The sequence below is a fragment of the Lepidochelys olivacea genome (genome assembly GCF_965140295.1).
Source record: "Lepidochelys olivacea isolate rLepOli2 genome assembly, chromosome: 5".
Taxonomy (NCBI): Eukaryota; Metazoa; Chordata; order Testudines; family Cheloniidae; genus Lepidochelys; species Lepidochelys olivacea.
Window position 1 is genome coordinate 93,717,532 of NC_140415.1, and position 72,089 is coordinate 93,789,620.

The window sequence follows — 72,089 nt, forward strand, 5'->3', positions numbered from 1 at the left end:
GTCACCTTTGTAAGGAAGTACTTCTGGGAAGAAGGTGCACCAGTGAATGAACGATTCTTCTGCAAATGCACTTCCTGAAAGTATCATCTTCTAGAAACTGTTCCCAGGCTTGTATTTGTTCTACCTCCCCATTAAAGACAATTATCTTGGATGCAATGCATTTAGCTCTGGACAGCATACCTATGACTTGAACCTGCAAAGTGCTGAGTATCCCTTGAGAGGTTTTGGGTGCTCTCAGTGGGATTTGAGTGTGCTGAGATGTCTCAGGAGGCATTCACCCTTTTGCAAGATTAGGGCACTACTCCTTATCTATTCACTGCTATGAATCTTTCAGAGTATATTCCAGCATTTGCCTGAGGTAAGGAGGCATTGGATGTGAGTATACAAGAATTTCTTTAAGTAGTGATCAGATTGTAAACCTAGTATTGGCTTGTAACAGGCTGGCAGGATTCTCCTGTGGCTGCAACCTGATAGAAGGTGTTAGAGACCTGCAGATAACCGTAGACTAATTACTGCTGACTCACGGAGGCAGGTATGGCTTCTTAAACTACACTCTGTATGTAAGGGAGGTGGGATTAGACTTCATAAATGTTTTAGAGAGGAAACTAGGGTTTGGAAACAGGGAGATCTTAAGGAAAGGAATCAGAGGAGCAGGAATGAGGTGGCTTTTATGACTACAATGAGTTGGTAGCTTAAACAGCTCACTTGTTGGCATCTAATTTTTCCTTCTTATAGAGATTCATATTTTTATATTTTGCACAACAAATGAAGTCTGAAGTTCAGCCCTGTTTCATAAAAGAATTAAATTAGTGACCCCTTGATATAAATGTTTCCAATTAACCAGTACACAGTTGCTCTTTCTCTCACATTCACTTGCTCCACCATTTTAGAATTTTCTTCCAGAATGCACCTATCACCCACTCTCAGCCACTCTCCAAAAGTAAAGTTATGGAGGAGAATTTCTCTGCCCTCCATGCCTACCCAAAGGGTAGACTAGGACCCAAACTGAAAGAATACTGAAGGGTACTCTTTTCACAGTTTCCTTCACGTGGACAGGATTCAGTTGTTTTTTGGCATTGGTCGAACTCCTGGCCTTGATCTTGTGGTGGACCCTCAGTGGAGTGAAAGTTCTGTTGCTGGGGAATGATACCCATCATTCCACTCCCAACCCAATGTAGTGAAGAAAACCTTTTCTTTGGTGTCCCTCTGAACTAGGATGTCCACACTTAAATGGGGATCTCAGAAATAACTGGTGACTGGGAGATTCCTGGCCCTGTGGCTCTAACAAAACCAGGACTGGTCAGCATGCTCCTTAGTTTGGTAGGAGGTGCAGGGATTCCACATTGATAGCTCTTATGGCCTCCAATACATTGGAAACTGCTAACTCTGGAATGCCCCATTTTCTGGTTGGCAAGGGGCAAAACCTACTCCTTTCCCTCTGGAACGACCCAGTGTAAAGTTTTCCTCCCCATAAAGTCCAACTGCACATGTTTTTCTGTAGGAGGGGGCAATCTTTGCCCAAGACCCTTACATGCTTTGTGTGCACTCACTATTACACTTTATAAATACAAAAGGACATAAAATGCAGTAATTTAGAAACAAAATGCCAGGGAAAATATTTTCAGAAATGGGCCCATGTTTTTGACAGAAAGCGATGTCTTTTTCCTTGTTTTAAGATGCACTTTTTGATGAAAATCATATTGGTGGAAAAAGACGAGGGTCCTGAACATTGTGTCTCATGAACCAAAAAAGCAGCTCTTCTGAAATGACCTCTTCTACATATCCCAGTCTCCAACTCCTCTACTCTAACTGTTAGAAAACACGAGCATGAGTGAAGCAAAAGAAAACAGTTATAGACATGCACTTACTTGATCAACATATTGTACGGAGTTTGTAGGTACACATTTCATGAATTTTGTAAGACCCCACTGGAAGCTACTTGAAATGCTCTGTCACTGACTTGGTAATGAGCTCATAACTGTTTACCTATAGCAGATTGGCTGATTCGTAAGTTGCTTTTCACCATTTGATAAGCAATGTATAAGGCACAGATTTAAATAAACTCAATACAGGAAATATTGGAGAGTCGGTAAATCCAATTACAGTTTATTAATCTGGCCCAACATTTCCTGCAATGTCATTTTGCTTTTGCACAACTTGGTTAAGACCATCCACTCAGAATTTATTGTGCATGAAAAACCAACAGAGCAAGCAAGATGGTAATCAGAGCAAAAAACAGAGACACATGCACTCTCCTATGTATTAATAGGTTATTTGATGGGGGTCGTGGGCTGAGGGGAAAAAACAGGCATCAAATAATGCCAGAATGACAGAAGTGATGTAATGCTGAAATTCTAGTCCTTTGAAGTAGGCTCTGGGTGAACTAAATACACAGCACATGGCCCCCAAAAAATGTGTGGCAACTGTTGTGCTAGAATTTGTCTTGATTAAGGCCCCATCTGAAAAGATAAATCTTGCTAAGTGGGAATAGGAGTTCAGTGAATTGAAGCCAAATATTCAGCATGCCTTCTGAGTTCAGGAAGTGAACTCAACTTGAGTTTGCATAATATATTAGCAATCACTGTGATGCATTAGCAAAATGCACAATGTCTATGTGCTTCCTGAAAATAAGGTATAGCTGTTGCTAAACTCACTGTTTAAATTTAAAAAGTCAAAATCATAATTATTGACAGTGTGGTCTGAGCATTACTAAAATATATTAGTATCTTTTTCACTACTTTGTAAAACTAAGCTTGTATGTTGTCCGTATCATCCCTGTCTGGAACAAAGTAGCATTGTGATAACTTGGAAGGATGGCACAAAAGAGACATGGGAAATTATTACGGTGTCTGAAAAATGGCCTTAATATGCATTGGCTTGGTCTTGCTGACCAGACAAAGGGCTGGCCAAATCCTGCTTTCATTTATACTTGTTTACATATGGTGTAATCCTAAATGAGAGCAGGGTTTGACCTAGAATATATTTAGCCTGTTTTAAGTTAACCTTCATGCTTTAAAAATAGCTGGTCCCTGTGTGTATCTTGAACATATCGGGCTGAAATCAACATAGACTTACACTCCCAGGAATCCCACAATTTTGATGGTATTGCACCTGTTGTGAGCCAGTGCAGAATTTGGTCCAGCATTTTAATTTCCATTAAAATAATACAAACACAGAATTTTAATTTCTATTAAAATTATACAAATAATACAAAATATTGTACTCCTTTTTCCTATCATCTCGGTGAGTTACACCTAAAACTACAGCAAAAGTTATAGGAGCCAAATTCTCCTCTCAGTTACACAACTGGATGGAACCGTAGCAACTCTCTGGATCTGCTCCGTGTGACTGACGACCAAATTTGGCTCAGATGGCCTTAATTTTCATCCCACCATACTTGAGTTTTATGCTAGTGTCATTCTATTGACAACAATGGATTCCACTTTCCCTTCCTCACTTCTAGTGTCTTTGGAAGTCACCAGTGTGTCCCGCTCCCAGATCTTCAGGGAGTGGTCAGCTGGTCTGTTTTTAGTCAATAATGTTTTACATTTTTATTTGCTCCGTGTCCCAGAGGCATTTTCAAGTCAAAGCTGTGAATTTTATGATCAATCCATTTATCTAATGAGGGCAGCCACCACAGTAGAGCATTTAACTGCATACATTATTGTATGAAGGCCTGACATTTGAAATAGCTTCAGTAATTTCAGGCCCAAATTCTCTGCTGATGTTTTTTGGCTGAGTCCAATGTACTTCATTGGAGCTGCCTAATTTACACCAGACCTCAATCTTTAATTCTTTGCATCTTGGGATCATCCTAATTCTCTCTGCCTAGAACTGCACCAGAAGCACCATATAGTGTTTGCAGGAACATGTCTAAAACCGGAGGAGGGGGCAGTATGCAAGAGGAGTGTATAATAGAGAAATTGTATGAACACCAGATGTCAGTTACCGTAAGTCCTTGCCTTGGGTCTAAATCCTGACCCCCTGCACAAAACCAGAATTAACAGGCTTTGCATGGAGGTACTCTGCAGCATCTCTCTCAAGGTCCAAATGTGGGGTGCAATGTGTGACATTGGGGGACACAAAAAGGATTAATTTTGGAAACTTAAAATTGTGCAAGATTCATTCCTTTTAGTACAAATAACTCTGTAGCTATAATTTCAAGATTATTTTTTGTTGGAAATAAATTTTAACAGTAAAAGTGTGGGGACACCAGATTTGTGTGGAACACAAGTAACTTTGGGACAAAAGTGAGTGGTGTCCTTCAAATGAAGGACAGTTGAGAGTTATGTTCTGGCTAGGTGGAGGGACAGAATTCTCTTCCCCTTCCCATAACCCCGAGGTCACAGAGCATCCATAGATAAGTAACACAGCTGCCACTACAGCCTTGCACTTTATATTAGCATTTGTACTCCCTTCGTTCTCTCTTGTCTGGGGATTATGGCCAGTTGACTTGTATAGCTGGAAATCCATTGGCTATGTCTGTGTCCATTCCCAGTGTGCCCTAGTTGGTGCCACAGAAAAATCCATCACGGGAACGAGTTGCACTACAATTAAGATCCTCTGCAGGCTTCAAGATCTGGACCTTAAGAATGAAATGTCCTTCTTGGCAGACACCATTGTCTAGGGTAGAGTTAGCATGGAAGAATCCAAGCGCTGATGCCTCAGGTCTCTCACCATCAAAAGAAAATATTATATTGTTTCCAAGCCAGCAGCAACAAAGATCAGACTTAATGCCTGGTGCCCATGGTGAAGTGCTTAGTGCATATGTGTGACAAGAACAATCTGCTAGCACTTAATGAGAAGCAGGAGTTTTTAGCTCAGTCAACATCCTGCGGTCATCAAGACTTCAGAGCCACCCTAAATGTAAGAGGAATGCTTAATACTACTGTTAGTTTATAGCTACAGAAGTATCCACATATAACACATGTGTATATATAAAAGAGAAGGAGAGATGCATATACACATGGGCAAATAGTATTGTGCTGTCAATTTGTAGGATACATATTGACTCTAATTTAACAGACAATAACTGGTCCTAACATTTTAAGCCAACAAAAGTCTTCCTTGGCGCCCAAATCTTTGCTGAAATAACTTTTTTTTCCTTGTTAATTTCCAGCTCTTGGCTACGTTTTGTGCTAATTTCAAACATATGTCATGTAGGAAATATGTTAATTTTCCAAGCCCAAATCTGGCAGGAGGTGATTGTAGAGCTGGCATAAAGAGGCTTGGAACAAACAAACAGAAGAGCTCAAAGCTGGCAGGATGCATTAATATCCCACAAACTGCATTTTTATCTTTTTCAGCCTTTCCACATACACAGAGGCAGCAATGATGAAAGGGAAGCAAATGGTCTGTGAAACAAAAACACCTTGAATTTGTGCAGCTGTTGCAGTTTATTTTTCTTTAAAATGTAAATAAAAAGTCCTGCAATCAATCCAAAAAATTTATCTGAGAATTATGACAACTAAATCCTGATGCTACTAATTGTACAATTTTCCTATTAACTGGGAACAAAAGTTAATGGAACCAACCAAGGGAAGATAGCAAAATCCTTATGAGTTTTCCAGTGATGCTCTAGATTGATGGTGTTTTGAAATAGCTGGGCTTTCCCAGTTGTTTAGAATACTGTTTCATTCAAGTGATACCCACTTAAATCTTTTCCATGAAGAACTGTGAAACACTCAAACAGATAGAAATAAAATGTCTCCCAAGTGCTGACCTCTCAATAACTCTATTGAGCACTTAATGAATTATTTGCAATTTATAGCCTATTTTTCCTGATTATATTTTGCTTGCTAAACTCACTTTTCTACAGTGTGCATACATATGTATGCCTAACTTCTAAATGGCTATTGGCTAAGATAAATTTATACAATTGAAATAAATGGGAGCAGAGTGCTCAGCAGCCCTAAATAACAAGTTACTTATTTAGATGCCTGACTTGAACTATACGAATTTAAAAATGTTGGCATATTATCTAGAGGTAGATCTCCCCATAAAAACAGATTTACATATATCTGTATTAAATAATTATAAACCCTCAAATGAAGGAACAGGAAGGTTGCATATTTAAGAATTCAGAGGTCAGGAAATTTGAAAGCTAAGGATGAATCACAATTTTAAATCTGCCCCTTTAAATGTATGAATTACAGTCTCAAATTATGGGATCACATACAGTTTATCAAATAATACAAAAGAATACACTTTTTTCTACATGCTTAGGTACAGAATAGAATGGAAAGTGGAGCTGGTCAGAAAATGGAGTTTCTGCTCCATGTGACATTTTGAAAGTTTTCGTTCTGGATTGGAATGAAAAAGCTGAAATTTCCCATGGAACAAAAATTCTGAAAAGTTTTACTTTGGACCATTGAAATGTTTTGGGTCAATAGTGTCTAAACATTTAAATATAATACTTAATAAGATACACAAATAGTAATTATATAAAAGTCAAAAGAAATAAAATACACAATACAAAGTAAAACAAAACAAAGTCAAAATGAAACATTCTTTCTTTATGGAAACTAACATTTCAACATTATCAAAATGAATCTGTCAAAAAGTCATAAACTGATATGTTCCTGCAAAACATTTTGATGAAACTGCATTTTGTGTCAGAAAACTTTTCCATCAAAAAAAAATTTGACCAGCTCAAAGCTTAAAGCAATCTATGATCAGCTAAAATCATAGGTTCAACCTTCAGTTTTGTAGGTGAGCAACAGAGTCCCTTCTAACTTTGATCCATTTCCAACCTTCCCCAAACTGATAGGTTTTCAGTAAAATGTTGATGGAATAAATCATCCTAAATTTTCAGATTACACACAAGGAAAAATATGGCACTAAAGAAAGAACTAACAAAACAAAACTGGCAGGCTTCTTTGAAGACTTTTCTGACTCCTGAGCAGCGCCTGAGTCTGTCTGGGGTAGTAAAGGCAGCCATCTCTGTAGCTCAGAAGCAGGAAATGTAGAGATTTCTGGAAAACTACTGTTAGAATAAATTAATCAAAACATGACAAATCATCTTGGAAATGAAAACAACTATCCTGAAACTAGATTCCAAAGCAGATTTATTTCTGGATCAAACAAATTTTTGACGATAAGTTTATTTCCTTGGAGAATTAAGGAGACACTTGAGAAAAAAGCCGTAAAACATATGCCAAGATATCCTTGTTTTAAAGGGCCTGATTTTGCATGATGGGAAGTACCACCACCAAATCCCACTGATATCTTCTACTCCCTTCCCAGCTTTAATAAGAACACCTAGTTTGTATATAGTGCTTTCCATCAGGAGATCCTAAAGTAATTTACAAAGTAAGTAAGAATCTTTACACCCCTTTGACAGACGGGGAAACACAAGCACAGAGGGGAAATGATCTGAGGTCACCCAGAAGATCTATGGCAGAGTCAGGCATAGAATGCTGAGTCCTAGCCCAGTGTACCATCTACTAGGCAACATTCTCTAGCCCACCCCATTTTATGGTTAAATGCCCCCTGCACTGGGGCTTCTGCACATGTGGTACAGAGCTGATGGAGCTGACTTGGCACTAGGTTGAGATATTTTGCAGTAGAAGAAATTCCCTGAGAAATTGTGTTACTGGCTGCAGCACAGGGGTGAATTGCCAGAACGTGTTACTGCTACAGATGAACAACTTCAAGAGATGTTTGCAGAACTCCTAGGCCCTGATCCAGCCAAAAAAAAAAAAAAGTAAGAACATGATTAACTTTCACGGGACTACTCACCTGATTAAGGTAAGCATGTGCTTAAGTGCTTTGCTGGCTCTGGGCCTCAGTCCTCTTTAACCCCATGGTAACACTGGCTTTTCTCCCTAACTAAAAGAATACAGATTGGCACATATTTTTCTTGCTCATAATGGTTACCAAACTGAACAAAAGAAAAACAAATAGTTCAGCGAAATGCTGAAAATGCCTTGCCTCCTAGTGCACCACAGTACATATTTTTGGGAATGTTTGGAATTGAAAGGGTTTTAGCAAAAGTTCTCTGATTGTATTTGTGAAATGACACTAGATGAGTTTGAAATACGCTCTCTATTCAGTCTAATGGGGATCGATGTACAGAGTGCATTTGCAATCAGCAGAAATGTGGACTTACTTCATATCCTTCATATTCATGCCAGTAGACTTACTTTGAAGTTTGACTTGTGTATCTGAGTGTAGAATTTGACCCCCAAACCTCCCCAGGTAGGGGACAAGTAAAAAGAATATGTTGGTTACATGAGAAAAGAAGAAAAAATATGCAAATGTTGCCTGCTTAAGAAGTGCATGATAGGTCTTAATTAATTAATGTTCAGCAAGTACACTGAAGATGAAAAAGCACTAAAGAAATGCTGCAATGATTATTGTTAAATGTAAACATTCACTAACCATTTTCACACAGTTATTTTCTAGTCTAGCTGAGGGGAAAAGTATGGTTTTCTTATCCCATAGTAAAAAGAAAAGGAGTACTTGTGGCACCTTAGAGACTAACAAATTTATTTGAGCATAAGGGATTTGAACAGGGATCTGCCACGTCTCAAGTGTGTGCTCTAACCATAGGGCTATAGGATATTGTGATGTGGGGCCCCCTCAGTCTCTCCTGTTGAAGCAGTTCCACTGTGAATAACTTATTGAAAAAGTCACTGGGCCAGAGAAAGAGAGAGAGACTCTGTTGCCTGCTGGTTAGAGCACTCACCTAGGAGGTGGAAGACCCAGGATCCAGTCATCCTGCTCCAGTGACTTTTGAAATTATTAATTCAGTGGAGCAACTTCAATAGGAGAGAATGAAGGAAAATCTTCCCCTCCCTCCCCCACCCCAAATATCTGATAGCCCAAGGGTTAGAGAACTCATCTAAGAGGTGGTAGATCCAAATCCCTTTTTCCTCTCAGGCAGAGAGGGGAATTGAACTCAATGCCTCCCACATACTAGGTGAGCTCCCTGATCTCTGGGCGTAAAAGCTGAGAGGGAGATTCTTTGCCCTACATCTCAGGCATTTTGTGTGAGTTTGCATACAGAGCCTGACCTAGTAGGTAAGCTGTGAGACTGTTTACTGGATCAAGTCCCGGAGGTGAGTGAGGCAGGGGAACCAATCGTCCCCAGGTTGCTGCATTGCTCTGAGGTTTAGGGGTCCAGACATGCAGAGCACGGCAGCAACAAGCATGCACAGAGGCAGGAACATAGATACCTTGGGGAATTTTACTGCAAAAACTTAAATGCTGAGCAAATTTAGGTGCCTACATGCTTTGGCAGTAGCTAAGTGGGGGTTCTGTGAAGGATTTAGGTGACTAAGTGGCACTTAAATCATTTTGTGAATCTAAACTTCTATGACATGGAATTACCTCTCTCTGTACAGTAGTAGAAATAAATTGATGCAGGTCACTAGCAGGCTTGAGGCAAAGCTACGAATAGAATCCAGATATCCAAAATCCCAGCCCAGTGCCCCATTGATTTGCTCACCCTGACACTCAAAACTACTGAATTTAAAACAATTTAAAAAGTTTCCTTTTCCCATTGGGGATTTATTTACTGCTTTCTATTAAGTTTCCCACAGGATTGTGGGCCTGGTGAGCTTTATGAAAGAGAGAGCATTTCTATTCTAGGAGGGATTTTTCCAGAACTCTCCCAGCTGTAGTTACTACTCATAATCTATCTGACTGAATTAAAACAGCAAACTGTGACCAAACAGCTTAGACAGTTCGAAAACATCCTCCTGTCTCACAGTGGTTAGTAGAGCCTGTGCAGAGCAATGCAAAGGATTGTGAGATTTCAAAATCTGACTCAATTCCAATTTGGAATGAAAACCAAATCTTTCCAAATTCTCTTTGAAAGAAAATGGGGGGCCAGAATTGTTCAGGGAAATTGTTTTATTGTTTTTGCTATTAATGTCTTTAAATTGTGTATTATTTTGTCATATGTAATCACCTGAATCCTTCCTGCACCATCAGATGTCACTTAGGAAATGAACAGGGATCTGCCATCCTTCTTACATCCTCCATGCTCTTTTTACATCCTCTATGTTGTTAAGTCCCATCAGTTTTGCCACCCACTTGCATCAACAGGTGGGGGAACTTAATAGGGCCGATAGAGGAAGGAGGACAGTCCAGTAGCAAGGAAGGCAGATACTCACCAAGGAACAATAGGTAGCTCCTCCTCCTTGGAGTCTTTGGCAACTATTGGCCAGCTGGGGGAGAGGGGTGCTGATTGGCCAGCATTCCCCAGCTCCCAGGATTTAGCCCACTGCAGGGGCAATGTGGAACCTCTTTTGGCTCAGTTCCAGCAGCTCACCCCACCCAAAGTAGGAATGGGAACATGGCTTGATAGATGCTGCGGGTCTAACAGATCACCTGCTTAGGAGGTCAGGAAAGACTTTTTTTATTCTCCCATGGGCCAACTGGCAGAAGACTGGGGAGTTTTTCGCCTTTTTTTGCAGCACCTTCAAGACACAGCAGGTTAAGCAGGAACATGCTTATACCTAACTGAGATACTGGGGTGGTGGTGTTCATTTGTTGTAATTTGTAGCTTGTTCCAGTGTGGGTAAGAGAATAAAATGAAGTGTTCTGGGGGGTAAAAAACCTGGGATTTTGGTGATGGGCCTTGGGCTTATGTGATAGGGTGAGACCTTATGGTTCTCACAGACCAAGGTCCCCACTCTGCTGCGTCCTCTGTCCCCCTCACAGTAGGGAGGCTGCTATGACTTGGAGAGAGCTAAGTCCGCGGGGTAGTCTGAGGAGAGCCTACCCTGCGTCATGGTTATATTGTAAGGAGCCCTGTAACCCCTTCACTGGAACCAATTAAATGCCTGGTATAGGATGATGGGTGGTAGCACACCTCTCTGTTAAACTTTAAAGAAAAATTGCAGCCTGCAGCTTAATTCCATGTATGTATCTGTCCTCATTTAGCTGCTGTGTCCACACCAAGAAAGGATTCTCTCAGTTGGGCCCCTGTTGCATGATCCTCTAGCTGTCCTATGGCATGCCTGCAATGGCAGACATTCTGGCTTCATTCTTAACACATCCCAAATATTTCCCTCCTCTTTTCAGGATAACAGCGATACGGCCTTCTTGAACTCTCTGATGAATCTTAGCATTTCTTATAAATTTATTCCATTTAATACCTAGTATGTTTCTAAAGCATTTGCTTTTAAAGGCATTTTGACATCTGTTTGTACCTTTGGTAGATTTCTAAATATATTCTATAATAATGTAATACTGGTTAGATCTAAAACAAAATCATTTAAAAATTTTAAACAAAAAGTCATTTGGAACAAATATTAAATTTTTTTGGCTTGAAAAGTGTCAAAATTAGATGTTTCAACATTGTCAGAACTTTTTTCTTGGTTTTCCTCCAAATGAAATTCTAGTGAAATTAACGTGATTTTGCAAAGCATTTCAGTTTCAGTGGAATGGCATATTTGATGGAATATGACTCTGTCAAAATTTCTCTGAACAGCTGTACTGGTTAGCCATAGTAGGGAGAATGAAGTTACTCCAACAGTTTGCTTTTAAATGATTATCCATATGAAAATCGTTAAATTCACGTGTCACTGCTGTGAGCCAAATGTTTTATAACTTTTCATCTATATATCACAGGTAATATTGCTTTGTATTTTTCAAAACCTATTGTCATACAGAACACATTAAATTTTCCAGTTATCATATGAACACGGAGAATGTACACTTCAAATAATCTGGATTCAAGCTCTAGCTTCAAGGAGAAATAGCAGCTGTGCCAGATGTGAGCTGTTCTTAAATAGCAGTGGATTATTTTTAGCTTTTTGCTCTGAATGTGGGGCTCCCTGGGAGACACCTTTATGCCCTGCTGCTAGACTGGAATCAGAATAAATATTCTCCATCAAACAGGTAAAACAAATCCATGAAAAGTTTTAGGACAGGACAAATAGGGAGCATATTTATATAAAAATGGGTGATATTTACATCTGATTGTGGTTTAGGATTGCCATATTTCAACCAGAAATAGGGATAGTTTCAGATTATTAACATCCAGAGTACTATATCAATATTTTCTTAAATTTGTGAGTGAAAGGAAAAATCTCTCTCTCTCTCTCTCATATTATATTTATGATACTAAATGAGCTAACAGAACTGAAAATTCCATCTACTGTGTTGTGGTACTTTCACTTTATATTTTTAATAACTAGCTCAATATCAATAAATTCTCAAAAAACAATTGTATTAGAAAAAAACCACTAAATCTACAGATGGTAATGGACAACATGATTTTCAAACACTGAAAGATATTAGAGTAGCAACCGTGTTAGTCTGTATTCGCAAAAAGAAAAGGTGTACTTGTGGCACCTTAGAGACTAACCAATTTATTTGAGCATGAGCTTTCATGAGCTACAGCTCACTTCACCGCGAAAGGTCATGCTCAAATAAATTGGTTAGTCTCTAAGGTGCCACAAGTACTCCTTTTCTTTTTGAAAGATATTGGTTTATCATTCTTGGAATTCAGTCTGTATCTAATATAATTAGTCAGGAAATTCAAATTATCGAGGGAAAACCTTAAACTGTCATCTTCTTGTTGGGATCTCTCTTTCCCTCAATCTTTCTGCTCCCCTCATACTGAGGTCTCTGTCTCTTTCCTTCCATGTTCTTCATCCTCTAGATGCTGGGCTCTCTCACACTTCCCCCTGATTCTTACTGGCTGCCCTTCTTTGGTTTTGGTAGAGTTGCTTCTCTTCTTTTTAAAGTTCTGGGGTGCAATCCTAGTCCTATTGAAGATAATGGGAAATTTACTGTTGATTTCCATAGAATCAAAATGTTTTGCCTGGTCTTTCGAGCAGGCAATTTTGAAATACCTCATATGCTTTGCAAATTAACATGTATCAGCCTTCTCTTCCCATTCAGTGAATGAAGGAGCTTGAGAAGCTGCTGATGTGGAGCCAGTGAAGGACTATCAGCGCGCTGTAGCTTCTGCACATAGGTGGCTAGGAGAAGTGAGAAGAGACAGCTATGTAGGAACATAGTCCAAAATGTGTTGATGAAAATGAATGACAATCTAACTTTTTACAGGGGGAAAAAGCCCTTAGGTAGAAATTTTTCATATTCAATATATTCAACATTTTCATATTCAAAATAGTGGGGAATATGCACTTCCTCTGACTTTCACTTTTTTTTTTTGTTTGCATTTCAGAAATAGGGGGAGAATTAAAGGGAGAAAGTGCTGCATTCTCTTGTTTTTAAACTTTTTGAACAAATACTGAATTTCCATGTTTCTGCTTTTCCAGAAACTGACTCTTTAGCACGTATATATTCAGACATTTGCTCGAGTATTGAGATGTTCTTATCCTAATCATGCCAAGTCATGTAGGTCTAAATTCAACTAATTTAACTAAGAAGACTGGAGAATGGCAAACATGGTACCTATCTTTAAAATGAGGATCAAAGAGGACTTGGGGAATTATAGACCAGTCAACCTAACTTCAATACCTTGAAAAATACTGGAACAAATTATTAAACAACCAATTTGTAAGCACCTAGAGGATAGTAGGGTTACAAGGAACAGCCAGCATGGATTTCTCAAGAACAAATCATGCCAAACCAACCTAATTTCTTTCTTTGTAGAGTTACTGACCTAGTAGATATGGGGAAGCATAGAGGTGACACATTTTGATTTTAGGAAGGCTTTTGACACAGTCCCACATGACATTCTCATAGGCAAACTAGGGGAATATGGTCTAGATGAAATTACTATAAGATGGGTGCAAAACTAGTTGAAAGACCATCCTCAGAGAATAGTTATCAGTGGTTCACTGTCAAAGTGGGAAGGCATATCTAAAGGGGTCCAGGAGGGGTCAGTCCTGGATCTGGTACTATTCAATATTTTCATTAATGACTTGAACAATGGAATAGAGAGTTTGCTTATAAAATCTGTGGATGACACCAAGCTGGGAAAGGTTGCAAGCACTTTGGAGGACAGGCTTAGAATTCAAAACAACACTGACAAATTGGAGAATTGGTCTGAAATCAACAAGATGAAATTCAGTAAAAATGAACTGCAAAGTACTACAGTTAGGAAAGAAAAATGAAATGCACAACTACAAAATGTGGAATAATTCGCTAGGTTGTACTAGTGCTGAATGAATAAACAATGTGATGAAGTTGTGAAAAAGGCTAATATTATTGCAGGGTGTATTAACAGGAGTGTCGGATGTAAGACATAGGAGGCAATTGACCCATTCTACTCTGCACTGATGATTCCTCTGCTGGAGTACTGTGTCCAGTTCTGGGCACCACATTTTAGGAAAGATGTGATCAAATTAGAGAGAGTCCAGAGGAAAGCTACAAAAATTATACAAAAGTTTAGGAAAACCTGATCGATGAGGAAAGGTTAAAAAAAACGGGCATGTTCAGTCATGAGAAAAGAAGACTGGGGAGGGGAGCTGATGACAGTCTTCAAATATCTTAAGGACTGTTATAAAGGGGCCTGTGATCAATTTTTCCCAATGTCCACTGAAGGTAGGACAAGAAATAATGGCCTTAAACTGCAACAAGGGAGATTTAGGTTAGATATTAAGAAAAGCTTTCTAACTATAAGGGTAGTTAAGCTCTGGAATACACTACCAAGGGAGGTTTTGGAATCCCCATCACTGGAGGTTTTTAAGAACAGGTTAGACAAACAGGGATGGTCTAGGTTTACTTCGTCCTGCCTCAGCGCAGGGTGTTGGACTTGGTGACTTCTTGAGGTCTCCTCCAGCCCTACATTTCTATGATTCTACAAGAGCCATGAGGAATGATTAAAGGGTTAGAAAATATGCTGGTAGACTCAAAGAGCTCAATCTATTTATCTTAACAAAGAGACGCTTAAGGGGTGGCTTGATTACAGTCTATAGGTACCTACATACAAAAAAAATATTTAATAATGGGTTCTTCAGTCTAGCAGAGAAAGGTATAACATGATCCAATGACTGGAAACTGAAGCTAGATAAATTCAGATTGGAAATAAAGTGCAAAGTTTTCATGGTGAGAGTAATTAACCATTGCAACAATTTACTAAGGGTTGTGATTCATTCTGTTACTAGTAATTTTGAAATCCAAATTGGCTGTTTTTTCTAAAAGATCTGATCTAGGAATTATTTTGGGGTAATTCTATGGCATGTGTTGTACAGGAAATCAGACTACATGATCACAGAGGTCCCTTCTGGCCTTGGAATCTATGACATTACCTGTAGGTTATCATTATTTATTATGTATACTGCAACAGCACCCAAAGGCTCCAATCAGGATTAGGCACTTGAGGTATTGTACAAACTGTTAAGAGTGTGTATATATAAGGTACTTATTTGGTTCCCATTACTGTAGTAGCTGAGTGCTTCATAATACCCCTGTGATGTAGTGAAGTACTATTATCCCCATTTTATAGATGGGGAATTAAGGAACAAACAAGCTAAGTGACTAGCGCAAGATCAGACAGGAAGCCTATAGTGAATCAGGGACTTGAGGTCTCCCTAGTGCAAAGCTAGTGTACTACCCACCTGACCATCCTTCCTTTGTGTTCAAAAACTAAGGCTCTGATTCTGCAAAGAATTACAGGTCAATTTTACACGAGTGATCCCAGTGACATAATGGGATGGCTCACATATGTAAGTATTTGCAGTGGCAGGGCTTAATAAGACATGTACCAAAGTACTTGACGTCATTTCCAGAAGATGGGATTTCCAGGTGGGGGCTTTATCAGTTCAGCATTTTAATGCAGTTTGTCTTTCAAGTCAAATAAGTACCCTATGGAATGGCCCAGGCTATTTAAAGGAATCATCGTGAAAACTTCTAATTATTTATAACTTTCACACTTTTTTTTTCTTTCCCTCTGTGACAAGGTGGATAAACCCCATGCTGAAGAGAGGGGGGTGAAGGAAGAACTCGGGAAGCCCCACCCCAGTAGGCATGCTCCAGTTGCAGGAGAGTTTAAAAGGAAGTTGCTTTAGCACAGCAAGGTGGTGGACAAAGAGGGGGAGGGGAAGAAAGAGCTGCACTCAGGGCTATGGAGGTGTTTCATCAGAAGGGTATCCCCAGGAGGGGATTGCTGTATGAAGCCAGGATTCCCTAGCCTGGTGAGGCCTGGGGCCAGATTGCAAGGAACAATCACAAGCCATGATGCATCTTGAGGAGGTGCAGAGCAGTAGGAAGAGAGACAGGAAAGAGTGTCAGTTGGATTGCAGGTAGTTGCAAGAGTGTCAGTTGGATGCCTTCCTTACGGTATTCAGGAGGGCCCTGGATTGGAAATTCGAGGAGTGGGAGGGCTGGGGTTCCCCTACCTTCTTGCTGCCACAGACTTTGACTGCTGGGCAGGGCTGCTGTCACAAATTGACCAGTAGGAGAGTCCCTCCCACCCTTACACATACACCATCTAATAGATATGTGGTAAGATTTTTCTCATCATGTGTTCAAATGTTGGTTTGGATACAGCTATATAGTTGTTTAGCTACCTCACCAATTTAAGCTTTTCTTTTCAGCATTTTAAACACACAACGTGTGTTATGGTTCGTTGCCCCAATCTGATTTTCTTAAAGTGAGATTTTTAAACTAGAGGGATGCAGTGTTGTTGCTAAAGTGTACTGAAAGATGCTGCTAGTAATGAGGTAGAAGAGGGCTGTTTAAGAAAAAAGGCTAAAGGAAAAACGCAAAATATCGGGTCAAAGATTCTCATTAAAATTACATTTTGGAAAATTGTTTTAAGTTAACTTATTAGTATGACTATCCCATAGGGCTACCTCAAACTTTCATTTGTATTTAAAAATCACAGTGGGAACAATAACATGTTTTTAAGTAAAATGTGAACAAGAGGAATAATTTGTTCAATTTCCATTTGAAGTTCATTGCCTCTGAAGTTGCCAGAGACTACCCTGTATTTTACAGTATACTCTAAGTATACGGCAGTTACTAACAAACACACATTTATATACTTCTCAGCTCCAAGCAATAACAAATCTTGGAAGTCCTAGTGAAAGATGTTAAAACTATAATGTCCATTTTAATTTTTGCCACAAAGAGAAAAGCCCACCCATGTGAATGCTGACAGGCAGCTCCCATCTTGTGGATGTCCTGCATTATTTAAACACTCTGAGTGATGATATATCATCACTGAGGAAGGAACCCTTCAAAAGAACATGATTTTCAGTGTCCTGATTGCAGTTCAGATCAGGTCATTTCTTACACAGGGGAAGACGAGATCAGATTCAATTTGTATTGATTCACTCACCCTGTCTGATCACTGTTTTTAGCTGTCAGGTAGGATTCAAGAGTTGACTGGAGCCAGCGATGGCTAGTTGTAGATGTGTGAGGAGGGAGGAAGCAGACAGAATGAGTATTGGAGGTATTACTGAATAAAAAGGACATTTTTTCCCAAACAATTTTTGGCAGCACAATGGAAATCGGATGTGGAATTCCATTGACATGATAACATGGCAATGCATGGCCAAGAGTCTACCAAACTGAATGAATTTTAATAACAATCTAATTTACAAGTCAAGAAAGACTGAAGGAAAATTATGACTATTCAGCAGGGAAGGGAAGGCAGTAGGAGGAGGCTATTTTGATGTTCTAAGTAAGCTAACAAATTTTCCTCTATAAGGAGGATTTGCAAGCTTTTGTGGTGGTGCAGCCTGAACTGCATTAGAGGATGGTCAACTAAACAAACTGGGCACTGTGAGTGCTGGTTGGTGATGGATTTAATTTTGTCGTAAAGTAAAGAAATTGCATATATAAAACAGAATCAAATTGTGGTCATACTTTTTTTTTCAATGCTTCAGACTATCATACCCTACTTTGATTTGATATATTCCCCTTAACCACAGCAGTCTTCTGTACAGTCATTACTTTGTCATTTCGATTTATACATAACTAGCTTGATTCACATTTGAGCCCAGTAAGGGGTATCGGAGTGTGATGTGATATACTCTTCAATCACGCTACAAGGTAAATAGCTCATCCTCCTCTTCATCCATGGATAGATCACTAATAGATCAAGAGTTACTGTACTGAGAGTAACAAGCAGGTGTTCTTTGTTGGAAAAAGTGGACTATATAGTGCCAGCTGTTCTTGTCAGATTCTAGGCTAATGAGGTTTAGGGGGGTAGAAACTGCAATGAGCCAGTGGTAGAAGAGAAACAGTATGTGTGTGTCACTTTTCTCTTTCTTTGTATAATAATTATTTGTGATCTAGAAATCCAGTTGCTGGTTAGCTGACTCAGTCAAAAAATACTAACCGAAACCTCAGTTTGTCAGCTATACCCAGCTATATATTGCACTGCAGTTCATGCCTTTTACAGTTGCTTTACTCATGCCGAGTTAGGAGGAAGGATCCATAACAAAGTCCAGAGCAGAGTTAGGTCATGTTTTCTTCCCTTCACAGCTGTTTAATTATTATGTCATATTCTTTAGTGGTATCATAGACTATTCAGACAATATTTGGTGCAAACGTGGTCAGTGTCAGGCTCAATTCAGATCTGGATCCCAGAGACTGAGGGAGTATAATATTTTGGTTCAGACCATTGTGGAGATAGCACCACTGGCCAAATTTGGATCCATAATTGTGCCTAGATTTCAAACATCCCTAAAGTTCAGGATGACAGGGTTTTAGCCTGACCTTAATTTTTGGATTTCTTGGGTTTAAAGTAATTGATTATTCATAGCAAATGTGTTGGTAAATGTGGATATATTCAGAAAATTTGGTATTACAGGCTTGGTGCTTTTAAAAATCATAAAAAGAAAAGGAGTACTTGTGGCACCTTAGAGACTAACCAATTTATTTGAGCATAAGCTTTCGTGAGCTACAGCTCACTTCATCGGATGCATACTGTGGAAACTGCAGAAGACATTATATACACAGAGACCATGAAATCATGTAATTTTGTCTTCTCTGGGCACTTGTGTGTGACTTCTTTAAAACTCAATTCTACACTGTTGCAAAGTTCCATGAGCAGCAATTTCATACTCTCTCTCGCCCACCCCACGCCCCCAAAGTAATTCTTCAGGTTTTCCTTTTGGGTACACAGGATTTTTATCTTTTTGGTTAGAGACTGCATCTAAACTAATCTATACATACTGCATCAATACATAGTACATGTATTTTTTGAACAGTACTAATGATTCTAAGTGGTTCATATGAGCTGATCATGCCATAATTTCAATAATTTGTGGGTCTAATAAATATGTGACATTTCTAATAAATGATGGTAGGGCTGGATTTATAATTTTGGCTGTTGATGAAACACATTACAGTAGATATATTGCAATGAACTGTAAAGTAATTAACTGACAGTGAAAAGTCGGACATTGATTTAAATCTAGTACTATACTTACAGTTGACTTTCATAGGGGCTTTGATGTTTATGCCAAGGTTATAATAATAACACTTGTAAGGTCCATTTAATACAATGCGGAGCAGTCCCAGTTCCTGTTAAGTTTGTATCAAACTCAGCTTGTCTGCTAGCAATGAGGGCATTGATGTTGCTGACACTGTGAATACAGATTCCTGCTGATTGCTCTTAGGAGTTTTCATCAGTTTGCCTTTAAAGAGAAAAGACTGTTCAAAAGCTGACAGTCAATGCCTGCATGATTGTAATGTAAAATTTGGTGTGTACAACAGTAAAAAATAAACTGAATAAGTCAGCTAGTGTAGACAGGTATCAAATTAAAGTTAAAAGAAAACTTGATGTTTTATAAATTGATACTTATTTACTCTGGACCAAGACATGAGATACTTGCACATTTCCTGCTCAGTCCCTATTAAAACAAACTGCCATGAAAGTCAATGGGAGTTTACCTGAGTAAAAAAAAGAGCAAGGACTTCAGGCTTTTGTGTTCTGTAATCATTCAAAATTGCAATATATACTAAATAGAATTACTCAGCATTGCCAACCCCAAATGTTCAAAAGTCAGGAGTTGGGATTCCAGAGATTAGAAGATGTTAAAAATAATAAATTTGGAAGGGTGTTATTTCCCTTCTGTTTTTTGAGCTTGTAGGGTTTGTTTTCAATCTTTTCTCCATAACCACGAGGGCAAGAAACATTCTTTTCTTTTAAGATGAGAATCTCATTTAATCAGATTACTCTAGGAGTTCAGCATTTTAAAAAACATCAAATAGCACAAGACTGGCAATAATGTTGAGAGTTGGCAACACTGTTGTACATCCCAGTCATTTTTTCAGTGTGCAAACGAGAGTGAGTTGTTAGCTATAGAACCATTCTGTTGGAGCTCATCAGAATAAACTCTGACCTTACTGATGACAGAGCTCTGTTCAAACCCCTCCTTTACACCAGAACCTTTCTGTAATAACAGAAGCTAAAGAGTGATGAAGGATGGAGAAGCCTAAGAGATAGGGGAGCTGGAGGAAATCCAATTATAAGAAAACTAATCCTAAAAGGGCAAGATAGGATCCACTTTAACTAGCATTTTGTGCCAGTCTTACTAATGTATTTAGAAATCAAACAGTATAGTGACATGCAATCCAATCTTGCACCATTGAAGTCAATGGCAAAACTCCCATTGTCTTCAGTGGTGCATCTCTGGTTAGAGCTCTAAAAATAGTAAGGATAGGTAGCTAGTAGAGTTGGTTGAATTATTCATTGTGAATAAGTTAGACAAATGTGGACCTTTTTCTCTTTGTGAATAGGTCACAGACTGGCATGGATTGTTCTGAATGTTTTTATTATTCATAAGAGTTTTCTGAAAAGTTTGAATGAACCATTTTGTACTTGAACTATTCACTACTTATCGTTGGTGGTGTATGACTGGTCACCTAAGTCATATGGATTTTTTTCTGATCCCTGATTGGATGACTGAAACTTTTTAACCAGGACAATATCAAGTAATTAACAGTAAATAAATGAAGAGGCAACGTTCTTGTTTTGCACAATACCACTTTTGTTTACATGTGAATATGAATATTCCTCCAGATGATAGCCACTCCTCAAAAACCTGTGCAAAGAAATATCTATTTTTGTGAATGTTCCCAAAAGGAATATAAAGGGGCAGAAATATGGCTGAAGTGAATAGTTGTTTAGAAATCAAATGAATATTTACTAAAATACTATGGAGATGCTCAGGTACCACAATGATGATGCCATATAAGTATCCAGACACACACAACCATTTTTAGAGAGTTTTTAGGTTGGAATGAGCAAGCCCAAGTCTGCCCTGGTTTTAGAAGCACTCACTTCAAGAAAAATCTCTCCTCACAGTATTCCCAGCCCAAATAAATTTACACAGTAGTGAAATCCTGTAAGAAAGCCTTATCATGAGATTTCCAGACCAGAGAGCTTTGGATAAGCTTTGCATGAGCATTTAACCTCTCCAAACATCTGAATCTAAAGCCAAATGCTAAAGCTTTTGAGGTTTACCTATCCCTACATATGAGTACAGGTTAAGGAACTTGTTGGATTAGTAGGTATATAGCCCTTCTAATATTTGGCCTTATTTGTCAGTGTGTCACAAAAACTGATAAATGTTATATCATTCCAACAAATAGTAACCCAGCAAAACCTGAATTGCGCCTATGCTGGTGCTTAAGAGGGATGTTGAGCGGTGTATTGTTCCAATATATAGCTATAAATATCTGTTAAGTAAATTATTTGTTTTCCAACGTTCAGCTATCCAAGCTCCCATTTTGCCAAATTTTCATGCTGAGCAGTATTTTACTCCAGACATACTCATGGAGTAAGATACTATACAATGTGGAAGAAACTGGCCTAATTAATTTGGGCCGTCTTAACAAATTATTTTTCTAATTTTGAAAATATCTTACATTTATAAGAATATAACTGAGCTTTTATCATTAATCAAATGTTGTTTAATGGCCCAATAACTAGATAATTCTCCTATAAACTGTACTTATCAAACATATCAATCAATATGTGACTGAAGTAAAGGTACCATTTAAAAAAATCTAAAGCCTCTGTAATTATTGTTAGTCATTTACAATAAAAATATACCCCATCAAAGTATTGGTTTAAAAAATACAAGTCAATCATGACTCATAAGCACTAATGGATCACCAATAATAATGCCCACTTTCTGTTTTACATTGAGCACATTTCACGAATGATGGGTGAAGGTTATGTTCAGTTTGGATGAAATAATTAAAATGTATTTCAGCTTCTCTCCTTTGGAAATTGGGCCAGCAATCTTAAATAAATGGGGTTTCTTAGGAGATTCATTATTACTACTGGTTTCAGAGTAACAGCCGTGTTAGTCTGTATTCGCAAAAAGAAAAGGAGGACTTGTGGCACCTTAGAGACTAACCAATTTATTAGAGCATAAGCTTTCGTGAGCTACAGCTCACTTCCTCAGATGCATATCCTATATCTGAGGAAGTGAGCTGTAGCTCACGAAAGCTTATGCTCTAATAAATTGGTTAGTCTCTAAGGTGCCACAAGTCCTCCTTTTCTTATTATTACTACTGTAGCAGTAGTAGTATGTGTTGTGAAATATGTACATGGGGCTGTACATTTACACAGTGTTATAAGGCATATATATAAGACATGCTCCCAGCTCAGAAGGACTTAGACTATGGGCCAGATCCTGCCCTATACTGCAGCCTACTTTTATGCTACTATTATCACAAAGGTGGCAGTAACTGCTACTGTAGAATGTCCCAGTTCTGAGGGTGTTCTCTGCTCACCTTACGGACGGCTTTACATGTCAGACAGGCCTTCTGTCCATAGCATAAGAGTCCAGGAAGGTTTGTTAAATGAGTGCAGAACCTACCTCCTGAGGACTCAAAGAAATACTCAAAAATGTTGGTGCAGACAGATTAAATTGTAGATAAATGGTCAGGAGGAAAAGCCATTGCACCAAATCCATAGAAAATAAGCATTTTGGGCTGTGATTTGCAAAAATTCTCAGTGTTGGCCTAACTCTGCACAAAAATCAATCGGCTTGAATGGAGCAGGGTTAGTGCAATGTTGAACATTTTTGAAAATCCCAGATAAATTATTTTCATCAGAAAAAATGAGGAGAAGTAAAATACATGAAAGAAGCTAACATTTTGGCTCAAAGCTGATAGCTTCTTATCATACAGAGTGGATTTTAACTCCGAATACAAGTCACTTACCACCACTGAAATTACTAAGTTGTTTATTAAATCACAGAATATGTTTTTGGTGAAAAAACTTGCAAATCTTTATGATATTATTACAGTTATATGATGACCTGGCTACATTTTATCAGCTTCTAGCTGTAATGTGTACAAACCAACAAGCCTCTTTTGTACCTTTGCTAGGTACCCAAATAAAAGTATTATTGTTAATACACAAGCATGTGTTTTACAAAATGACTCCAGGTGACCCCATTGGAAGAGTGAGAGTTCATATTACCCACAATGTGTAGCTGTGCCTTAAGCCACAATCTTGCCCTAAAGTGTAATTAGAGCTGCCTGGAAAACCACTAAAGTATTTCATGACATTTAAAATAAATCTTGCTGTTTTTTAAAAATTCATAATTTTTAAAATGTCTTTTTTTAAAAAAAAACCTGACATTTCTTTCTATAAATCAAAATATTTTGAACGACTCTATCGATGATTTGAAAACAAAGTCAAAGGAAATTTTAGTCAAGTACTTTCGGGGTATTTTGCATCTAAATTTGTATTGCCATCTAAAAATACTGTCAAAAAATAAAACATTAACAATTCCAACCAGCTCAAACTATGTAGCTGTCTATGAAACCTAATGGTCTATTATTATACATCTATAAATATATGATGTTCTCAATTAACATTCTTATTTCTAATGCATTTTGTGTTCTAGAGTTCTTGATCAATTTCTAGCGAACATAAAACCTGTGCAATAAAAAAAAGACTCCAAGAGAAAATGTAGATCAGATCCTTACCTGGTGTTTGTTGTCTTAGATCCATTGAAGTCACTTGCTAAAATTCTGGCTGTATTGAAATCAGTGGGAGTTTTGCCATTGACTTCAATGAGGCCAGATTTCTCCCAAACCCTGGGATATACACACACTATTTGAGACCTGATACCCAAATGTGTATACTAAGTTTATTTGGTATGTAAGGAAATCTACCATTAATGAAGCTCTTTGAAGTGCTGCCCACTTCATGTGGAGGAATGTTTACAGTCTGACTTTTAATGTGTTGAGTGTAAAAGATTAATATTAGCCCTACTTTTCCCAAGACTTTAATATTTTAGCAGCAAGACCTCCTCCATCTCCATCTTTCACAACATATCCTCAAATTGTGCAGTTTGAACACACTGGGTTGAAGAGGAACAGGAAATGTTATCACAGTTTTGTTAAATACACCCAATTAGTTCTCTTAAAAATGTAAACAGCATGTAAAATATTCTGGAAAGCAAGGCCACTCTATTTAAAGTGGACTTTTTAAAAAGTGAGAGGAATTAACCCTTAGAAGATATTACTAAGGGATTATTGTAAATTCTCTACCACTCTAAGTCTTTAAATGAAGATTGCATGTCTTTCTAAAAGTTATGCTCCAGCTCAAACAGAAGTTAAGGGATTGATGCAGGAATCACTGGGTGAAAATCTGTGATCTCTGTTATGCAGCAGGTCAGATTAGATAAACATAATGGTCCGTGCTGGCCCTCAAATCTAAAAAACTGGTTTACTTGTCCTTAATCTACATCTGCTATCAAATTCCATATGGCCTTACAGGTCCATGTGGATGGATCCCTTTGAAGGATTGGGCTCCATACTAACCATAGGTCTTCAGAAAGCTTCTCTTCCCACATAGCTATATCAAAGTTAGAGCTAAAATGAGCTGTTGACCAAGAGATTCAATTAGCAAGAGGAAGATCAAATTACAGCGAATTTCATTTTTGGGTTCAGTGCTCATAATAAGGATTTTATTCATAACCAAATGCTTGAAAACTGGCACTTTAAAATATGCCCTATCTCCCCTTTGACACTTCATTGGAGCAGGAGCCCTTGGGAACAGTGGCACAGGTGGAACAGCCATATTTGAGAGTCCTGGGTTTGATTTCTAAACGGAACCTAAGTGTTCATTTTTCTGAAGGCTGGACTAAAAAGTGAGCTGCTCAACAGCTTCCAATCTATCTCAAGCAATTCTCCAAAGTCCTGAAACCTAGTCTCAGGAAAAGTGGGAATCTCTGAAGGGAGTACTAGAGGTTGAGTTTCTTCTTGATCAAGGAAGCGGGGCATATTTTAGAATAACTGCAATTAGCTTCATGTAAGCTCTTCCTGTGTTTGTATGCTTCTTTTGGAAGCTTTGTTCTATTTTTTTTTTCTTTAAAAGAGTGCTTGCTTGCTGGTGGGATTTTTCTGAACTCTCTAAATCACACATCTCTAAATCACAGCTTGTGTGTGTTGCCTCTTCCTGGTAAGACTACTCAAAGAGACAAACGTAATGCAGGTTGGATAGCTGTGTCAGCAGTTTTAATTTCTTGTGTGAGATGTAGAATTTTTTGAAACACCAATTGAAATTGTATGTGCAACACCATTGAAATAAATTATCTATCGATCCTTCTGTATCCTATTTCACTGTAGGTTCATAATTAGTTGAAATATTATATAATTTTGATACGAATTTGCTTTGTGAAAGCAATTAAAACTGTCTTGTATTACTGAAGGTTGAGTATTAATTTATGAGGGGGAGAAAAAATTATGCTTATGCAAAGGCTGCAGTCCTTTACAACAATGATTTAATATGCCTTTGAATAAGTAGGTGTAATCTAACTTCAGGTTTATCTCAGATATTGATGACAATGGGAGACATGTTGGCTTAAGAGTTGCAGACGCTTAATTAACTGAGAGTAGAATTTGCCCGGTATATTTTAGTATAGTAGTTTGGCTGTTGTACGTGTGTAGGTATGGGAAAGAGTCTTGCTTAACCCATGTGTACTTATCTAGCAGTTCTTCTCTTGCTTGTGGTAGAAAGTGACCCTCCCATTTATGGTTCTCTCTTTTTCCTATGGCTTTCCATGGTACCCATCACTATAGTATCTAAGCACTTCCCAAATAAGTTAGGACTGCACGTTTTCTGTGGTGGACTTCATGAGTCTTCTGCTCCTCTGCCTTTCCTCAGGGAGAAGTATTTACTTAGGATATTCATAGGGAAGGTGTCCTTGGTTTCATTCTTCTGTCCCCTCAGTGGATAGTGGCATTGGCTTTTAACTGAAGAATAGCATCTGGACATCAGCCAACTTCTACATTGGCTGTCCCTGATGCTACTGCTGCCTTTTTCTCTTGTTTTTGTCTCATAATACCTTGATTCCATTCTGTGATTTTAACAGGTAGCCCTCATGTAAATAAACATAACAATATTTTTTCAGATATTTTTTCTGGTTTTGAGTTTGTGAAACATGCATGAAATTGGAACAGTTTTAAAATATATTGAAATTTTGGATAATCCGTTCAAAATATTTTTCTACTGGGAATTTTTGTGATAAATGTTTAGCTTTTCCTTTTTTCAAATTGTAGGCGGGTTACTTGAGATGGTCCACAGGTCACAGGATTCTCTGACTGGCTGAGCCTACCCATATAGTCACAATATTTAGCAGAACCCATTTTGATGCATTGTCTGAGGGAGTGCTTGCATTCTATTTGTGCTTTATAACTGGACCGCTACTCTACTTCTGCTGGCAAATGTGTTCTTTGTATCCCTGGGCTGCTCCTTGCTGTAATACCATTGCCACGGCTACAGAGTAAGTTCTCCAGGAAAATTAGAGATGCCTCACTTCCAGTATGCTCTAGATTCTATTTCTGGTTTCCAGTGACACACTTCCTGCTGGGGCAGAAACAAAAGAAGCTCGGGAGAGGGCAGTCAGAGGCTATAGCTACACAGAAGGGTAGAAAGTCTGTTGCCTTGTTGCTGTATGTCGTTCTCTCCAGAGTTCTGTTTATCTTGACACCACTCTGCTCATCAGTGAGATACTACCTGGGACCAGGAGTGGCAAGCAGTGTCTTTTGGAAGACCTAGTAAGAGAGGTAACACTGCAATGGCTGCTACAGAGCCTGTGAGTACTGCAAGTAACTCCCACACCAGCCTTGAGAATCAGGGGAAATGCTGAATGTGCCTGGCAACAGTTCAAACGGCAATTTGAGCTGTATATGAAAGCCACTGGGACTAATAAACTGGAGGATGAGCTTTAAAAGATTGTTCTGCTCTTAACGGGCTGGTGCAGAAGCCCTGGATATCTACAATGCATTCCACACAGATGGGGGCAGGGAAAAGAGGAGAAAGGAAAGAAAGCTTTACAGAAATAATGACAACGGCAAGGATCATTGTGTTCCTAGAAAAAATGTTACTTTTGAGAGAGAGAGATTTCAGGAAGAGAAAACAAAACGAAGGGGAAATAATAAAGATGCTTTTTAGAAACTTGCAACTAAAAAGTCAGTCCTGTGAATGCGGAATAGTAAAAGACCAAATTGTCCTGGGGTGTCACAATAAAAACGTTCATGAGCAGTTACTAAGGGATATGATTCTGATGCTAAAGGGGCAATATGTATATGCCAAGCAGCAAAACAAACAGAAATACAATTTAAAAACCCTTGAGACAGGTACAGAGCACATGAGTGAGAGAACCATAGCTAAACCAGCAAGGGAAAAGTTTGCAGACATTAAATTGACCGGGGATAGAAAAATGGAAAGCAGGAAACAATGCCAGCAATGTGACAACCAGCATGAGTCTAGGAAATGCCCAGCATTCAGACAAATATGTAGAAACGGCAATGAATGCAACCATTATGCTAAAATGTGCAGAGAAAGCAGAAAAGTGTGTGTATTAAGTGCAAAAATGGATTCATCAAGAGGGAGAGCTGTTCTTAAGCACAATAACAGAGGAGTCTGAAAACTCAGGAGACTGGCCAATTAAAATATGCACAAATGGCACTTAAGTGACATACAAGTTAGACACTGGGGCACAAGTAAATGGATTAAAAGCAAGTGAAATAGGGAGGAGCACATAAAAATGGAAATGTCAAAAGTGTCTGTGAAAGACTATCATGGAGGGACAATTCTAGTTCTGGGATAAAGCACACTGACACCTACATACAAAAGGGAAACTATAAAAAAAAGAGTTTGTGGTGGTACACAGAGGCAAGCAACCAGTCTTGGGCGTAGGTACATGTTAAGTGCTTGGTCTTACTAGTAAGATGTTTGCTATGGAAAGAGACAGAGACCACATAGAACCAGATACGAAAGTATTAACATCATCATACGAAGATGTATTCACAGGAAATGGGTGCTTCCCAGTAACATACAAAACATAGGAGAAGATGCAAAATTCCACAAGCCTTAAAGAGGCTAGAAGAGCTGCAAAATATGATAGGATATATTGATATGAAGAAAATACACATTTCTGCATGACCCTAGGTCTCAAACTTTTTGAAAATATCTTTTAAAAGTTACGGGTTTCAGAGTAACAGCTGTGTTAGTCTGTATTCACAAAAAGAAAAGGAGTACTTGTGGCACCTTAGTCTCTAAGGTGCCACAAGTACTCCTTTTTTTTTTTTAAAGTTAGCAACTTTACTCCAGTAGGCTCCAGTCTTACAAAGACTTACACAGTTCTTAATTTTACATACAGGGAATACTATCATTGACTAAGGTGGACTGACCTTCAGTGCATAAAAGTAAGCATCTTTGTAACTCTTTGTAGGTTCAAGACTCTTAATTATAAAAGTAAATCTAATTTTCTGTGAATTTCAGTAGCTATGTTTCTTCCCCTTCTTACATACAGAATACACACATGTTGAGTTGCATGAGAAGATCTTCAAAAAAAATTTTGCTCTCTGTGTAGATCCATGTTTTGGAAGCTGAGTTGGCTAATTAAAATGCCATTACAATTTTTTTTCATAATGATTACATTTTGTTTTGATTAACTAATTCCAAAAACAATATAGGAGAAATAGAAAAGGTGCATAGAAGAGCTATGAAAATGATTAGAGAAGTACAATGGGAGGAGAGATTTAAAAAACTATTATTAATTATTTGAAAAGGAGAACTTTTTTAGGAAGAAGAGATTGAGTTATATAAAACTGGGGGCTGTTTTCCATGAATGCAAGAACTAAAGGGCACTCAGTGAAGTTAAAAGGCAACACATTTATATTAAAGAATATTTGTAATATGATGTATATTTATTCTGTAGAACCTATTGCAACAGGATATTACTGAGGCAAATAGCTGAGTACACCTTTTAAAAGGATTAGATATTTATTAACTGTAGTTACATTAGCTGTGATATAACAAGAGCTAACAATCTTTGTGCTTCAGCTGAGAATCTGATCACCTGGAGTCAGGAAGAAACTTTCCCCTATGCCATAGTATTGCAAAATTAGCTGTGTTATGTTGTTTTTATGCTTTTCCCTGAAGCATCTTCAGTTAGAGGGAGGATGCCAGACCACTGGTTAATTTGGTCATTGCCAATTCCTCAAATATTTACACAACAACAGCAAAGACAGAGAAAGGTAATGATAGAGTCAACGTAAGCCAATAAAATCTTGATTAATATATTGAATATACTTATGTTCAAGATGGAACTCTAGATGGAGCAGTTCCCTTTGTCTGAACTTGCTTTGCTGAGCTGATAATGATTTCACTGAGTTAATGACTATTAGACAGATGACTGGCAGAAAGATAATATAGTTCTGTTAGTATACTCAAACTTTGGATAGCCTTAATAAGAAACTTTCATGCTAGTACAGAAGGGGAGACCTGCAGCCATTATTTACTTTCCAAAATGTATTATTTGAAAATAAAGGCTAAAGTCATTACATAACAACAGGATGGGACAGCAGAGCAAAAATTAATTCAGTATTTCCATTTAATCTAGTTCAATATGTGATTTGATCTAATGCCAAAGATAACATTCAGAAGAGAGAAATATGGAAAAGGCTTCTTTTGCTACATATTTGAGTTATGGGAACAAGCTTTAAATCTGTACTGCTATGCCGTTGCCAGTGGTATTGACATTATTGAATATGTATGAGATGGCAGGTGCCATAAAGCTCTGCGCCTGGGAACATTTGGGAATAGGGCTGCTTGTGGTCAGCTTTCAGACCCACCCCAGAGACATCAGAATAAAGGTAGGGGAGGCTGCCAGGGTCCAGCTCTTCCCTACAGAGTCACTGTAATGATTTAATAAACATTCAAAAATCAGGCTGGTCAGGAGATGAGGCATGGCACTTTTTAAATTATCTTGATGACCACTCTGCCCAAGCACCTGGAACCATCGAATGGGTAGGCTCAGAGGCTTAACACAGCAGTTAATGTAGACCCTCCCGTTCTACTTCCTACACTGTCACATTTATTTCTCCATAGTTTTCCATGAGGCTACAGCCTCCTTGGGATATTACATTCCTTCTTAAGACATAAGGAGAGACTCACTCACCCAATTCTCTGCAGTGAAAAGGGGAAATAGGATGTACCTCAATTTTCCCTCACTACCAGCTAGGACTTTTCAGAGACCGATCAGCCCCCAACACAACCACTACCCTAAAATAAAAAACAAAAACAAAGAAGAAAAGCTTCTCTTGGCCTGATCTCTTCTCCTAATTCTCCACAAAACCTCTCTCGAACCTCCACCCAGAAAATGAGAGGCCAGGGGGTGGTCTTTCACAGCTGATTCCCCTATGCTGAAGATTATGCCTGTGGCAATTAATTTATCTTAATTCTTCTCCCCTGCTGAATGAGACCTCAAGAAGAAAAGGCCTCTGAGGCCTGGCTCTTGTTTATATCATTTTGAAGTTAGTCCCAAGCTACCTGAACAAAATAATATCTGATATGCATAAAGACTAGATTAAGAGAGGAAGAAGAACATACGTATATTTAATTTATTCCTTAGGCCATACAACTCTCTGAGGATGTAGATTGTCAGCACTATAGAAAGGAAGGCTCAATGTCAATATGACCCAATCTGCAGCTGAGCAGCACAATAACAGCTCTTCCATGGCTGTTTCAGAGCAATAATATGGGATGAGGGTACATCTGACTATTCATTTTTTTCATGGTGTTAAAATCCATCAAAACTATCAGTATAATATCATTGTCTTCCCTGCATCATTTGCTCCAAAGTGTTGGCGTCACTGACCAAATATAAAAAAAAAATTTAAAAACGCATCCAATGAAGTGAGCTGTAGCTCACGAAAGCTTATGCTCAAATAAATTTGTTAGTCTCTAAGGTGCCACAAGTACTCCTTTTCTTTTTGCGGATACAGACTAACATGGCTGCTACTCTGAAACCTGACCAAATATAGCTAACAAAGGGGGACAATAAAAGGAAGAGTAATTATAGAGTTTTATAAATGAATTTTGTTTTCTTCTTTTTAAATACATCTATTACTTTTTTCATACTTCCTGGATCTACTTTGCTTAGACTAATTATAATATAATACTATAATAAGCTGGAAGTGATTCCAAGACCATGTATTCCATCCCCCTGGTTTGTGACAGGATTGATGTCATTAGTCTTTAACAAGTCCCAGTAAATAGGTGTCTAATCTAGCTTTGACTTTCTCCAATGATGTTGATTACATGGCCTCATATGACAAGTTGTTGCATTTCCTAACTTGACCATTGCTTCTTGTTCTGTCCTCCTTGACTATTTCCGTCTGCCCTCTTCCTCATCTATTTCACTCCACGCACCCAAGATATGTTCTTAATCAAATGCTATATTCTGTAGGAAAAATACATCTTTTAAAACTCTAATAAAAATTGGCTTTTTAAACCAAAAAATCAGTAATATATTAATTAATAAGACATTCCAGGATGTGGATTAGTGTCCCATTAATACACCTCTTTGATGGTTAAAGTGAATTGGCTTTCATTCCATCCTGCTTCATAGCACACTAGAGGCATGTATTTATCTGCAATTGAGAAATGCCCCTGCGTTTTTTTGCTTGAACTGTAAGCCACATCAAGGAAACATATGCAGGAAAAGTACAGGACTTGTTGCGCCTCTAGGCAGAAGAGTGCCACATTATATTTGGATAGACATGCTGCTGAGCCACATTGCTAAAAGTGACGCTCTGACAAGGCGTGGGATTCTGCTGTTTGCCAGGGATCCAAGGTCTGAGTCAGTGGGAATATACACTATCTTTTTTCTGGTCTAGATAAGTTGCCTCATTATAAATAAATAAGATATGATGTGACCTGACTTTATGAATTCAGAGCATTAGTTATTCCACATATGTATTTAAGATAAAAGTTAAGTGGGACACACATTTTCTAATTGGGATATTCTAAATCAATATTAATTCTACAAAAGAGCAACGTTAACAAATGAATATGGATAGCTGGCAGAAAGCAAAATTATGCCTGGAAAAGCTTACAAATCACAAAGAAAGGCAATCACTCACTTCTGCTGGGCAAGTAATGAGCACCAAGACAAACGACACACTATACTTATTCAGGGTATGCCTGCACCATGAGCAAAAGGGTGTGATCTGCAGCTTGTGTACACATAATTGTTCTAGCTCTCATCTCAGCTGGCACGCTAAAAATAGTGGTGTAGCTTTGGTAGCGTGGGCAGCAGCAGCACAGTCTAACTTCCCTCAGTAAAAACATGCCTGAACCCGATGGGCATATCCTGTGAGACTGGGCCATTGGAGTTGTACTGTCTGAGTCTAGTCATCATTCCACATTTCTTAAGGCTACGGCCATGTCTACATAGGTTCGTGCAGAGTTAAGCACATTAGCCTGATAACACTTCATTGGATATATGTAAGCCATCTGAGATGTTCTAAATAGAGAACAACAATGAATTTCTTCTCAGTCCTGCAAATTTAAGAGGGCCCTTTCCTTTGTTCATGCTTGTTCTAGACATGCTAATATTTAGAGCAAGCATAAAAAACTGTCCACCTGAGAGTTATCCATAAGAGAATCTGGCTAAAGGGAACACTTGTGTGAAAGAAATAGTTACTACCTTTCAAGCCATTGTGTGATGTTTTAGCCATTGTGATCTCAAGTAGCTTTTAATATTATTTCTAAGCACTTACCAGTGTTTTTAGCAACCTGTTAATTTTTGCAGAAAGAGGAGCAGAAACAGTAGAGCACTACTGGCAGCCTTGTACTTAGAGTTCTCTCTTGTAGCTATCGGCCAGGTTGCTAGCTGAGCACTGCAAGCAACATTTTCCAAAATCCTGGCTCCGTTGAAGCCAATAGCAAAACTTCCACGGATGTCAATGAAGCCAGGATTTTTCCTAGTACTTCTCAATTTTAAATCTCAGAAGGTACCTCTGGCATGTGGGTCTTCAAAAACAAATAATTGTTTTTAAAAAGTGCTTTCCTACCAGTTAAAATCCATTATTGTTACCAGCAGGGAAGCAGGACTTTCTTCTCAATATTTTTCATTCGCTTTATATAATGTATACTAACCATAATCTCATTGTTAGATCACAAAAGCATGTTCTCTGTATTCAACTGAGAGCAGCTATTGTGCAGTGTGTGGATAGATGATCTGTAGCAAATGTTGCCTCAGGGTTTCATGCTGCTGATAACCCCACCTTGCATTGATCAAGTTTTTGTCTGATCATTGAACTGAGATTTATTTTGCTAGTGGTGCATGTGCATTTGGCTTCAATTTATATCTGTAGTTTAACTCAGGGGAAAGACACTGAGAAAAATAATAAGGACTTAGATTAAAAATAAAGGAAGTGGTTTGAGGGAGGGGCAGCTGCACCTGAGCGAATTCACTCCCACTCTCATTCTCCCCAGGTATCCCACAATGGGAGATCAGCTTCCAGTTCTTTCTGGGCCTCTATGAATGTCTACACTGCAATAAAACTCTCCTTCCTTGTGGAATCCCAGACCCTGGGGCCCTGACCTGAGCCCAAATGTCTATATTGTAATTTTATAGCCCCACAATCCAAACCCTGCAAGTCTGAGTCAACTGACATGGCCCAGCCCTAGGTGTTTTACTGCAGTGTTGATATACCCTATAGAAACCCTACCAGTGGAGGTTGCTCTGAATCAATACATCTCCTCTGTGTTCTGGCCCCACCCACTCTCCAGGATGCACTGACACTGGGGGTATGTCTACACTACGGAATAAGGTCGAATTTATAGAAGTCGTTTTTTTAGAAATCGGTTTTATATATTCGAGTGTGTGTGTCCCCAAAGAAAATGCTCTAAGTGCATTAAGTGCATTAACTCGGCGGAGCGCTTCCACAGTACCGAGGCTAGAGTCGACTTCCGGAGCGTTGCACTATGGATAGCTATCCCACAGTTCCCGCAGTCTCTACTGCCCATTGGAATTCTGGGTTGAGATCCCAATGCCTGATGGGGCTAAAACATTGTCGCGGGTGGTTCTGGGTACATATCGTCAGGCCCCCGTTCCCTCCCTCCCTCCGTGAAAGCAAGGGCAGACAATCGTTTTGCGCCTTTTTTCCTGAGTTACCTGTGCAGACGCCATACCACGGCAAGCATGGAGCCCGCTCAGGTAACCATCACCCTATGTCTCCTGGGTGCTGGCAGACGCGGTAAGGCTTTGCTACACAGTAACAGCAACCCCTTGCCTTGTGGCAGCAGATGGTACAGTACGACTGGTAGCCATCATCGTCATGTCCGAGGTGCTCCTGGCCACGTCAGCTGGGAGCGCCTGGACAGACATGGGCGCAGGGACTTAATTTAGAGTGACTTGACCAGGTCATTCTCTTTAGTCCTGCAGTCAGTCCTATTGAACCGTCTTATGGTGAGCAGGCAGGCGATACAGATTGCTAGCAGTCGTACTGTACCATCTTCTGCCGAGCAGTCATGAGATGTGGATGGCATGCAGTCCTTCTGCATTGTCTGCTGCCAGCCAAAGATGTAAAAGATAGATGGAGTGGATCAAAACAAGAAATAGACCAGATTTGTTTTGTACTCATTTGCTTCCCCCCCTCCCCTGTCTAGGGGACTCATTCCTCTAGGTCACACTGCAGTCACTCACAGAGAAGGTGCAGCGAGGTAAATCTAGCCATGTATCAATCAGAGGCCAGGCTAACCTCCTTGTTCCAATAAGAACGATAACTTAGGTGCACCATTTCTTATTGGAACCCTCCGTGAAGTCCTGCCTGAAATACTCCTTGATGTAAAGACACCCCCTTTGTTGATTTGACAGCTACCGGTCAGTTGGGAATCAATTTGGAGTGGGCAAATCTACTGTGGGGGCTGCTGTGATGCAAGTAGCCCACGCAATCAAAGATCTGCTGATATCAAGGGTAGTGACCCTGGGAAATGTGCAGGTCATAGTGGATGGCTTTGCTGCAATGGGATTCCCTAACTGTGGTGGGGCCATAGATGGAACCCATATCCCTATCTTGGCACCGGAGCACCAAGCCGGCGAGTACATAAACCGCAAGGGGTACTTTTCGATAGTGCTGCAAGCTCTGGTGGATCACAAGGGACGTTTCACCAACATCAACGTGGGATGGCCGGGAAAGGTCCATGACGCTCGCATCTTCAGGAACTCTGGTCTCTTTCAAAAGCTGCAGGAAGGAACTTTATTCCCAGACCAGAAAATAACTGTTGGGGATGTTGAAATGCCTATATCCTTGGAGACCCAGCCTACCCCTTAATGCCATGGCTCATGAAGCCGTACACAGGCAGCCTGGACAGTAGTCAGGAGCTGTTCAACTACAGGCTGAGCAAGTGCAGAATGGTGGTAGAATGTGCATTTGGATGTTTAAAGGCGCGCTGGCGCAGTTTACTGACTCGCTTAGACCTCAGCGAAACCAATATTCCCACTGTTATTACTGCTTGCTGTGTGCTCCACAATATCTGTGAGAGTAAGGGGGAGACGTTTATGGCGGGGTGGGAGGCAAATTGCCTGGCTGCTGGTTACGCGCAGCCAGACACCAGGGCGGTTAGAAGAGCACAGGAGGGTGCGGTACGCATCAGAGAAGCTTTGAAAACCAGTTTCATGACTGGCCAGGCTATGGTGTGAAAGTTCTGTTTGTTTCTCCTTGATGAAACCCTCCGCCCCTTGGTTCACTCTACTTCCCTGTAAGCTAACCACCCGCCCCTCCTCCCTTAAATGACCGCTTGCAGAGGCAATAAAGTCATTGTTGCTTCACATTCATGCTTTCTTTATTCATTCATCACACAAATAGGGGGATGACTACCAAGGTAGCCCAGGAGGGGTGGTGGAGGAGGGAAGGAAAATGCCACACAGCACTTTAAGCACAGCACTTTAAAAGTTTACAACTTTAAAATTTATTGAATGACAGCCTTCTTTTTTTGGGCAATCCTCTGTGGTGGAGTGGCTGGTTGGCCGGAGGCCCCCCCACCGCGTTCTTGGGCGTCTGGGTGTGGAGGCTATGGAACTTGGGGAGGAGGGCGGTTGGTTACAGAGGGGCTGCAGTGGCAGTCTGTGCTCCAGCTGCCTTTGCTGCAGCTCAACCATACACTGGAGCATACTGGTTTGGTCCTCCAGCAGCCTCAGCATTGAATCCTGCCTCCTCTCATCACGCTGCCGCCACATTTGAGCTTCAGCCCTCTCTTCAGCCCGCCACTTACTCTCTTCAGCCCGCCACCTCTCCTCCCAGTCATTTTGTGCTTTCCTGCACTCTGACATTATTTGCCTCCACGCATTCATCTGTGCTCTGTCAGTGTGGGAGGACAGCATGAGCTCGGAGAACATTTCATCGCGAGTGCGTTTTTTTTTCTTTCTAATCTTCACTAGCCTCTGGGACGGAGAAGATCCTGTGATCATTGAAACACATGCAGCTGGTGGAGAAAAAAAAAAGGACAGCGGTATTTAAAAAGACACATTTTATAAAACAGTGGCTACACTCTTTCAAGGTAATCCTTGCTGTTAACATTACATACATAGCACATGTGCTTTCGTTACAAAGTCGCATTTTGCCTCCCCCCACCGCGTGGCTACCCCCTCAACCTTCCCCCCTCCCTGTGGCTAACAGCGGGGAACATTTCTGTTTAGCCACAGGCAAACAGCCCAGCAGGAATGGGCTCCTCTGAGTGTCCCCTGAAGAAAAGCACTCTATTTCAACCAGGTGACCATGAATTATATCTCACTCTCCTGAGGATAACACAGAGAGATAAAGAACGGATGTTGTTTGAATGCCAGCAGACATACACTGCAATGCTTTGTTGTACAATGATTCCCAAGTACGTGTTACTGGCCTGGAGTGGTAAAGTGTCCTACCATGAAGGACGCAATAAGGCTGCCCTCCCCAGAAACCTTTTGCAAAGGCTTTAGGACTACATCTAGGAGAATCGCGAATGCCAGGGCAAAGTAATCCTTTCACATGCTTGCTTTTAAACCATGTATAGTATTTTAAAAGGTACACTCACCAGAGGTCCCTTCTCCGCCTGCTGGGTCCAGGAGGCAGCCTTGGGTGGGTTCGGGGGGTACTGGCTCCAGGTCCAGTGTGAGAAACAGTTCCTGGCTGTCGGGAAAACCGGTTTCTCCGCTTGCTTGCTGTGAGCTATCTACAACCTCATCATCATCATCATCTTCTTCGTCCCCAAAACCTGCTTCCGTATTGCCTCCATCTCCATTGAAGGAGTCAAACAACACGGCTGGGGTAGTGGTGGCTGAACCCCCTAAAATGGCATGCAGCTCATCATAGAAGCGGCATGTTTGGGGCTCTGACCCGGAGCGGCCGTTCGCCTCTTTGGTTTTCTGGTAGGCTTGCCTCAGCTCCTTCAGTTTCATGCGGCACTGCTTCGGGTCCCTGTTATGGCCTCTGTCCTTCATGCCCTGGGAGATTTTGACAAAGGTTTTGGCATTTCGAAAACTGGAACGGAGTTCTGATAGCACGGATTCCTCTCCCCAAACAGCGATCAGCTCCCGTACCTCCCGTTTGGTCCATGCTGGAGCTCTTTTGCAATTCTGGGACTCCATCACGGTCACCTGTGCTGATGAGCTCTGCATGGTCACCTGCAGCTTGCCACGCTGGCCAAACAGGAAATGAGATTCAAAAGTTCGCGGTTCTTTTCCTGTCTACCTGGCCAGTGCATCTGAGTTGAGAGTGCTGTCCAGAGCGGTCACAATGGAGCACTCTGGGATAGCTCCCAGAGGCCAATACCATCGAATTGTGTCCACAGTACCCCAAATTTGAGCCGGCAAAGTCGATTTAAGCGCTAATCCACTTGTCAGGGGTGGAGTAAGGAAATCGATTTTAAGAGCCCTTTAAGTCGAAATAAAGGGCTTCATTGTGTGGACGGGTGCAGGTTTACATCGATTTAACGCTGCTAAATTCGACCTAAAGTCCTAGGGTAGACCAGGGCTGGGAGCCCTCTGCAAAGCTTGTGGGCAGACAGCCTATGACTTTCCACAGCCAGAAGCCCTTGGCTTGGGTTCCACTACTGTGCAATTAATCTGATCCTACATTTTTCTGGAGAGTTTCCCCATCATTTTATGCTCCTGGTGCACACTTTGATACAATTTGTTGAGATATGGTCCTACTCCTTCTTTTCCTGGGCTGATTCCCAGTGCTGACTTTATGCAATCATGTTTCATCTTGTTTATTTTACGAAGAAGCAGTCATGTTATTTCGTATAACAAAAAATAGAGAGATTTGAATTGGTCTTCCTTGTGCTAGCATACCATAGCATAATCTGTCTGATTTTGATTAAGCTGGGGACCACTTGACTGCTGAGCCCATCTATTACAGGGGTTCTCAAACTGGGGGTGTCAAGGTTCCTCCCCCACTCTGAACTCTAGGGTACAGATGTGGGGACCTGCATGAAAAACCTCCTAAGCTTATCTTTACCAGTTTAGGTCAAAACTTCCCCAAGGTACAAAATATTCCACCCTTTGTCCTTGGATTGGCCGCTACCACCACCAAACTAATACTGGTTACTGGGGAAGAGCTGTTTGGATGCGGCTTTCCCCCCAAAATACTTCCCAAAACCTTGCACCCCACTTCCTGGACAAGGTTTGGTAAAAAGCCTCACCAATTTGCCTAGGTGACTACAGACCCAGACCCTTGGATCTTAAGAACAATGAACAATCCTCCCAACACTTGCACCCCCCACCCTTTCCTGGGAAATGTTGGATAAAAAGCCTCACCAATTTGCATAGGTGACCACAGACCCAAACCCTTGGATCTGAGAACAATGAAAAAGCATTCAGTTTTCTTACAAGAAGACTTTTAATAAAAATAGAAGTAAATAGAAATAAAGAAATCCCCCCTGTAAAATCAGGATGGTAGATATCTTACAGGGTAATTAGATTCAAAAACATAGAGAACCCCTCTAGGCAAAACCTTAAGTTACAAAAAAGATACACAGACAGAAATAGTTATTCTATTCAGCACAGTTCTTTTCTCAGCCATTTAAAGAAATCATAATCTAACACGCACCTAGCTAAATTACTTACTAATAGTTCTAAGACTGCATTCCTGGTCTATCCCCGACAAAGAGAGACTACAGAAACTGTACGAAACTGCAGAAAAACCTGAGTGTCTCTGGATTAAGTTTAGAAGTGTGTGCAACAAGAGTGATGTAGTGGTGGGAGTCCGCTATAGACCACCGGACCAGGGGGATGAGGTAGATGAGGCTTTCTTCAGGCAGCTCACGGAAGCTACTAGATCACATGCCCTGATTCTCATGGGTGACTTTAATTTTCCTGATATCTGCTGGGAGAGCAATACAGCGGCGCATAGACAATCCAGGAAGTTTTTGGAAAGCGTAGGGGACAATTTCCTGGCGCAAGTGCTAGAGGAGCCAACTAGGGGGGGCGCTTTTCTTGACCTGCTGCTCACAAACGGGGTAGAATTAGTGGGGGAAGCAAAAGTGGATGGGAATCTGGGAGGCAGTGACCATGAGTTGGTTGAGTTCAGGATCCTGACGCAGGGAAGAAAGGTAAGCAGCAGGATACGGACCCTGGACTTCAGGAAAGCAGACTTTGACTCCCTCAGGGAACAGATGGCCAGGATCCCCTGGGGGACTAACTTGAAGGGGAAAGGAGTCCAGGAGAGCTGGCTGTATTTCAAGGAATCCCTGTTGAGGTTACAGGGACAAACCATCCCGATGAGTCGAAAGAATAGTAAATATGGCAGGCGACCAGCTTGGCTTAATGGTGAAATCCTAGCGGATCTTAAACATAAAAAAGAAGCTTACAAGAAGTGGAAGGTTGGACATATGACCAGGGAAGAGTATAAAAATATTGCTCGGGCATGTAGGAATGTTATCAGGAGGGCCAAATCGCACCTGGAGCTGCAGCTAGCCAGAGATGTCAAGAGTAACAAGAAGGGTTTCTTCAGGTATGTTGGCAACAAGAAGAAAGCCAAGCAATGTGTGGGCCCCTTACTGAATGAGGGAGGCAACCTAGTGACAGAGGATGTGGAAAAAGCTAATGTACTCAATGCTTTTTTTGCCTCTGTTTTCACTAACAAGGTCAGCTCCCAGACTGCTGCGCTGGGCATCACAAAATGGAGAAGAGATGGCCAGCCCTCTGTGGAGATAGAGGTGGTTAGGGACTATTTAGAAAAGCTGGACGTGCACAAGTCCATGGGGCCGGACGAGTTGCATCCAAGAGTGCTGAAGGAATTGGCGGCTGTGATTGCAGAGCCATTGGCCATTATCTTTGAAAACTCGTGGCGAACCGGGGAAGTCCCGGATGACTGGAAAAAGGCTAATGTAGTGCCAATCTTTAAAAAAGGGAAGAAGGAGGATCCTGGGAACTACAGGCCAGTCAGCCTCACTTCAGTCCCTGGAAAAATCATGGAGCAGGTCCTCAAAGAATCAATCCTGAAGCACTTGCATGAGAGGAAAGTGATCAGGAACAGCCAGCATGGATTCACCAAGGGAAGGTCATGCCTGACTAATCTAATTGCCTTTTATGATGAGATTACTGGTTCTGTGGATGAAGGGAAAGCAGTGGATGTATTGTTTCTTGACTTTAGCAAAGCTTTTGACACGGTCTCCCACAGTATTCTTGTCACCAAGTTAAGGAAGTATGGGCTGGATGAATGCACTACAAGGTGGGTAGAAAGCTGGCTAGATTGTCGGGCTCAACGGGTAGTGATCAATGGCTCCATATCTAGTTGGCAGCCTGTATCAAGTGGAGTACCCCAAGGGTCGGTCCTGGGGCCGGTTTTGTTCAATATCTTCATAAATGATCTGGAGGATGGTGTGGATTGCACTCTCAGCAAATTTGCGGATGATACTAAACTGGGAGGAGTGGTAGATACGCTGGAGGGGAGGGATAGGATACAGAAAGACCTAGACAAATTGGAGGATTGGGCCAAAAGAAATCTGATGAGGTTCAATAAGGATAAGTGCAGGGTCCTGCACTTAGGACGGAAGAACCCAATGCACAGCTACAGACTAGGGACCGAATGGCTAGGCAGCAGTTCTGCGGAAAAGGACCTAGGGGTGACAGTGGACGAGAATCTGGATATGAGTCAGCAGTGTGCCCTTGTTGCCAAGAAGGCCAATGGCATTTTGGGATGTATAAGTAGGGGCATAGCGAGCAGATCGAGGGACGTGATCGTTCCCCTCTATTCGACATTGGTGAGGCCTCATCTGGAGTACTGTGTCCAGTTTTGGGCCCCACACTTCAAGAAGGATGTGGATAAATTGGAGAGAGTCCAGCGAAGGGCAACAAAAATGATTAGGGGACTGGAACACATGAGTTATGAGGAGAGGCTGAGGGAGCTGGGATTGTTTAGCCTGCAGAAGAGAAGAATGAGGGGGGATTTGATAGCTGCTTTCAACTACCTGAAAGGGGGTTCCAAAGAGGATGGCTCTAGACTGTTCTCAATGGTAGCAGATGACAGAACGAGGAGTAATGGTCTCAAGTTGCAGTGGGGGAGGTTTAGATTGGATATTAGGAAAAACTTTTTCACTAAGAGGGTGGTGAAACACTGGAATGCGTTACCTAGGGAGGTGGTAGAATCTCCTTCCTTAGAGGTTTTTAAGGTCAGGCTTGACAAAGCCCTGGCTGGGATGATTTAACTGGGAATTGGTCCTGCTTTGAGCAGGAGGTTGGACTAGATGACCTTCTGGGGTCCCTTCCAACCCTGATATTCTATGATTCTATGACTATAGACAGACACACAGACCCTTTGTTTCTCTCCCTCCTCCAAGCTTTTGAAAGTATCTTGTCTCCTCATTGGTCATTTTGGTCAGGTGCCAGCGAGGTTACCTTTAGCTTCTTAACCCTTTACAGGTGAGAGGAGCTTTCCCCTGGCCAGGAGGGATTTCAAAGGGGTTTACCCTTCCCTTTATATTTATGACAGGGGGTCACGAGGTTATTACATGGGGGGGTCGCGAGCTGTCAGCCTCCACCCCAAACCCCGCTTTGCCTCCAGCATTTGTAATGGTGTTAAATATATGTAAAAGTGTTTTTAATTTATAAGGGGGGGTCGCACTCAGAGGCTTGCTATGTGAAAGGGGTCACCAGTACAAAAGTTTGAGACCCACTGATCTATTACAACTAATTTAGTCAAACACCCCTCTCTCTACCATAATTTTGTTCTCCCCTGGTTCTCCTTCCTTACCCACTACCCTGTTTTTCTACTTATTTACCAATCTCATATAATCTAATCTGAAATCATGAGGCCTCTCTGGGATGAGGGCCATCAATGAAGTGTGTGTTTGTGTGGTACAATGGGGCCCTAATTCCTGTTCAGGAACCTTAGGTGTTGTCACAATAGAAAGAATAAATAATAATCTGACCATAATAAAGGGGAATGCAGTTCTCCTTAAAATGAAGGCGTGTAGAAGGTAAAGGGAGCTCTTCAAATTAAATATTTACCACATGAGCCCTGGCCATTACTTAGTATTCAGATGTTCAGCTTTTGTCATTGTTGAGGTCATTGTTGTGGTCAAAATGTGCTAGGCATCTTTCAGATATGCTGAAAAAGAGGGCAAAACCTGTGTGTCTAGTACCAAGACTCATGTGTACTGTCTTTACTGCAATGAAGTTGCTACTTCAGGCCCTTCAAAATGAGTCTGCAATTCTGGTGCTTTCACATAATTGATGAAAATACTGTACTTTTATGGGTGGTGGTGTTTCAAGCAATGATTTGAACAAATCCACAGGGTGAACAAATGTCTTCTGTACTCGTAAGTCCCACAACACCTCTTCCTCTACCTCCGTTTTGCAGTGTTCACATGCTGTCTGCAAACAGGCTTGTGCCTGATTCTCCTCTGACATGCCCTAGTGCCAGTCAAGAGCAACTGCATTGAAATCAATAGGGTTATGCCACTGTAAATCAGCATAAGTTATTTAAGTAGGAGGAGAATCAGTCATTTTATCTGCAACTAAAAGGTCTATAGTACTAACTGCTTCAGCATAATGACATGCTTCACAGTAGTTATTGGTCTCATATCACCAAGTATTTCCTATAATGATGACTTGACTTCACTAATTCCCTAGTTTTAAAAGGTGCAACATGTTTTATAACAGGCTTATATTTTAAATGAGATCAAATAGGCAAAAGATGCAGCAGCTTCTCCCAGCTGTGGTTTCTGCCTATGAGAAACATTAATGTTTTCTTCATAAATGTATGTTTGATGTATTTTACCCTGTAGTTTTCAAGCCACAGCAATGTGAACAATCAGCTTGACAGACCCACACTGTTTTTCTAGAATATTGTAAAACACCCTTTTTAAGGCTATTTTAGTATCTCAGCATTTTTCTTGGCAACTAGTTTCATAGAAAGGTGGACAGGTTCTTAGAAATGGACTATATCTGCCTGCCTAGACACAGCAATACGGTAACAATCACAATTTTCCTTGACTGCATACAATAAGTAGGGATTTTTTTATTTATATTGACTACTGGCTGATTTTAAATGATGTCCAGACAGACCATTATTGACATTAATAAAAATTAGCCAATTATACCACTTATCTAAGTAATCTAAATAGAAAGATCCTACAGATCTCTGCTAGTCTCGTTCCCCTTAATTGCAAATTATGATTTTTCTAATTTGGGTATGGCGTGTTATACAAAGTAATTAATGTATATGTTATATAATACAATTAGGGCCTTGGTAAACATTGGACCAAATGTTAGAAGGGTGAATGACTACTCTGGAAGTTGCAGGACTTTAGATCTCCTTTAAATTTGGTCCATTATTCTCCTTTCAAGAGTTTCTATATCTGCCCATTTGTGGTTTATTTCTGTAAAGAAAACAAAACACCCTTCCGGGATGCTACAGGAATAAATACCACACCAAAATAAATGCTGTGATAATCATTCATATTTTTAAAAAAAATGAATTCTAGATACAAAACAAAACAGTCTTCATTAAACCAGGAAAAAATTGGAATGACATAAGTGGCTTTGGCTGAATACAACAGACGTTATCTTCTCCAACTATGTTCCGCAAGCCTAAATGGCCCTGGAAGACTTTCTGGGGAAGAAGGTTCCCAAAATCCCTGGATTGCCTTGATACTGCTTTGGAATCCCAACTATTAGTTTCAAAAATTAAAAGAGGAGGCATTGGTTTCAGAAAATTTGAGAAACGTATGTGCCTAAATTAGTAATTGTCTTTTCCCCCCTTTTACCTTTTATTATCTTCCCTCCTAACCCCCATTTTCATTTCCATTTCCATTGACTTCATTTCGGCTTTTTCACCCTGGCACCCAGAAGGAATAAATTCTCTGGTAAAGCTAGGACTATAATACTGTTGAAAATTCCCTGCAGCAAAGTTCCATTGATAGTGCTTATCAGTGATACCCAAAGATGCAAAACTGCCTAATTCAGCCCTCTTTTCCCTCCCTATCTGCGCTGTATGTGAATGAGAGTGGAAGTGGGAGAGTGCAACCTTTGCCTCTAATGTACAAATCTTTCAATTTTCTGATTATTCTGATTCCCTCTCTTTCCAGCTTGCTGGAAGTTTACCTAGAGCCTCCCAAATGCACTGGCATCTACTAGCCAGGAGAGATGTGCCCAGCTTGAATAATTGCATTTTCTTGAATTGCTTTCCAAATCTAATACTCACAGGACTTCCTTTGAAAGAGAAAGGGGGATGCATAATAACATTGTTAACTGAATGAATAACAGTGGGTTCTTTTACAGATAGAAGTATGGTGCAATGCTAACGCTTTCACTAATGATGGGCTCGCTCCTGGTATCATTGCTTGTTCTTTTATCTTTGTTACCATTTATAGTCCATAAAATACAAATGCTCACCTGCATAAATGTCTCTATTAAACAACTAGTAAAAATATTTTCAAAATCTGGGTGCCATTTATGGGTATACAAAGTTGTATATGCAAACAGTAAAATCTATCGCCTTTCAGTGCAGGGTATAGTGCTTGAAAAGTGTGCGGGTAAGTGTTTGCACAAAATTTCCCTAGCGTGAAAGGAAGGCTGAGGTGTCTGTGTCCTGTTAGATCCTTTGTAACCGCTACTGGCATGTTAGGATGCTTGCATTAGGGGTGTAAAGCATTTATCAAGTAAGTTTTTTCATTTACAAGGGAGATGTAAACCCACAGCATGTTGGTTAAGTAGCACAAGATATTCATTTAAAAAACCCATTAAATGACACACAACTCCCGACATGCTCAATTTGACCATTGGGGCAGCAGATCCCCAGTGTGTATGGGGAGTGCATATTCAGGAGGGCAGCATGCTCGCCCCTCACACCACGTTTGCTGGCTGGGATGTATGCCAGAGAGTTTTGACCAAGGTCCTACCTTGGAATAGAGATGGGTAAATAAATAGACAGAGTTGTACTTTGCTTGCAATATTGGGGCAGGGGGAGGAAAGTGGGAGGTAAGCTGTACATGAGCTCTTGAGCTCTCTACACAACCACTGGATCAACTTTCTATAGGCAAGAAATCAGAAATATTGAAAGCTACTGAAAACAGATTCCCCCCCCACACACACCCCCACCCCAACCCCCACCCCACTGATTCAGCTCACAGATATTTAACACAGGTGTTTATGTAACTATGATACCCTGGGAAAATCCAGTGCTCAGAGATCTTCTAATCCACACTTCCATCTATGTGTGGGGTGGTCTAGGACTGTAATATATGCAGTAATAGTGGCTAGCTCTAGAAGTTCTGCAGAAAATGTGTCTGAACTCTTAACTAAACTGCTTTGGTTAGGTATTTTTGATGCATATGTTCATTGCTGCCATTGATATCCTGCCAGAAAAAATAGTCTAACTCTGATGCAACCTGACTAAAGGTTAGTAACTCTTTCTCTTTAGTTTGGGTACCAAATGTGCAATTCATTTTGGGGGGACTACCAGCTAGATTAGGGTATCCAACTGCAGGCAGATAACTTAGAGGTATTGTTTGGTATGTCAGACATTTCAGCCCTAACCCATTCCAAAACATTACCCTGGAAATTTGCAAAGCCACTACCCCAGCACTCTACTGAAATTTTGAGCAAATCTATTCCCTGGCTGTAAAATTTACTTTAAAGAATAAATGTAATGTGTGAATAATAGTCAGTCAGCAACTGAAACCTATCCAAGAGTCCATTATGCTGATTTTTTGATGCAATATACAATATATTTTGGGAGGCTGCACTCTTGGTGAATACATTCATTTGAAACAAAGAATCATTTAAAAAAACAAAAGGCAAGTATCTATGTTGCATATAGTCACTGAGAGTTTTTGGCTGTAAATTTTTCTCCTTCTTCTCTATGGAAGCACATGTCTTTGCCTGCTGTTCCTCAGCCTTGATTTTGATGGGGTGATTTTTAGTCAGCTGTCTCTATCATTTTGGCACAGACAAAAATCCTTTTAAAAATGTTACACTTCATCAAAGTGTATCATGAGACTTCACGGTCATTATCTCAATGGCCGCTCTGATGTGCTACAATTGGCAGAGACACAGACGGTAGGGGGTGTATTAGAAGAAAGCCAGCGTTTCATGTGGAAAGCTGGCAAGCCTCTCCAAGCTTCTGTCAACAACTCAGCGGTCTGATCCGATGCACTGAGTGCTGATTATGCTCTTGTTTCTGTAGGAAGTAAACAAGAAAATGAATTCCACAGCACAACACAGCCTCTTTGTATGTTCAAAATGGTGTGACTGGAATCAGGCCAGCCTCGTTGAAAGTTTGGCCATTTGTGTCATCAGTGCCCGGTACTGACGGAAGCTTTGATTACAGCTTGGATCCAGCAATAAGACCTTTCAGGGACAGCCACTCAGCAAATAAAGGCATTGATTGGTTGTTGAGTCAATTTAGCCATAAGGGTGCAGAGAAGGTCCTTTTGAAAAGACTAATGGATTAGCTACACAACCAGTCCCACTGTAGGCCTTATTTCTCAAGTAACTTCATGACTGCTTTCCAGCTTGGCAGGGACACTCTTCCACTAAAGCTAGTTTCAGAGCATTCTTGTTATCGATAGTGCAGCTCAAAGGATTAGACACAAAGAGCTTTACAATTTAATGAAAACAGCTGTTGAAACAACAATTAAGGCAAACAATAGTTTGCATGAAAAAACTATTAATTATGCAAAGTTATGCAGAAAGTAGAATACTCTTTTATTCATAACAGCCTAATGTGACTGACAGAAAGTTAGACACCTTCTACTCTGTTGATTTAAAAGTGTCAGCAAGTGGTGGCACTTATAATAATAATCACTAATTTTTATTTTGTTAACGTTTCTGCAACTGATGGTTTAAGGCCTGTCAGTTGTCTGTGGCATGGCTGCAGCAGTAACAAGTAAAATGGTATTCTAATGAACGAATATTTCATGTATAGGCAATGTTGAGCTCTGAAGTATTCTGTGATTCTTTGGTACAAACAATGCTTTACAATTTAGTGTATTGTATTAATATCTTAATTGTTCCTATAAAGGTGCCATCAATATGTCTCCTGTCCTCCTTTCCACATTATCTTCCAGTATGTTCCCTGGCACTGATACCTTACGTAATGATAATGGGCCTTCTAAGTAAATTCATGTGGTGGTTCAACTCTGGCCACTCTATACCCCACCCCTAGCCCTGGCCTTTTTTCTTTCACAGAACTGTTGGCCCTCTCCTGCTCACTGACACTTGGAAACTCATTGCTTCTCTATTTGCCATTTCCACGCTTGACTGGCTGTGTTGAGAATTGACGTATGGTCTTTTGACTACAGTATGTGCCACATTACAGCACCTCAAGTCACCACACCAAGAAGTCCCATTTAAAATGTTATTAACTTTGCAGATATAAACACTGCCTTCTGCCTCCAACTACAGTATATTTCAGACTGCTAGGTAATTGGCATGCTCTAACACCCTTATTAAGCCAACTTGAATATATTGCTTCTGAATGCCTTGGGAATTTAACTAATTTCATGCTAGAACTTAATAACTAGGATCCGACACTCTTTCATATCTCCAGTAATCCATTAGGTGACTGCAACTTCTTTCAGTGACTGGATGAAAGCTTTATTAGTCATAGGGTCTCTACTCTAAACATGTCACCAGAATTTAGTACAGTATCAGCTATGAAATGCAATTGACTTTCTGACTGAACAGAACTTTCAGTGATGCTCTATTAAAGTGGTTTTCGACAGCCACATTAAGAGTTTCCGTGCCAAACAGAATTATCATTTATTCAAATATACAATTTTATTTCCATGGGTGAATTTAATTTAGTGCCAAAAAACACACACAGGGGGCCAGATCCTCAACTGATGTAAATGGAGCTATGCCAATTTATGCCACCTGGGGATCTGGCTCATTATTTAAATGAATGGTCCCAAAACTTGTTGGTTTTTTTCCAAAATTCACAGTGTAACATTTTTTTTCCTTAGTTTGTTCAGTTCATCTTCTACATAGGATGCCTAAGTAAAAAATAATTTCATTCATGTTGACTGGAAGTTTTAAAAAATGGCTCCTCTGTCACCATTGGGTCTCTAGAAGGCAACAAATGAAGTTCATTACCACACTTGCCAGCAATAATCCAATTAATGCATATTTGTTTAACATCTTTAAAATAATTCTGATATGAACAAATGCAAAATCACTTTCATATTTCAAATGATATGCAAACTTAGTGCCCCTATACAGCAAGCTGCAATTCATACTTTGCACTAGAGATTAGAAAACTGCATTGAAATTTTGAAAGCAATTATTCCAGTAATCCAGATGTGATTTTTCAATCAGTTTGGCAATTTTTTTTAGCAGTTTTGTTCAGTGGTACTACTCATAGTTATCGTGCTGGCCCAGTGCTCACATCTCTTCATTATTAATTCAGCTCATGGAGCTTAATTGGACAAGGCTAGAGCGAATTTGACAAACATCACAGCAGCAGAAAAAGCAATCACTCTTTCAAGATGAAAATTTGTTTGATGTCTTACTGTGTAACTCATTTACTCTCCTTGGGAGTCATGTGACCTGAATGTTAATCAGCCATTGATTGGCTTCGCTCCTTGGACAGTCATGTGACCAGAATATTAATGGACTGGCACTTGGTAGCAGAACTGTTAGGCAACCTTGTGATTGGCTGCCAGGTTAAGATAGGGAGATAAGTGGGTGCTTGATGAGCACTTGACAGAACTTCACAGAAAATTAAGGCCCTAAAATAGCATGAGAAAGTCTTGTCAAATCAAGCATGATTATCATTGAATGCTTAAGGAATTCATCATCTGCATGAAATTGATACACTTCAGCACCAGCAGGCCTCGCAGTCAGCAGGGACTCATCAGACTTTTATTTATATGTGTTCACCAAATCACATTAATTCTGAGAGCTAAAACATGCTAAGGATAAAGGTTATTTTCTGTTCAATCTAATTTATCTATGACAATAATCATCACTAATAATATGTCAAATTAAATTGCAGTCATTTTATGCATGCATGCTGATTTGGAAAATAGTGTTAAACCGTCCCATAGTAATTAACAATCGGTAAAGGTACACAGGGCCTGAAGTAATCAGCATATCTAGATGGAAAATTAAGTTTTATAGAATAGATTTATAGATACATATCCTTATTTAATTCTGAATATAAACTGTACCCTGTAAAAGCAGGTGTAGTTTTTATAATACTATTAAGACCAATAATCATTGAGGAACCTGTGTTCCTAATTCATTTTGGGTCAGTCCCCCAGAAATCAATGGAAGTTGTGCCAATGACTAGAATCAGGATTTGGCCCTTTATCCTTCATTATTTCTCATTCCTCTGTAGATAAATTCTAATCAATTACTTACAGCTTTGTCTTCTAAAAAGACAAAGCTCATGTTAAAGGGTTTGGGGGGAGAGTCTATTCATTGTATTAGCATTAAGAGCAACATTGGTACTGTGATTATGTAGATTTATAACAATTCACATATCAAAATACTAAGCAGTGTTGTTGTTTTTAATATATTTCTCTCTTGAGGTGGGCTGGGGGAGTTAGTGTAAAAGGAGGAAAGATGGGAAATTGTGCAGATTAACCTGCCCAGAATTCCTTTTCCTTAGAAAGTCATTTAAGCAAAAACTGCTGCTGTCAAGATACCCTTAATAGGAGTTCTTTTTTTCACTGTAGGTGTTTTATGATACTGATTGCTTTAATATTTTTACAATCTCTTGATTTATAAAGTATTACTATATTAAAAATACTTGTTTCTAAATGGTCTGCTCAGTAATGAAGTTTTAAGGGAGCAGCTATACCCTTTTTGGCTGGTACGTTTTCAAGAATTTACAGAATAAAATAATTGTTTTTAAAAAACACTGTGACTAAGAGAATTACATTTTGGAAAATAAGAGAAAAATAATCTGTTTCTTATTTTCCCTATCCTAATCTTTTGTGATCCTGGTACCGCTTCTCTCACTCTTTGGAGGCCCTCTTTATTGATTAAATGAATCTGCTCGAAAGGCTGGTTCCCAGGCTCTTTGATCTAATCTGATCTGATCTTATCCGATCGCTTCAGCAGGACATTTGGGAATTAACAATAAGCAGCTTTACCACAAGTGTTTAATAACTCAACACAATCTCCTTATGGCTCCGAGCTGCTCATGTTCTCATCCAGTCAACAGCTTACGGTGTAACAGATTGGACATCCCTCTGAACCTGAGGAATTTTCATGCACTGTGAAACTAATCGCTTCAAGTTCCTTCATAAATCACACAAAGCAGATTTCAGCATCTTAACAAATTGAAAAAAAAAATGGGGAGGGAGGGGAGAGAATTCATCCACTGAGCTAAAGACCAGGAAAAGGTATGAGGGGGGGAGTATAATCTAAATTCTGTCATCTTATTTAATGTGTTTCTCGTCTGCTTAACTTTCACAAGCATAACATAATTCAAGCAGGCTAAACCTTAACAACCCTTCAAGCCCACACTGACCTTATTCCCCCCTCCCCCCTGTGTGATAGAAACCATGTGGTTCCAACAACAGTCCTCCTATTGTTGTCCCTCTGACAACATTTGAAGTATGCAGGAAGCACACAATTCAACAACTAACATGTGATGCAGAGTGGTAAGGAACTGTAAATTACTGTTATGTGGATCAAAAAGTGAATCGATGAGCAGAAGTCCTCAAGAGGAGTCCTTTGGCATTGACAGAAGTTAAAAGGTTATTCTTTGGAATTCAACTGTATCTTTGAAATGGAACCAATCATGGTTTGCTTAATCCTTACAGACAAGTCATCATTAAAAATCACCCAAAGAAAATATATTCATCCCTACTTTCTAAATATCACCAGAACAATAAAAGCAATGCTATGAAGGCAGTGATTCTCCAGTTATAGATTCTAGACCATCAGAATAGACAGAAAAGGCCTTGGAGATTGTGTAGTTTTGGGATCCTGGGAGGAGAGATGATCCAATGGAGAATCTCTCTTAAGAAGTGGTCCACAAAATAGTAACATTTGTGAACCACTATTTAAGGAGTCATGGGAAGAGTGTTAAAACTTCGCCATTTTGCTTTGTAGTTGTTTGTGTGAACATTTAGTTCAGGTACATGCATGCACACATACACATGCCAAGTTTTAAGCATATACAGCATTTCAAAACGAAACTCCGTCAAAATCATGAGGTTGCATCTGGTTATGCTGAGCCCATGAGAACCAACAACTGTGCCACTGACGCAAAACTATATATCAGCCCAGGTTTGCGTCAAATATTTATGAACCTGGCTTTTGATTAACTTGGCATGATATTAGAGTTTGTAATGAAACACAAAAGCAGGCTGTTGATGGGTTTTGCTGATAACATATTTAACACATTATGAAATTTGAATTAGTAATGCCATGTTCAAAATACCATCGTCATAAATCTTAGCTACTAATTTAATACCTCCTGTGGACCTCAATTATCCATTATCACAAGATTCTTTGCCAGAACCCTCAACTTCATATCTGATCAGAGCTTGCACTTAAGATATGGCCTGAACCTCTAATGGACACCCAGGACTATTTCATCAAGGTGTTGTACAAACACATAGTCTCACCTTGAACTTAAATCAAGGGGATCTTTTAAGTACTGAAGCTGCAATTCAACTACTCTCTTCTTAGTCCTGTATAATGAACACTAACATATCCCCATAATGGACCTACTTTGGCATCAGGACTTCAAAGAATGCACTAAAAGAAAATTCCTTTGATATATAGTGCAATCAAAAGGTATTAGGGAGATGTGTAAGGCATTTCTACTTCACACTATAATGCCACATTAACATTCTAGTAGTGGGTAATCACCTGAGCCTTTAGGATGATCTCAAGGGATAGCCAAGAGTACCATAAGCTGAATGTTTGAAATCCCTTTCAGCATATAAAGGATTTATTTTCTAGTCATGGATGAAGTTTTTCACCTGACACGTCAATGTGCAGCCACCTGAAGGTGTTCTCTGAGTAACAACAACCACTGACTCCCTCTGCCTTTTAGATTTTTAGAAGAGATGAAGTGCCAGCTTTGGAAGACTTCTTTATATTTACTGCACTTCAGTTTTGGTCTGTTGGCCTTGTGACAGCCTGACTATGGAAAGCCTTGCAGACATTTTTGAGGTGATGATCTTCTCAGAACCAACCATATAGACTTCCAGACATTCTGCTCTGATTCTGGATGATGGCTGGAAACCAACACTAGGCAGACATGGAGTAACATATGCCTTCATAAACATAGACAGAGAGACCTTCCTGATGGTAGATGAGAAGATCCAGGAAGGTCTAGTATAACAGAAGTGGAATAGCATATAAACATTGCAGCAGAATGGATGAGCTCCATATTTGCAGCCCTTGAGTTTAATGGAATTTATCATTTATTTCTATAATTCAGATGCCTATACTTTGTCATGAACATCTAGTGCTTCCACCTAGACACTTTGAAAGACTTAAAATTTACTGTAAATATAAGGGATTTCCTGGTAGAAACATACAAGTAAAACCTTCCTCAGCATTCTCATTCATACAAATGACAAACAAATCCTAAAATTCTCACAGAAAGGAGTATTGTAGTGCTTCAGGATTATGGCCTGGCCTCTACATTGCTCCAAAGTTATTTATCATGGTTATAAGATATATAATTCAGTTCTCAGGTCTCTGGGAACTTTCAGAATCACAACACTGAAATTCTGGATGTAAGATTCAGTGGGGAGGGATGCATACTCCATCCTTCTTACTCTAGCCCAGTGAATATCTAAGTATTCTAGAGTGAGTGAGAATGACTCTCTAACTCGGTGGTTAGAACACTTACTTGTCAGACCTAGGTTTGAGTTCCCGCTCCAATGAATATTTAAGTATTTTAAACAAAGTAGAACAGGATCAACGGGCAAAATTGGTAGCAACCCACCCCAGAATATTCCATAGCCCAAGTGTTAGGACATCACCTGAGAGATCTGGGTTTAAATCCCTGCTCTGAATCAGGCAGTGGGGATTTGAACTTGGAGTCCCAGATCCTGGGTGAGTGCTGTAACCCTACGCCACTATGTATAATGTGTTTTGTGCAGGGCTTTTAGGTAGCCTCTATGGACACCTCCTGGATTGGGCCCTAGAGGCAACATTGGTGAATGAATGCCAAGTTTGAGAATCCTACTGGGGTTTACAGCAGCTTGGTGGTATGAAGCTTGGGCAGCTTTTCGCATGTACAGTGGCAGAAATTTAGTGGCCTACCAGACTTCACCAGCAGAAACTTAGCTGTCTAGGGACTTTAGAAAACTACAGCATTAGGCAGCTGCTGAGCATGGGTTTTGAGGATTTAAATTTTGGACCTAGCTGCTCAAATCCCTTTGTGTATCTAGCCCTCAAATACTATGGTGATGAGAATGGTATAAGAACTTGAGTAGAAGAGAACTAAACCAAATCTTTTGGTCTTTTATCCATCAGGATCCACATCATCATTCCTAGGAGTCTTGCAAGGAGGTGAATAATGAATATGCCTCCCCAATAAAGTGCTCTTTGGGGCATTTGGGAAACCATGAAAACACAGTTTTTTGCTTTATTAGCTATTTGATAAAGTGAACACAACATTTTTTGGTTTTTTCCCCATAACAGTTTATTGGTCCAGATTCCAGTCAGCTTTATACTTCTGAAATTTGGACATCTCCTACAATTTGGATGATTGCATCTTATGCTGGAACTGTGGTATCAGGAACTAGGATACAGTATAAACTCTTTGGGACAGAAATCCTGTCTTTTTATGTTTTCCATAAAACACCATGTGCAACTACTGTGGTGTAAAAACCAGTATTAGTATTAACCTAACATTCTAGGAGAGTCCAAAAATAACCAAACCCCAAATACAAAAAGCCCTCTTATTTAAAGCATTTTGAAAGAACTTAAACACAGACTCTCCCTTCAGAGCTGAATGTCTGAGTTTTGTTGGGTGTTTCAGTTAAGATACAGCATTGTCATAGCAAAAAACCTCTCTAAGGTCACCAGATATGTAGTTTCCAAATGCAAACACTGTAATTTTGCATTGAGTAATTAAAACATAAACTCCAACTGTGCCAAATGTGAGTGCCTCTGATCATATCAGAAATAGATAGTGAAATGTACTTAGGAGGGTTAACGCCAAAGTAATTGAGAGATTCACCTGAATCATACCATTGCTTATCAAATATGCTTTCCAGGTCAGTACTGAACATCCAGAGCCAAGTTGCAAGATTTATTTATTTTTCCTACTTAACTATGCCTGCCTCTGTCAGTGAGTGCAATGACCTCCAGTGCCGGTGCTGAGATCTAGCACACTGAATCCAGGGGCTTACCTGCATAGCAATACTTGAGCGCTTTAGTTTCCATTGAACAGGTTTCATGTTTCTAGTATGCTAATGATAGAATGTAGTGCCAGTATGTTTGAGCTCATTTTAATGCCTATGTAAACCTTCAAGCATGCCCACTAGGAGGTAAGGGCCACATTTTTAAAGATATTTAGGTGCTTAAATATGCAGTTAGAAATTAATAGGAATTAGGCACCTAAGTGTTTTTGAAAACCCCACTTCATGCCTATTTGTATCTTTAGGTGCCTAATTACCTTTACAAATCTGGCCCTAGATATTTATAGAAGCTTGAGCAGCTTCCAACTGAGCTGAATGCTCATGCAATTAATAAAAATTCTGTACCCTCTCTCCTGCCCAATCTGACCCCTAAGGGTTTATGAAACATTATAAATTCATGGCTAGCTGATGCTGCAGCATTCAAGGATTTGGAGCCATCAGGTTAACATGTAAACACCTGTTTGACATGAAACATTGTAAAAAGCATTTGTTTGTTTTCCTCAAGCAGGAAAGTACATTAGTTCCTAGCAGTCTGCTGCACTTCAAATATTAAAAAGGCATAGTGCATTATTTGTTTTAAAACACCCCTAACGCCACAAATTGGAAAAGAAGCCTACAAAATAGAAGTGCATCATGTCTTCATATATTTTCAAAATCTGACCAGACTAAACCATTAAACAGCCATCTTGTTTCACAAAGTCTGCAAACTGTTCAATTATTAACCCCCTATACCAAGAATGTAGTATCAATCAAAATATATGAAGATTAGTAGTTTTCAATAAAATCTGTAAGCCAAATGACCTTCAGCTTGTACTTCATTTTTAGAGTATTTGGTTATGTTGAGGAATACGCATATGACCTTGCTTAAACACAGTGAGGGCTGTCAGTGTCACTCTATTTGTCAAAAATATTTTAAATTCCATGTAGTACTTATCAAATCAGTACAAAAACCGGGTCCAAGCATGCAATTCTTCACTCAAGCAAGTGGTCCAGACTCATGTAATAGTCCCAGAGGTTATAGTGGGACTACTTACTTGCATAAGTTGATACTACTCACATGAGTAAGAGTTTGTGGTATTTGGCCCATAATGTGTCTTCTATTGCTGATGTCACATTAAGATTTTTTTGTAGGAGAAAAATTAGTTATTCTTTTTTTGCCCACTAATGTCTAAGAGTGTGGTGGAAAGCTACCAAGACTCAGCCCTGAGAAGGGATCCAGGCCATTATCCCATTCTGTGATTTACAATAGAAGTGAATAGTATGCTTTTTAAAAAATAAACCACAGGAATACAAGGGAAGTGCTTTCTCAGTGCAAGATACAAATACGTGAGAGCTGACTTTTAAAAATGAACTATCAAATCAAATCAAAACAAAACAGTTAAGTCACAGAATTTCTAATGCATTAAAATTATACATTTCATTCTCACAATAAATATTATCCAATTTCATCAGTTTTATCATTGATTTACTATGTGAAATGCCCCGTGCTTCACGCAAAAGGTCCCCAGTTTTTCTTTAATACATTCTAGCTTCTTACAGCTTCACTACCACAAAAGTCTTATTCAAAACATTACTTTTGGAAACTGGACTTTATCAGTCAAGGATTTCTCTCTGTTCCCTAAACTGTAATGAACAGAAGAGCATATTATATGAAGTGCTACATCTGTCTGTCCTTAACCTGAACTGGAAATGTATTAAGACAGTAACAATGTCTTTACCGAGAGAGGATACATATCTCATTATTCACCTCCTTGTAAACTCATAGTTAGACTTAGAAGTCTTAGATGTCATGTATCTGACCTTCCTACCTAGGCAAGGTGGAAGAATGGTTAACTGATTGGCTGAAAGTGATTGTTAATAGAAAGCCTATGTTTAACATAATCCTCTTCAGAAAGCTGTTCGCTGTTCCAGCCACAGTAATCAAGGTTGTAGTGTCAGACCAGGTTCTTGATTATATCTCTCCATGGCTCTATGTATCATTGCATGCCAACAGGTTTCCTGTCTTGGGCAACAGTTTTCCTGTCTTGAAAGAATTTTTGAGATTATGAATTTATTTCCCTCCCCAAATTAGGATAAAAGACAGAATCTTGAAAAATTTTGTGAACCAAAAAAAAAAAAAGGATTGAGTCAATCAAAATGTTTTTGTTTTGATCATTTCCAAATGTTTTGTTTCAATTTCAACTTTTAATTTTTTTCACTTTTTTTTTTACTATAAATTAACTTACATTTTGAAGCAAAGAGTCATTTTGACATGAAAAAATTAACTTTTATCATTTAGAAAATGTCAACAATTTTATAAAAAATCTGACAGGAACATATGGAGATATTTTATGTCCCATATTTATATTTATTGGGAAACAATCCGCTTTTATTTTAAGTGGAAAATTGTCTTTCTCTTGGCTGGCACTGAGCCCTAATTCATCATATAATCATAACCTCATGATTGTGGAGGCCCCAATTCAGCAAAGTACTTAAGCACTTACCAAACTTTAGCATGTGAACAGTCTCATTTAAATCTTTAGGGCGCCGTTTGCTTTTTGGATAGGGAAAATTAGCCTGCAATGTTTTAAAATACAATTGTTGTCCCATTACTCTAGTGTAACAATATCCTGCTCTGACTTTAAACACTGTAAATCATTTCAGTTCTGTTATAATAATTGAAAACGTGCAATTTTGCATATTAATAGTGCATAAAATAAATACAGCTTAATTGAAATTCCCACCTAATAAATGGCTCTGTTACCACAGTCATAATAGCAGGACATTTCATACAAATATTTGATAGCATATGAGAAATTAAATAAAATATAATAGGGAATTTATAACACTTTTTTTAGTTGGGCTTGAAAAGTCAATATAGCTATTCTGAAGGTGAAGTAGCCAGATGAATGGACACCATGAAACCAAGGCAGCCATGCACATCAGAACATGTGCAATTACACCACTCTTCCTTGTTCTCTAAAAAACACTTACATCACAACCTATATTTTACAACAAACATTTTTGTGAAGAAACAATCACTGTTCAGCAGCAAAACATTTGCTACTTTTCTGCTAAAGCATATCAAAAATGTCTCTATTTCAATGTATTTCAGCTGAGTTGAAAGGTATATCCCTGACTTCCTTCTGATATATATATCCATATTTATAGCTTCCAAATATTGGAAAGTAGGTAACCAGGGACAATAGAAATTTACAGGCACAGATAATTTGCCACTTGCAATGAGGTTAACTTTTTTTAGAGAATCTAAGCTTTCATTTAAAAAAAAAAAGATGACTCTAGTCCTTTGGGTTGTAAAGAACATTTCTGAATATAATAAACCAATATACTAATGTTCTTGCATACTATTGTACAGCCTACCTGTTCAGGAAAAAAGTAAAGACCAGCTCAGAAGTAGCATCATCTCACAGTACGTTTTGTGTAAAGCATTTTTTTAAACACTGGCCTAAACACTACTGCCACCAGATTCTGAGACTGCAGACAGACACAGACTGAACCAATAGTTTACCAACAGTTTTATTGTGAAAGGCAGCTGCAAAAATGGCATCATGGGTTCCATGGTATTGTGTCTTTCAGTACCAAATGCTCATGGTTTACAAAAGAAAAGATTTTTTTTCTCTAACTCCAAACGCAACCTAGGATCTAAAAGTCAAGATGGGTTATTTCCTTCTTGTGGGTCAACATCAACACCAGTAATAAAGCTTCTGTGGGCCAGACTGGATCCTCAGTGACACCTATACAACCCCATTAACTTCATTGGTTTGCTCATGTTTAGATTACTAGAATTTAGCAAACAATTCTGTTGGTGATTGTGATGGTTCTCTAAGACTTTGAATTCCAGCATGAAGCAGTCTTGCTTGTGGTAGCTGGATGTTAGTTTTTTAATAACAACAGCCTTTTAGCCACTCAAGCACTCTCCTCTGGGCTATGCCAGCCCTGTCTTTGCCTTGTAGGTTAACAATAGGTGCATCCAAGTATCTTTGAAGTATTTCCCTGTGATATCCAGCCCCTGACACTGGCTACTTGCAGAAATCCAAGATCCTCTGCCCCCAAAGGAGCACTTGTAATGAAACAAAAGAAAGTTTATTTAAGAAAGAACAGAGATTCCACTGAAAAAAATGGTTACAATAGAAAACAAAATCATAAAACATGAACTAGGTCCTACACTTATCAATAGTTACCTTTCCTAGCTAATAAAATAGGTCCATCTGTCCCCGTCCCCACCACCTGCCGCCAATGTTCAGCCTGTTGAAGATCTGGCTGGCTTCCCAGGAACCAGGATCCAATCTTTTATGAAAAACACCCCTGCTCAACAAAATGTCTTCTCAGTGAATGGATACAGAGTGCCTCTCCCCATTCTATGAGATACTGAAACAGCCTTTTGTCTTTATTAATAGACAGGATGATTCCCTGTCTGTTATAATGTTCCTTGTTATCTCTGAATGGTTTGATTGTTTGCAGTAGTCTTTGATGGTTGTCCAGTGGCTGTTCTATGATGGGGCAATGGTAGGCAATAGAACCTTGCATTACCTCACTGGTTGGCCAGGGATTGGAGGCAACTTCCTCCTGCACAGATAAGCCATCACCAAGTAATATCACTCCCTGGTGACTCCTTTTAACCTTAAGACCATAAGGGCATAAACTTCAATATAGTTATGTTATTCCTTAAATATTACCCATACACACTTCACGCCATGGTTATGAACATTGATAATTTGCAAACTTTCAATAAAGGTCTTACATGTTACCCTTTATGGACAAGTATCCTATAAGCAATCTATTTGATATAGTGAGTTTGTCAGCTCTGAGATGAGTGGTGTTTGCAAAAAAAAACAGGGGACCCTTTGCTAATGGGCCTGCATGTCAGAGTAATTCGCAAGAAAAGAGAACACAACTCACTCTTGTAGTTGTGCTGAGCTCTGTAGTGTAGTAGGAATTAAAAAAAAACCCAGTAAAACCCAATTCTTGAGCAGATATGACTGAATCTGTACAGCTGTGTTTAAACTGGCCTTTTCTAAGGAAATCTCCCACTATTTCACTATCACTGATAGTGATAGCAGCCCCAGTGATGGTGGTAGTGCTCATGAAGACTGGGAACAGGCATCTTTTACCACCAGGTTGACAAGCATTGATCAGGGCAGGTGTAGATGACACCATACTAAAAATGCTGGTGAATGCTGATATTCTGAGTGTGATATTGGGGGAGTGTGCCTTTTAAGCGCAAGCAGGGCACTGTGAAGCTCTTGTTATGCATCAGTTGGAACTGAGTGCCATTTACAGCATAGCCCTTGCAAGCATCTTAATTGCTAATGAGCACTAAACACTACACTGTCTACATTAGAACTCCGACCTTTGTTGTCACCAGTGGAGCTGAAATAATTGTAACAAATGGTAGGCATGACCACAGGAAATCTCTGGAATAAGAAAGTGTCATTTTTGCAGTAACACATCTTGTAATAGAGCCAAATTTTCAAAGAAGTATATATTATAAAATGGGATTTATGTCAATGGGGTGTTAACTCTAAAGCTTAATGTTTATCATCACCTTCTAGCATTGTTAATTGACTCATAGCTGATTTTTATATCAGAATAAAACAACAATAATGCATAATAATGTGGCTGAATGTACCAGTTGCATCCTGATATTCCACACATTTAAATAAGAATAAAGCTGAAGCTTTGAAGCTATAAGTAAAATACTTGACTATCAGACACTTGTTTTGCAGTTGAGCTATTTGGTAATGACCATAAGAAGTGGATAAAAGTGGTGTTTATAGTGTTCTTAGATAAAAAGTCTTGGTCTTCTTTAAGTGGAATTGCAGGATTGTGTTTATTTTTCTATAACACTTGGTGCAGCAACAGTAGTAGTATCTTTATTTCAATATCAGAGTAGGAGTAAGTACAGAAAATGAAAATAAAAATATTCCTTACCAAAACTTCATAGATGTGTTAGGGGGAAAATCCTAATTGATTTTACTTGTCTTATAGCTGACTACATGCATGTTAGAATGATGTGTCTGGATTCCTTTGTATTCAATATTTGGCCTAAACTATACAGCTATTTTTATTTTTATTTGGAATTTGTTATATTTACTTTGGTGGAAGGAAGGAACACACAAAGAAAACACAGTAGCTAGAATTTTCTAGGGCAGGAGAGAAAGGAAGGGACAATCCAACGTTGTGCTCAATGCAGAGATAATAGCATTGGCAAGTGAGCAGTCTAGGATATTTGATTTAAGGCAGTCCCCTGTCAAGTAAGTACATGTACAGTATACAACACGTGAAACAGTTACCACACAAAGGTCTTTTGTGGGTGATGACAAGATAAAAGTAAAGTGAAAGTCAGCCCATGTACTTTCCAAACCATCCCATCCTGGGCAAAATAAGGACTTGATCCAATGCCTATTGAAATCAAATGGAGAGCCTCTCATGAACTTCAACTGGCTTTAGATGGGACCCTACAGTGGTAATTTAAGTAATTTTCTTGTATATTTTCCTTCCTGTCTGAAGTAGTTTATGTAATTCCTCAAGCTAATCTGAAAGTGAAGGAAACTTTGGCTCTTATTCTGTTTTTCCTTGTGTTGTGAGTCCTATTGACTACCTATTTCCATGGTGACACCATAATGTAAGAAGTCATAGGAATAGGAATTATAGAATATGAGTCACTCCTTGCTGATGCAAATTGCAAACTCCTGTGCTAGCTTTCTTCACCTCTGGGAAAGAGCAGGCAGTGTTTGCCCTGCCACCCTTTCTGTGGTAGGAGGGTTGTATGGAGAAGGACTGCTTGAATATGTCATGGCTTTCCATGGGATTGCACTGACATAACTCATCTTCCTGACTGCCTTGGCCATGCCTACTCTTCTTATCCAGAGTCAACCACTTTGTGGCAGAGTGGGGATCAGACCTATATGCAGTATGAACATGAAGTCTGATACTAAAAATATTTTCAGCCATGTCTTCACGAATTATTTTGGCTCTTCTCTTGATGCATGTGTCTTTGAGATGTCAGCAATCTGCCAAATGCTGAAAACTTGGCCATGGCAATTTGGTTAGCTAATTGGTCAGCACTAGTTTCCAGTATGCATGCTACTGGCTTAATTAGGTATAATTAACAAGTGTTTATGTCTGTTGTAGGGGACAGTGGATATCTACTTAAGATTTATTTATTGGAACCATATGGCAATCTGGTAAATGATTGCCAAAATAATCATAATGAAGCATATAAGAGAATTTATTCAGTCCTAAAACAGACTTCTGGAATACTAAAAATGCTTTTCAGATGGCTATATAGTACAGGAGGTGCCCCTCAGCTCATTCCCCGCAAAGTCTGCCTGGTGTTTCTTTCTTTCTTTCACCAATGATTACAGGAACACTACAGCACAGAATATACGTACACTATGACAGTGCAATTCATTTGAAACATTGTAATAGACACTATGTACATTTGTTACCATTCATTATGTGCACTACTGATGAATAATTAAGATATGCACCATACCTACTGTAATTTTGAGATGTTCAATTCTATGAACTCTTCAATCCCAAATTAGTTCATAAAATAGGGGTACTACTGTATTTGTGTTTGGAGGCCAGTTGGAAAATCAACAGATTTTATTAAGAGATTTAATTCATCTTCACAAAGAGGAAAAACAGAATTCCAGTTCTGTCTGGGTCCACATACATTCCACCCACGCGAGCAACATATCAAGTGACACATGTCAGAAAGAAACCATCACTGGCTGATCATGCATTGAGGGTATGAGATCAATTCTAGCATCTTAACTGTTTCATGGATGACACATGCCACCACATTTTATTTAACTCTTCCTTTTCTTTGTTTTAACACTTTTGTCCCCAGTGTGGAGGAGACTTTGGGGGGGGAGTAAGTACAAGTTATCCAAGTCCTTCTCACCTAGAAACTCCCACAATTAAAAATTTGCTGTTTCCATTCCTTTTCTATATCAATGCAGGGAATACCTCTCACTATACATTCATCAGCCTTTGTCTACAGGGCTTAACAAATAAAAGCAGAATGTGTGGTATTGTGGCTATAACACCAGAGAGAACCTGTGTATCCACAGAAGACAATCCAAAGGCATATACTTTGTGCAAGAACAAATTATGGGCCTTGATTTTCGACTGTAATCTCTTTCCTTCTTTCTATTATGTCAGTGTACATAGTACAATGGGGTGCCAGGCTTCTAGGTGCCACTGCAAATACAAATAATAAATAATGATTCTGCCACTCTTACTAACACTGAGTCAGACTTACTCCACAAATAGTTCCATTGAATCCAATGGAGTTACTCGTAGAGTATGATTCCTTTGAACATGAGTAAGGTTGGTAAAATCTGGCCCAATATATAAAATGGTAATCAACTATACTATTAATCCATGACCAATAGTTGAATGCTCTCTGATACTAGAAATTTATTCACAAGTATTTACAATTATGAATAAGTTATATTTATTCTAAGGGAATGGATGATTTGCAGAATTGGTAATTGGATATATACCCTTTCAATGCCTAAGTCACTGGTTTGGTATGGACAAAGATAGTCGTAGGATCAAATGTCATTTCCAGCTGAGATCTCTTTGACTTCTGTGAAATTATTTTGTCACCTCCTCAGTCCAATTCTTTGTCAAATTATGTCCCATCTCACAAAACCCAAATAGCATGGAAAAGTCAAGACTGGTTGCAAAAAAAGAGAGAATGTTTTAGTTTCCTGTTTCTAAGAGAGCATTATAAAATACTGAAATGAAAAAAACCCTTACAAAACTAATTTTAAGAATGCTGACAATGGACTTTTAAGAGGAAAAGGGAGGAACTATTTTCCATTAATTGAAATGCCATTACTCATAGGCAGTATGTAGGGCACAGTAGATTTAAAAACTATCACAATCCTTTCATGGCATGGAGCCAGCAGTTCGTGTGAAGTGTTTAAATATTAAGGGCCAAATGCAGCCCTGATACAATTGTATTGAAGTCAATGGAGTTGCGCCCACATATACCAGGGTCTCGTTTTGGTTCTTAAAGTATGCCTTTCTAGATAGACAGATCTGCCTATTCTAATAAGTAGGTCAACTGTTTGATTTATATTACAGCAATAGAAAAAAATTAAGAAGTAAAGAAAATATTTTATAAAGTTAAATAAGAGATAAAAAAAAGATTTTTTTTTCCTTGTAACCCTATGGACAATTCTTCAATTTAGTCTCCACAGTCACTGTCATTATTGAAAAGATTGGAGACACCATTTTCTACACAAAAAATCTCGAGTTAGCTTTTCAAACTTTTATCCATAGATTTGTATCAAGTGTATTTAAAGTGACCAACTTCCTGGTAATATAGTAGACATGATCAGTTTAGCACAGATTTCTGACAGGGATTTGTTTGGTTTAGTGTGGGGTTTTTTAATTCTCACAGTTACACAAAGAAGAAAAGTAGTCCTCTTAGATAACGTATTCTTGTGGTAGTAGGCCAAGAAGTATCTTCTGATAAATGGGACTGTAGTTATAAAATAACGTTTAATCAGCTGATACGGAAATACTTTTGGAGATTGCACTGTAACTAGGAAATTTTGCAATCCTTTTCAAGGCAGGTGGAATAATAATAAAAATGTCATTTTTAAATATAAAATTATAGCAACATTAAAATTAACGTTTTCATTGTCCAAGAAGTCAAGAAATTCATAGCCAAGTTTCTCACAGTCAGAATAATCCTGTTCCCATGCACATATGAAATTCACTAAGGATTTCATTATGTGACCACTTACCCTATAGGCAAAACAAATGCTGCATATCCTAATATTCAGGGGGAAATGTGATGTGGCTTTCTATTATATAACTTGTTGAACAGTGTCTCACACTGCTCAGAGTTTTATGATCGTGTGTATATTGCAGGGGTTCTCGTATGTTTCACAGGGTGAGACCCTATTTTTATACAAAGATTATCTTGTAGATGATATTCTCTCTCATTTGCAAATTTGTGGACCACCTCCTTTCCCATTCATTATCATGAAGCATCCCTGTGGCAACTGCTGTAATTGCTGACCTAGAAACTGTGATAATAGGGAAGTATTTAATGTATTTTTCATTGTCTTTTAATGCAGTTTAACAATGGGGAATAAAGAAAAGGGCCAATACCAGCTGTCCACAGACCACAGTTTGCAAACTTTTGCTCTGTCGCAATGGATACATGCAAGGGGATAGATCTAAAGCTCCTATGGGAACTGTAACTCTGAGTTTCATGGTTTGATTGGTTGAAATCTCAGCCTTTACATTCTATTATTATAGTTTTTCTATATAATCTTCCCATTTTTGTTTTATAAATGTTCTTTTAAAAGTACATCAATAAGTAAAAATATTGACGGAGAAGTGCAACCAGAACTGCAGGAAATGAAGGAGATGAAATTGTACTCTGGTGCACAAAAGATGCGTGTATTCCACTGACTCTCCGTTTCCTTGGAGACCTTCATCCAAATGCTTATCAGACCCGTCACTGCTTGAGATGAAGTCCTGGCTCCACTTGAAGTAAATGGTAAAACTCCTACTGAAAACTCCTACTGACTTCACTGAAGACAGGATTTCACCCTGAGTATATGTGCATGGTTTTGAGGTGGGAAGCTAATGATTTTTGTTGTTGCATTCACTGAGGTTCTGGGGAACAAAAGAACAGGAGCATGTCTCCAACATATCATCTCTGGAGATCACTCCACCAGTCATTGGTCACCAAGAGAAAATCATAAGTGTGTACAGTCACAAAAATTAACAAGTGCTCAGAACCTCTCAGAATCAGGCCTTAGACTTGCAGTTAGTATTGCCTGCCTCTGGTCTTTCTCTGCTCCCACTGAAGTCACCGAGAGAGTTGAATAAGCAAAATTGTTTTAAAATTTACTTCAAGTGGGAAAAGTGTATATTTTCCCCATCTCTCCATAACTCATATATGACTGAAAGTATTTGTCCATTTGAAGTCCATTTTCATTCCCAGATTCTTCAAAAACCTTACAATTGTTTCCTTCACCTTAACATTAAACGTAACATTAAATTAATCTTGACTGTCATAGTGGAAAGCTACCATCTGCCAATCCGGCTGCAGTGAACAGTGGAACACTTTAAAAAGAAAACAGATCATTTTATTCATTAGCAATTTGCCTTGTATGTACAACATTTCGAATGTTCAAAAGAGGTCCTTATTTGTTGTGACTTTCTTTGAGAGAATCTTTGACAATATTACCCAGAAAAGGGGATAGTCACAAGGCCTAGAAGAGCACAGCCATGAATATGCAACAAAATTTTAAATGGTTACCTCTGTTCAAAACTCTCACTGCCTACAGAATATTATAAAAATATTGAATGTCTGTGAGAAATTCAGTTCCAGGTGTCATAAACATGTCATCCAGTGGAGGAGACTCTATTGCTGACATGACCCTGAGAGAGTGACAAAAAACAAGAGAAGAGGTTGCAGTGCTTAAGTCTCCCAGTCTATTGCCTGGATGACCTTATAACTATCGTGTTCCAACTGAGTGTTTATCAGAGAAGGCCGATGCCTGCTGTGCATCTGCTGCCCGGGACAACCACCTTATTTTCTCTAAAGTTCAATGTCTTTTTAAAATTTAAGTTCACGATAGACTGGACTAAAATTAGGAGCCGGTTTTCCTTTTACACTTTGATTCAAATCAAAGCTAAAAATCTCTTTAAACATTTTAACTCTGTTGCTGTAGGCCTAATTATGCTAGAGCAAACCTGTGCAGCTGAAAGGAGAAATGTAGCAAATAATTTAGTGTTCTGTTCATCACAAACTGCATGGGCACTGAATTTCAGACACAGTGGCTGCTATACATGGTAAAAGTTGATGTCAATGTATAGCTTCCTTAAACAGAGGCAGGCTCCAATCAACTGACAAAACTTTGTCTGCAAACACAGCAAAAAGACAAAACTCAAAAGATCACAAGAATTATTTCAAAACAATTCTACTCTTCTTTTAAACCATTCTAATTAGGTAATACTAAAAAATTTGAACCACTTTGCAACCCAGGTCATCTAGACATATTTCTGAATTGTTTTGCCTATCCAATTAAGGGCCATATCCAGAATTCATTCATTACATGCATTTCTGAAATGCCCAATATTATTAGTATCTAGGCACCTTTACGTATAATTGTCTTGTGCAATACGTGAGATGGCCTCTAATAGAAGCCCAGCTTTTCACTTTCTCTGCCTACAGAGCTTCTTACCAGAAATGTGGGACTATAAATTAAGGAGTGGGGGGCTTGACCATCTTTTAGGAAAGGAAACACCTTTGTGAAGAAGTGGATCCTTTAGATGCTTGGAAGATGAGAGAGACAAGACTCAGTCTAATCTCCTGGGTGAGCTTGTTCCACAGACCTAGGAAGCATACATTTTTGCCACATAGATAAAAGCACTATACAGGCTGGTTACAATGCACACAACAAATCTGCATTTTCTAAGTTAATTAAGCAATATCCATTTTTAGAAAACAATAAATAGGAAAAGTCAACAGTCCTACAAAGATACAAAACGCTCAATATATTTTCACAACCTGTTTGAATCCAATGTGGATTAAAACAGGAGAGCTGCAAACTGATGAAAAATGGCATTTGTAAAAATGGGAACTAACCCTTAATACAGCATGGCAAACATGATGCTCTAGTAATTATCTCCAAACAGAAACCATAAAAGAGTTGCAATATTTAAAAGAATAATATTTGTAAGGGATAAATTATGGACAGAATATTAAGATAAATATGAGACTGAGGGCATTTTTAATTATTAAAATTGTACTTTAAATTGAATCATCTTCCAGCCTTAAAGGTTTATATGTTTTTTCTGAAATAAATTGAACTCACTTTAAGGATCAATCCAAACTGAATTATAATATAGGATAATTAAGTTCAGTGCTGTAATTTCAAAAGCAGTACTCAACATTGGAAGACACACGTTGACATTTTTTTGTTTGATTAAATATAGAATGCTGTGCTTGAAACAGACAACTTCATCTTCTCATTCATAAATCTTTTTCAGACGCATATCTTACTGTAGAAGCACATATTCTTTTACTCCTACTTGTTCCTGAGAGCAGTTTTTGAGAAAACTAAGTGTAGACAAGCCCTCAGTAACGCTACATGGTTTCTTTAGCCATGGAGCAGTCCTCCCTGCATGTGACAATGCAGGCAAAGTAGGTGTAAGCGTGTTGATTAAACATCTTTTATTTTTCATAGATATTATAGATATTAAGGTCAGAAGGGACCATTATGATCATCTAGTCTGACCTCCTGCACAACGTAGGCCACAGAATCTCACCCACCCACTCCTGCGAAAAACCTTTCATCTATGTCTGAGCTACTGACGTCCTCAAACCATGGTTTAAAGACTTCAAGGAGCATAGAATCCTCCAGCACGTGACCCGTGCCCCATGCTACAGAGGAAGGCAAAAAACCTCCACAGCCTCTTCCAATCTGCCCTGGAGGAAAATTCCTTCCCGACCCCAGATATGGCGATCAGCTGAACCCTGAGCATATGGGCAAGATTCACCAGCCAGATACCCAGGAAAAAATTCTCTGTTGTAACTCAGATCCCACCCCATCTAACATCCCATCACAGGCCATTGGGCCTATTTACCCTGAATATTTTAAGATCAATTAGTTGCCAAAATCATGTTATCCCATCATACCATCTCCTCCATAAACTTATCGAGTTTAATCTTGAAGCCAGATGGGTCTTTTGCCCCCACTGCTTCCTTTGAAAGGCTATTCCAAAACTTCACTCCTCTGATGGTTAGAAACCTTCGTCTAATTTCAAGTCTGTAAGCAGAGTCAGGATGAGCTCCACCCTGACATCTGGTGGTGAGGTGTGGCAAGTTGTGGAAAAGAACTTCAGGGGCTGATCTCATTTGCATAGGCACACCCACCCCACCTAGAATGAGGCCATAGCTGTCCAAATGGTCACTTTGGCTGCTGTGGGATCCCCAGTGTCTCTGTTATTGGGGCAGGAAGAATAAATTGTTATTACCCTGATTATGGGAATCAAGGACAGTGGAACTGTACTTGGCCTTTTGTTATGATGGAGGGACTTGCCATCAACTAAGTAGCACTCGCTAGGCAAGGGACATGGGTTCCAAAACTCTGTGAATGGAGAGAGGCAGGGGGCAGGTATTAATACTTGGTGGCATGGGCCCCCTGGTGAGGGCCTTACATGCTCATTGCACTTCCTCCTCTCTCCACTGTGGAGTATCAGAGCTAATTTTGATTCCATTAGGAGCCTAGTTACAGGCTGCTGAGCTGAATTCACTCTGGGCTAATGGTGCACCAGCACTGAGGCTCCCCTACTACAAGCTGAAATCACAAAAGAGCTAAACTTACTAGGAGCTGAAATCACTGAGTGTTGGGTTAAGTAGTGGGGGAGCCAGAAGATATATGGTGGAGCTGTTTGCAGGACGGCGAGCAGAGCGGCTGGTGGAGCAGAGCAGTTTGTTGGATCCTAGAGCAGCTCATGGGGTCGGCTCGCAGAGCGGAGCCCCATGGAGAGGTGGGGCCATCAGCTTTGGACCACGTAAGGTGCCCCTTAACCCCCACTCCCCCCCCATCTCAACTCAGGTTGGGAGGTATAACTCTGCAGATAAACTTTTGAACTCTGGAGCTACCCTAACCAGGGACAGAGACTTTTGGGTCGTTGGGACTTTGGGTGATTTTGGGTTGCTGGACTCAAGAACCAAAGGGAAAGGACATGCCCCAATTTGCTTGGGGTGGGTTTTTTTGCTCATGAGTTGTGTTATGAATCCTATTGTTGGTGTTTTCCCCAACATAATGCCACATTGTTTCAAAAAAAGGCTTTTTTGCTACACTCAGACTATGTGCTTGCGAGAGGGAAAGTACTGCCTCTTGGAGGCGCCCAGCGGGGGTGGTATATATTTGTCCCAGGTCACTGGGTGGGGGCTCGAGCCGGTTTTGCATTATGTTATTGGAATGGAACCCCTAGATACTGAACCCGGCCCTTGTTGCTGCCAACTTTGACAGGCAGAAGGGTTACAAGTCTAAACTTCCTAATGACCAGTTTATCTCCATTTGTTCTTGTGTCCACATTGGTACTGAGCTTAAATAATTCCTCTCCCTCTCCAGTATTTATACCTCTGATATATTTATAGAGAGAAATCATATCTCCCCTCAACCTTCTTTTGGTTAGGCTAAACAAGCCAAGCTCCTTGAGTCTCCTTTCATAAGACAGGTTTTCCATTCCTCGGATCATCCTAGTAGCCGTTCTCTGTACCTGTTCCAGTTTGAATTCATCTTTCTTAAACACGGGAGACCAGAACTGCACACAGTATTCCAGATGAGGTCTCACCAGTGCCTTGTATAATGATACTAAACCCTCCTTATCTCTACTGGAAATACCTCGCCAGATGCATCCCAAGACTGCATTAGCTTTTTTCACGGCCATATCACATTGGCGGCTCATAGTCATCCTGTGGTCAACCAATACTCCAAGGTCCTTCTCTTCCTCCTTCTAATTGATGTGTCCCCAGCTTATAACTAAAATTCTTGTTATTAATCCCTAAATGCATGACCTTACACTTCTCACTATTAAATTTGATCCTATTACTATTATTCCAGTTTCCAAGGTCATCCAGATCTTCCTGTATGATATCCTGGTCTCTCTCTAAATTGGCAATCCTCCCAGCTTTGTATCATCTGCAAACTTTATTAGCATACTCCCACTTTTTGTACCGAGGTCAGTAATAAAAAGATTAAATAAGATTGGTCCCAAAACTGATCCCTGAGGAACTCCACTGGTAACCTCCCTCCAGCCAGACAGTTCACCTTTCAGTAGGACCTGCTGTAGTCTCCCTGTTAACCAATTCCCTACCTACCTTTCAATTTCATATTGATCCCCATCTTTTCCAATTTAACTAATAATTCCCCATGTGGCACCGTATCAAATGCCTTACTGAAATCTAGGTAAATTAGATCCACTGCATTTCCTTTGTGTAAAAAATCTGTTACTTTCTCAAAGAAGGAGATCAGGTTGGTTTGGCACAATCTACCTTTTGTAAAACCATATTGTATTTTGTCCCATTTACCTCAATGTCCTTAACTACTTTCTCCTTCAAATTTTTTTCCAAGACCTTGCATACTACAGATGTCAAACTAACAGGCCTGTAGTTACCCGGATCACGTTTCTTCCCTTTCTTTTTGCATTTTTGCAGCATTGGCTTCCAACCTGCCCAATGGCCAAACTTTAGGAAAGAATCATCAGCCACTTTATAGAGTGCAAATGTATATTTGCAGACGTAAACGGTTACACAGAGCAAAAGAAATACAAATAAAGAGGTGCCCTTATTGTTAGAGGACTTTGGGCTTTCTGTGCAGTAAGGAAGTGTGTTCTCTTTCTAAGGAGGTGGTTTTTTAGAAGCGAATGTTTCCTGGAAATTATAGGCAGATAATTGTTTGTTTTAGTCATAAACATGAATTACTATTTTGTTTGTATATGAGCATATACTTCACCAACCTGAATGACATACAGGGTGAAGTCCAATACTGGAAAGATAAAAATGTCAACTGTTGATTTTAAGCCTAGAATGAAAGACTAATCAGACAGTGGAGTCATGTGTCATGAAGTCATGAAAAGCATAAAGAGAATAAATCTTTTTTTTTAAGATTTTTTTAAGATATGTTTTTAAACATATCCTCATATCTAAGGGCACTATTGAAAAGAAGGGTGCCAATATTCATGCAATTATAATGATATTTGTGGGCCAAATTATCTGGTATAAATGGATGCAGCTCCATTGGCTCCAGTGACACTTCTCCCAGTTGCACCAGCAGAAAATTTGCCCCTGATGGTGCACACAATAAATCGCCCCAAAAATCAATTTTGCAGTTTTAAGGAAAAAATTGAGTGTGAAATCAGATTAAATTAGCATTTAAATCAGCTGAAACTAAACTCATCATTTATAAAGCCATAGGGGACCAGTATGACCATGTAGTCTGACCTCCTATGTAACACAGGCCATAGAACTTCCCCAAAATAATTCCTGTTTGAACCAGAGCGTACCTTTTTAAAAAATTTCCAGGGCAATCCAACTCACTGG